Raw genomic sequence first — 72,089 nt, 5'->3', positions numbered from 1 at the left:
TATTCGTCTGGACTTTTAGAATACCATTAAACTTGGGACGCCCCCTTAACTCAGATTTCAGTTGGGAGTACCACTGTTACGGCTGTATGTATTTCCCTGTGCTGTGTCCATGTTTTCTGTCCTTCAGTTCTGCTCTGGGAGTGCTCCAGCAAATTACTGAATAAGGTCCACCTGGCCTTGGAAGGCGGGCTTTAAAAGCTGCTGTGCAAGTGTCAGGAGGGGACCCTTCTTGATTTAGGACTGCTAGCCTTGCTGCCTCCCAGCTGGGGCATTTTTGTGTTATGTTCTTGTGTTTTTGGTGTTCTTAATTTATTGTCTAGTTATGTTAATAAATTCCCTTGTTTTAAAGGTGTTTATTTGTGTTGAGTTTGGGTCAGTGTTGGGGTGTTGTTCGTCCCATGTTGCCACCAAAGGGTGGGACGTAACAACCACAAAAAATTCAATCAAAATCCAAGATGGCTGCTCCTGAAATTAATAATAATGAAATCTGTAGTAATTTACTGTTTATCGCACTTATGTGTCTCCTGAAATACAGTCCTATCAACTTATACATTTAGACATGTTGCTAAGGTGTTTGTATGTGCAAGAATAATGCATAATGCGTTGCTGTCGACTGGTGTTGCTAACAATGGCCATTGTTTCCAACTTAAATCTGTTTTTGTACTGTACATCTCGGGTGTGGCATCATTCCCACTTCCGGCCACTGACCGATGTACTGTAAATGGAACATACCTTTATCAACAACTGCTTGCAGCTTTAATTTTTATTTGCTTCCTAGTTGGTTTTACACAGCCTGTTTTTTCATGTGAAATACATTATTATACATAAATACATTATTCTAATTTTTTAAATGACCAGAAGTTCTAAAAAATTGAGTTGGAATGACAACTTATTCATTGACCAAGGTTTGTAATCAGAGGCGGCGCTAGAAGTTTTGGGCCCGATGACAAAAAAATCTAATTGGGCCCCATACCGCCTCTGCGCAGCTGTTGTTATCCAGCCTGTTCTCATTCCAGGCATTATATATAAACGTTTGTCAAGCCTATTTATTTCATGCAAAATGTCAATTTTGCGTGTATATGAGACGCCCCCAGGTGTGTGTGTATGAGACACATCCAGGCGCGTCTGTATATGACGCCCCTGGGGGTTGCTAGCTAGAGATGCTTGTGTTTGAGGCGTTCACAGTCCCCCAAGGCAACTTAAGTGCAATTTATACTTCTGCGTCAAATCTACGGCGAAGGTGACGGCGTAGGATACGGGGCTACGCAAAGGCTACGCAGTCGCCTGACCTTCACCTCCTCAAAAATGTAGCTACATGTCGAGTCCATGCGGACCATAAGCTCTGTGATTGGTCAGCCTCGCAATGCCTCCGAGCTGACTGGAAATATCCGCACTTTGAAGTAACATTTACTAGCGGCCAAAACGGCGGCTGTAACACAGTGAATCAGTATTTGACCGTCGCATCCCGAGCAAAATGACTCGTTTCGCTATCAGAATGTGATCCATTCGGTCGGTAACATTTAAAAAGGCTACACCAGCCGCATGTTTACAATTTTACCCCCATCACAGAAGAAAGTGCCTAAACCTAAGTTAGCAAACTGCAAACTGCAGTGTATCATACACACGCAAAATCGCCGTTTTGTGTACAATGGCCACAGTTTTTCCAAAGCTTCTTGTAGTTCAATACTAGTACTAGCCCAATATTTGCTGCTGGTGATTTGTACATGCAAGTCTGCATACAGCATGGAGTTCACTATTTGATGCAAGATTAAAAGCCACCATAAAAAATGTCCTTAAGGCAATCTTTTACAGTCTCAATGTATTTTTATTGTAAAATTAAGAGATAAAATTGTCAAAAGAGCTTAAATATTTACCAATAAATGACACTAACACTACAGAACATTGACCCAAGTTACCTACAGTTCTGTATCACCACCACTTGATTACTTACATTAGATACGATAGATTTTTTTGTGTGTCTGTGCAAGCTTCTCAAATTAATTGCCCTTCATAACGAGAATAATAGAATCTATAGATGGCATTTAACGGCCATAATTTAATCTAAATGAACATATATCATGTCTGTAACTTACATGCAGGCTGAGGTAAGCTACTCACTGTTTCCAACTGTCCAGCACCCAGTGCTGACAGAAGGTTGTTTTTATTTTATTTCATAATGATCATTATGTTAGAAAATAATTTGTTTGAATTTCTCATCATTAATAAATATTTTCTTTCTTGTTGTTATGTTAAAAAGAGCAAGAGAGAGAGAAATCTTCCTGGCATGATGCTAACTAGCATGTCATTAACACTGTGTTGCTCACCTTCTTCACTGGGACAGGGAGGCTACAGTTATGGGCAGACTGGGGTGCTGCTGACTCATCTGTTGTTAGTCTGCTAAAAGGGGCGGGGACAATGATTTAATTTGATTATCTTGCTAAACGTTTCCCTGCACTGATTAAATGTTGATGAAATGTAGGCTAACACTAGTCTGTAGCTAGCTAGCTTATTTCACTGTTGACATTAAGCCAACAGGTTAACACCACTCACAGACTAAAGGCTGCCCACCTTTCTTGGTGAAAAGCTGGGTTACAGATTGACATCTTTTCCTTTGTCTTTCTTCTTTCTCTTTTCATTCTTTCCTTTTTTGAAAACCAGAGTTTGGTTTACTAAGCAACATTGTTATCACTGTGTTTCTGCACCTACTGCCTGCAACTTAACACGTCACTGATCAGTGCTAAGACTATGTCTATTTGTCTAATATTACAATTTACCCTTAGTTTGTAAAATATGCCGCTCTGCTGCCAGTAGACTTGTCTGTGTTTGCCACTGGTCATCTGCTGCTAACATGGCCTCTTTTATGTGAACGCACTCATGGCTGGATTGGGAAACCCGAGGTTGATTTACCCAGTTCATATCCAGCTTCATGTGACCGCTTATCCTGATTGCCATTGTTGCTAATCTCACTCATTGGGGGTCTCTTGGGTATGGGGTCAATGGAAGGTAAATGTGTGTGATGCTTTATGATGTGTCCAGGGGGTAATGACTTTAAGTGGTTCACAACATGTACCTGGGCGTGATTGTCTTACAATAAATCCAGATCATGTTCCCTTGATGAAATAGTGCTTCGACCCTGAGATTAGGTTAAAAGCTGCATTTGCTGAGGCACTGCAGCTCACTCAGATGATACTCTGATGCCTGTGTGTCCCAGTGAGTTCCTTCTGAAGACTTGAATAAAATTCACAGAAAGACAAGTGTTTGCCTGAGCTGTTTATTTGAACACCCTCATTCCCACCACAGGTTAGTGAAGCCAGATAATGTAAAGATACCCTGTGTATGTTGAACTTGCCTCATAGTACAGGCCCCTGGTCTGTTTCTGTCTGTGCTTGTGGTTATTTTGGTCTGTGTCTGCAAGTTTTGTCCATTGTCTGCCTGCTTCTGTGTTATGTTTAGAATTGTCTGCGTATGGGTGTCAGCAAGTTTTTTGGTTAGTCTGCATATCTGCCTGTTACTGTTTTACTTTGTAGTTGTCTGTGTCTGCTTGTCATGTCTGGCTTTGCTTCTTGTCTGTGTCTTCCTGTCTTGTGTCTCACAAGTTATTCCCTCCCTGCTCTTTAGCCTTCTATATATCCTTCTGTTTGGTTTTGTCTTTGTCCTGAAACCCTGTCTGTTTCTAATGTCTTTGGGATGTCAAGCAATTGTAACTGAGTAATTAATTTATATACTTGAATTATACTGGATTATATTCTAAACTACAGAGAGATTTTTAGGATTGTAATAAGTTCAATAAGAAGCCAAGATTCATAACACAACTCAGTTGCACTATTGATAGACTTTGAACCATGATACCACAATATGGTATTTGATCATTTTTTAATTCTTTATTTCCAGGAGAAATAAACGTCCACACAACAGCTTGCGGCTCTGAAGACACTTGCTGCAAGCTGTTGTATGAATGTTTCCTTTCTTTTGACACTTGATGTGGATATGGTTAACATCGCGATGTGGAGGTTAGTAACTTTTCCCAATTCTTTTTGTGTAGAGTGTATAATTCTTTACATATTTCTACATTACAATTTGATTATTTTATAACAGTGCCTTCTTTAATTAATGAATTAATTCTTGTTTCCTAGGTAAACAACAGAGTAAATTACCCAATTAAGGCCTGCCTGACACATTTGATGAATCAAGAGGTCATCAATGTGGAGGATGGGACCGTCAGATTCTGTGTATCAACGCTGGAATGCCCACAGAGTGCCGGGTATTAAAATTCTCTCTTTCCTTCCAGGTCTCTCTGTCTCTCTGTCCAAACTAAATAACAGATGGCCTGATTTTCAGGACAGTTGGAGTAAATGATATACAGAATGTCTTGAAGACATTATAAATTTAATAAGCTTAAAGAAACAAAATGTTGCTGTGCTGCTCATCTTAGAGTTTTTATGTAATATGTATAATAAGCAACCTTCATACTGAATGTCATTGCTGGTGTTTACATACAGTATATATTTTTCACTTTGTGAGATCATTTTAATGGCAAGAATGTATATAGATATGAAAAACTTTGTCAAGTGATCACACATCATTCATTGCCAGGATTCGCTGTACAAAGTCATTAGAGAATGTCGTTAGGGCTACCTCAGTGTTACAAGGCAGAAATAGGAGGTAGGTGCCTCCTGTTTCTCTGATCACCATTCTTTGCCCTGTGACAGTAACATTGTTATATATTTGTACTTTAAAATATTGCAGGCAGAGGAATTCCCAATGTGTTGGCTTCGGTCGGCTGCCCAGTCAAGATTAGTGAGGATCTGCTTCCTTGTGCCTCTGAAGTGGCCGACTGGTATGACGCAGAGAGAGGCTCATCCTTGACCAGAGTATCAACTTTTTTACTTCTGAAGAGGAGAGAGAGTTTCACAGAGGCTTTCGGAGATCTGTCAGTGTTGTTTGACAGTGTTGTTTGATCAACAATCCTGAGCCATTGCAGGATGCTCTACAGCACCTTATCAGTGTTTCATCCCAAAGTGAGCACTGAGCAACATTCAAGACACCATTACTGCCCGAAGTGTAGGAAGTGTTAATGAACTTGAAGCATGCTATTTTGGAACAACTAATTTTGTAATAAATATATTTTAGCTGTAAATTATGTAAAAGGCACAATTTGAAGTGTATTAAGTGTACTTTTACGTGCTAAAGTGAGCAGATTGCACATTAGCACCACGTAGAGATAGTCGTATTGACAACACTATTTAAATTTAGGCTAGTCAAGCTAAATATAAATATATATGTTAAATATATAGGCATACGCAACGCTTCTAATCTTACAAGGATAATCTTAGACGGGTTTTTAATGGGATAGCGTAGTAGCGGTATTTTTATGACAACCTACCCGCAGAAATAAGGTCAAACTTTGAGATAAAACAACTCTTTGTCATGCTCTGCTGGTCGGCCATCCTTTGTGTTGCACTTTTGGGTTTGGTATCTGCCTTAGTATGTAGTTTTGGGTTCTGTCCTGTCTAGTGTCCAGTATCTGCTATATAGTCTGTTGTGGAGTTCCTCTGAGTTATTGTTTGGTCAGTTCATTATCTGTTATTTAGTTGGTCTTTGATTCCATGTAATGTTCTTGGTCTTGTACGTTAGTTCATGTCTTTAGTGTTTACTCCGGGTCTTGTGTTCTCTGTTAAGCTCTGTACTGTGTTCTAGTTCTGTGTTGTCGCTTATTCACTCTGCCCCAGGTCTGCTTGTCATGTCAAGTCTCTCTGTTTTCCTCTGCTCTCTCAGCCTGCCTCGTTAGTCTCATGTCTGTCACCTGTGTTGCTCCCGCCCTGCTCGTTAGTCCCTGTGTGTGTATATACCTGCTGTTTCTGTCTTGTCCTTGTCCGGTAATTGTACTAAATATATTTTAGCTGTAAATTGTACATACAGTACAATTAAATTGTAGAAAGGCACAATTTGAAGTGTATTAAGTGTACTTTTACGTGCTAAAGTGGAACAACTTCAAGTATACTTTGTACACTTCAAGTATATGGCTGTGTATGTACTAATATATATGTTTGATTAGTAAACATTAAGTGTACCATATTTATGTTAGAAGTACATTTAAACTTTCTAGGAACACATGAATCTTTCACTAAGGACAGAACATTGTTTTAATTCAACATCACAGCATTCCAATATTACTTAAGACAAACTGACATTCCTCATTCCTTAGAACAGTGAGGAACACAATGAAACATTCCTGTTCGTTGCACCACTGCACTTTACAGAAACATACATACTACATATTACGTTCCTTTTTTTGGCCGAACTACCATTCTATACACTTGCGTCTGATGGCCGCTCTCACATCAGAGGCACTTGTCTGTGGAAACTCCTGTAGAACATCATCTGCAGAACAGACGAGGTAAGTGTTGAATAATTCCTTGTTGTCTCTTAAATTGGCATTTGTTCACTTTGTTCGTTTGCTGTAGTTTATCTAAAACTTTACTATGATATCCTACAAGTGCTGTATTACTCAGAAGTGTTTGTAGTGTAGCCATTGGGAGAATGACTGTGGTCAAGAACTGCTGCCACTAGATGGCAGCAGAGGATAAGAAATTCACCAATGGAGGGACGTGGTCAGTGAACACTGTAGGTGGAGTTAAGGTGTAACGCCCACTGGGAAGGTGGAGTTTAAGGTGAATATAAGGTGGCTGACCACCAGCTCAGTTCCATCCTGAGACCTGCAGGGATGTTACTCGGGTTTACTTGTCCTTTATTGGAATAAACTCTTGACCGTCTCCAGTGAAGTTTTTGACTACGCAGTTTTTGACTAAAAGAAGAAAGCTAGAGTTCAATATGTTGGTTAGGGTAGGGACCAGGCCTTCCACTGGCCTGGCCTGACCTTATTTCCGACCAGACATACAGTCAACATTTTCTTCTATTTTGACTAAATTAGACCATCTGACATTGAACTATACTATTTTTCGAAGGATTAGCAGTGAAGAATTGTATCAGTATGGCATGCCAATATTCCTACAGTACATAGCAAAACATTTAACGATTACTGGTGGTTTGTACTGCTTCTACAAAAATAAATAAAGTCACAGAAGCTTTGTAAGTAGACTCAAGGTAATTTACCTGTTATGGCCTGCAACGTCCAGCTTTCCCAGACTTCCCAGTCAGGGTGGACTGAGCAAGGACCTCCTTTGTGAACACCAGCCGCAGGAAGACCCTCTTTGAAAGTGTCACTGCACTGCCAGCCAAGTGGTGCTGTATGAAAGAGAGGGAAGGGAAAGGGAGAGAGAATCAATTGACCAAATTAATATATAGTTGGGATTAAAGATACAGAAGATGTCATCTATGTATCTAGACCATTTAACAGTCCTGGACAAATGTGGGTTCATAACTGGATTCAAAATGAATTCCCTCTCAAACAACCCAACAGATAGGTTAGCATAATTAGGTGCACAAATGGTGCCCATACTTGTGCCTGAAACCTGCAAATAAAAATCATCTTCAAAACTAAAATAGTTGTATTTCATGACAAAGTTTGCTAGGTCAATGGTAAGTTGGTTAGGAGGATTGGATGTACTGTAAATAAAAACTCAGGGCCTCTAGATTGCCTTCATGTGGTATATTAGTATAAAGGCTAGTGTTGTCGAGAGTAAGTAGAAGTACGTCTGGTAAATCAATAAGACCTGAGACCTTGTCTATAAAATCAGTTGAATACTTAATGTAGGCTGACAAGGTCTGAACAAAAGGCTTAATGCAAAAATCCACAAATTTTGATAATGGAGACCATAGGGAATCTGTTAGAGCCACAATGGGACGACCTGGGGGATTAATGACTGATTTATGTACTTTAGGCAAAGTGTATATAACAGGGCGTGTAGGGTGTAGCATGTCTACCTATGTTTTTAATAAACTTGTGAGAATTAATACAAAATTATGAATTTTAATATTCAGCAAATATTAATTCATAAATCTCTCGTTTCGTGGGGCACCACTGGAAATTTAATTCACCCAGAGTCTCGGGACCTCTCGGTAGTGTTTTAATAATTATACAATTATTCACTAGTGATCAGTTAATAATCGCTCAATTATCTTAAATCAATCAGTCAGTCTCATATTGAAGGGTCAGAGTCAGACAATACACACACACACAATTCCTGTGATTACGGTGAAATTTATTAACTAACTATGGTGACATAAATGCGGTTAAACACACATCAAAGAAATAAGCAATGGCTAAAAAACAAGAGAAGAGAGAAAAAGAGTGTGTGTCACTGCTTTTGTTTGTTGTGGAGTGGTTCCCAGAGGGGCAGTCCTTTGTTCCCCTCAGGGCTTGTTTCCGGTTTCCTGAGAAACTGTCTTTTCTTTAACTTTTAATATGTCTATTCAAAAATCTATTTGCGCGTATTGTAATCAAATATCTTCCCACCATCAAACCGTAATTGTGAAACAGTTATACCGTTCTTAGTTTTAAGCATTTGATAAAAGGAAAACAATTGTCAGTAGTTCAACCTTAAGGTCAGCATTTCCTAGGAATCGCATCAGATGAGAGGAACTTAACTAGCTTCCTGGATAATATTGGCTGTTACACGTTCTTACTTAGAGAATATAAGCAAGATACACGAATGGTATCAGATTATGACAGAGTGACATTTATACATTAAAACGGCATTTCAGAACGATGGCATGCAATACTTATTTTGTCCACTTGGGGGAGCTCGGGTTCCATGAAGAGTAGATATTCAACTTTGAGCTTCTTTACTTGACCGAAGAATTTAGTGACTTAACATTAAATTCGAGCAGGAAAATTGCTTGAGTAGTATAAGATGACATTTCTTTATCATATCCTTTCTAAAGGAAGTGTCATAAAGTGTTGGGAACAAAGCATTGGTTACAACATAAAATGAGGCAATGTCAGGGATCCTTGCTGAAAATTAATACACTGCAAAATTAACTTATTTAGATTCTTTTCAACAACAAATATCAACAACAACATGGTAACATAACTACTAACCTAAGAGGAAAACGCCACTACTAACTTAGGTTAGTAGGTGAGAGGATGGTTGGTCCACTACAAGGGTGTCTGCTTAGCACCCTTAAGGTAACAGAGTATCTCCTGTTGAAAGGGGATAGTGGCGTCATGATTTAACTTTTTATAAAACCTAGCATTGGACAATTGAGAAAAGATTTCTTGTCTATATTTCTCAGCGTGAAATCACTTTCCATAGAGGAATCATTGTGGCTGTTCTCTCCAGTAATTGGATATCTTATGGTGCGCAGTCCTGGTACTTCGCAGTCGTGTGTCGTTGTGTAGTTGTGGATGTCTGGGAAGAGGGCATTTGTTCTTTACATTCCCAGTTGTAAACCTCATTTCTCTGGTAGTCATCCGTGTTGGTTTGTAAGTCGTGCTGTCAAAAAAATTGATGATTCGCCATGAAAGTTGTTCTAACTTCAGTATACATGCTCACATCTGCACCAAATTTGACATGTATAATAAGATTCACACTCTGAACACATCCATATGCCAATATTCACTCAAAGTCATAGTGCCACCTGCTGGCAACAGGAAGTGACACGTTTTACGCTGTGATGTACTACTCCTAGCAGGTTGGACGTATCAACTTCAGAACTGTCCCAGAAAACCCTCAACACATTGATGAAGCCATGTTGTAAAACTTGAGTTGGCAGTTAATGGCTTGGAGGCAGCGTGGTGGCAAATTTCCACACTTCGCCATGACACTGGAAGTTGTTATAAGTTGACTGTACATGCACAGATCTGTAAGAAATTTTACACATTTAATAAGAGTCCTGGCCTGAACACATGTACATGCTGACATTCACCCATAGTCATAGTGCCACCTGCTGGCAACAGGAAGTAATCTTTAACAAAGCAGTCCCCGTCGCAAGTTTCACCTACATGAATGAAATTTCTGTGGCACGTGTATCCTGTCCAGACGTACCAAAAAGCCTCTTGGAGTGATGCACTAAACCCAACAGGAAGTAATTTTTGGATTCTTTACAGGCTCCATACTTTAACAAACTACTCCTAGAGAATTAGTCTGACAGAGCACCAGAATCTGCAATGCGGCCGCTTCACACCTCGACGTGCTATAAGTGCGAGGGCTCGCCCCAAAGCTGCTTACAGCTTTAATTATTTTTTACTATTTAAAATGGGTAAAATCGTAGGGCACATATATACTCCTCCCCTCCCTTTCTCTCGCCACAGTTACGCTGTGGGAAACACTGTTTACATACAATAATTGGGATTCATGTTGATAAATATCTGTGGGCAGGAGGGTAAGTGTAAGCAAGCATTCTCAATCTGACAAACCTTTCCATTATATGGTGACTGGTACCTTATAGGGCAGGGGTTGGCAAATAAGCATCGGGCCAAATTTTTTTCAAGCCATTATATGGCAGGCCAAATTATTCAAAATTCTTGCATACCTATGTGCATGTTTACCTCAGTAGGTACTGTGCGGGACTCCCTTATTAGGAAGATTGGAAGATCAATTCCAATTCGCTACGTATATTTTTCCCCCTCATTACTTGATTAAATGGACACTTTTGCACATGCTCACAATAAGGCACGTGCTGCAGTGTGTGTGTGCCCGGTGTTTGATCCGCATTCATAAACCTATGAACGCTTATTTTCATTTGGCTGAGGAAATTCAGGGTGCGAAAAATGGGGGGCCTTAGCTCCCCCTAATACGACATCAGCTCCCCTAAAAGCATGATTTGTGATATTTTGGGGGGGGTCTATTGACAGCATGCTTTATTGACATTAATCTTATCATGGTCAGACTTCATGCCGCCAGAGGAAACAGTCACTGCCCGACCGCAGCGGGTCAGTCGCTCTGCGATCTCCTGTCCCTGGTCTGCCTCTTCTCCGGTGCCAACAGGCTGTGAACGGTTCGTGATTGTTGGCTGGATGAATATTACGCATGATCAATGCACTACTGCAACTGGGGGCTCTCCGCAGCGCTACGCAACTTTCTACATTCTTCCCAGAGGTATGTCAAGCAAGCCAGAGACTCTTTTGAATGCCCTTCAGAACACTTCAAAATAAAAGCCTTCAATAAACTCAACATAATGCATTGCTGCTTTTTGTAGTCCAGGAAAGGAGATTTTTTTGAGGTTTCGACCGCAGCCCAGGTTTGTTGCCAATTAGGTTAACACATAGAAGGAATTTGCTTTGATGTAGTAATGCGTATAGTAAGTAGAAACTATAAGGGGTCATTCCACGAGATCGGTGCCTTTTCAACTTTGAAAGCTATACAATTAAAATAAATAACTAATCACCACTTTTTAAATAGCCAGGTATTAAAGACATCTTAAAATGACAAGCATTTGTGTTGTGTCATCTCAGGCTGTTTAATTTCATATTTTATGACTGCATTTGCAAATGCCACAAGATCAGACATTGTTCTAAGCTTGTGTACTCCATGGGAGATAGAATTTGTCTGTCTTGCCGGAGGTGTTGACTATAAATTCGGTTGAATAATTTAGATCTGAATTTGAAGTGCTCAACTTGAATAATTGTATTAAAATACTTTGAATAGCACAATTTGAAATTGAATTTATTAGTTTGAAACTGAATTCCAAAAAACTTGGAAATGAATGTCGTCCTCCAGCACCTGGACTCCCGAGGAACCTACACCAGGATCCTGTTTGTGGATTTCAGCTCTGCTTTTAACACCATCATCCTGGCCCTGCTGCAGGACAAGCTCTCTCACCTGAACGTGCCTGACTCCACCTGCAGGTGGATCACAGACTTCCTGACGGACAGGAAGCAGCAGGTGAAGCTGGGAAAACATGTCTCTGTCTCCAGGACCATCAGCACCGGTTCCCCTCAACTGCGTTCTTTCCTCTCTCCTCTTCTCCCAGTACACCAACAGCTGCACCTCCAGTCACCAGTCTGTCAAGCTACTGAAGTTTGCAGATGACACCTCCGTCATTGGGCTCATCTCAGGTGGGGATGAGTCTGCCTACAGGTGGGAGATCGACCATCTGGTGACCTGGTGCAGCCAGAACAGTCTGGAGCTTAACGCTCTGAAGACAGTGGAGATGGTCGTGGAATTCAGAAAGAGCCCTGCCCCACCCTCCCCTATCATCCTGTGTGACTCCTCCGTCGCCAATGTGGACTCATCATCACCATCATCTCCCAGGACGTCAACATCACCTCCCTCACCAAGAAGGCCCAGCAGAGGATATTCTTCCTGCGGCAGCTGAAGAAGTTCAGCCTGCCAAAGACAATTATGGTGCACTTCTACACCGCCAATACGAGTCCATCCTCACCTCCTCCATCACCATCTGGTACGCTGCTGCCACCACCAGGGACAAGGGCAGGCTGCAGCGCATCATTTGCTCTGCAGAGAAGGTGATTGGCTGCAATCTTCCTTCTCTTCTGGACCTGTACACCTCCAGGAAAGATTGGAGCTGACTCCTCCCACCCCGGACACAAACTGTTTCAGACTCTCCCCTCTAGCAGGAGGCTGCGGTCCATCAGGACCAAAACCTCTCGCCACAAAAACAGTTTCTTCCCATCTGCAGCTAGACTCATCAGCAAGACCCGGGTCCCCCACTGACACTCCCCCTTTTAAAATAATACAACTGTCTCTGGACTTGTAAATATTATTTAATTTCATATCATGTGCAAACCTGGCACACTGCACATATTTATTGTTAATTGTTAATCTTTGTTGTTTGTTGTATATTTTTATATTGTCAATTTATATTTATGTACACATCTGTACACAATACTCTCTTCCGTTGCAACACGTCTTTCCTCTGCAAATAGTTGTATTATTCTTCTCTATCCTCTTATTATTCTTATATAACTTACATTGTCTAATCCATATTTCTATATTTCTAAATTTATTTATGTCAACTGTATGTTTGTCTACGCGTAGCACCTCATCACAAAAGCAAATTCCTTGTATGTGTAAAACACTACTTGGCAATGAAGCTCATTCTGATTTCCACAAGTCCACATTTAATTCTCCTATTCTTTTGCACTATTGCACTTTTTTATGAGTTTTTTTATGCACAGCTCCTCTTCTGTTTACCTTTGATTTAAATAATTTTGAGTCTGTCTGTAGTGAAACAAAATAAAGATAATTTGCGGAGTGTTTTCCTAAGTTGCAGTGTGTTTGCCCTTGGTGACCAGCCACCGTACTTCTCAGTTGTTAATGGTATTTTCAACTGGGAAACTGTGAATTACTATTGTGTCTATATTAAATAAATGCAGGATAACTGGGGCGTTTAAATGTCTGTGAGAGCTAGAAGCTGTAAGGTGCTGCTATTGTAACTCCCAGTTGTCAGTGTGCCAAGCTGCTTCTACCACTGTTGGTACTGAAAACAAATCTCCAGGTTCATTATGACATCTATGAAGAGAGACTTTGCATTTATAATTTAGAGCTGAGAAATGCAAGGCGATCCTCCTTCTCTGACATCATCACCAAAAACACTAATAATGCACATGCCCTGTTTGCTACTGTCGACAGGCTAACCAACCCTCCTGTGTCTGTAGCCTCTGACCTTCTATCCACCAGGGCCAGCAATGAATTTGCTTCCTGCTTCACAGACAAAATTCAAACAATTAGACAAGCAATCAGTACCTCCATGTCAGTAACAGGATATGTCTTGTCCCCGTGTCCACTTAAAAACAATTCATATAGCATGAGACAATTTCATTCTATTAACCATAAAAACCTGGAGGACATAATACAACATCTGAAATCCTCCTCATGCTGCCTTGATATTCTGCCAACAGGTTTTTTCAAAAATGTGTCTAAATGCATGGCCTCAGATTTACTACAAATTGTCAACATGTCTCTCCTCTCAGGTTTTTTCCCAGTGGCCCTGAAGCCAGTCTTAAAAAAGAGCAATCTAGACAGTTCACTAATGAGCAATTACAGGCCCATATCAAATCTCTCATTTTCAAGTAAAATCATTGAAAAGGCTGTTTTTCAACAGCTTCTTGGCACTAAATAACAGTTTTGATGTCTTCCAGTCATGTTTTTAACCACACCACAGCACTGAGACAGCTCTTGTTAAGGTCTTCAATGACATCCATTTAAACACTGACAGTGGCAGAATTTCAGTCTTAGTATTAGTGAATCTCAATGCTGCATTCGACACGGTCGACCACAACATATTACTAGACGGACTTGAAAACTGGGTTGGACTTTCTGGCAAACTGGTTTGAATCCTACTTAAAGGACAGGGACTACTTTGTGTCTATAGGTAATCACACATCTGAGCTTACAAAAATTACATGTGGAGTTCCCCAAGGCTCCATTCTGGGACCTCTTTTGTTTAACATTTACATGCTTCCACTGGCTCAGATTTTGAAAAACAACAAAATATGTTACCATAATTATGCAGATGACACACAGATTTACATAACCATTTCACCAGGGGACTATGACCCCATACAGGCGCTGAGTAACTGTATTGAGCAGGTCAACGATTGGATGTGCCAGAATTTTCTTCAATTAAACAAGGGTAAAACTGAAGTTATTGTTTTTGGAGCCAGGGAGGAACGATTAAAAGTCAGTGCTTGACTTCAGTCTGTAATGTTAAGAACCACAAATCAAGCCAGAAATCTTGGTGTAGTCATGAACTCACCTGAAGAATATATCAAGGATTGAAGGACTTATGTCTCAGCAGGACCTGGAAAAGCTTATCCATGCATTTATCTTCAGTCGACTTGACTACTGTAACAGTGTCCTTACAGGGCTCCCTAAGAAATCCATCAGACAGCTGCAGCTGATTCAGAACGCTGCTGCTCGAGTCCTCACTAAGACCAAAAAGGTGGATCACATCACTCCAGTTCTGAGGTCTTTACATTGGCTTCCTGTATGTCAAATAATTGATTTCAAAATCCTTCTGTTAGTTTATAAAGCACTAAATGGTTTAGGGCCAAAATACATTTATGATCTTCTGCTTCGTTACGAACCATCCAGATCTCTCAGGTCGTCTGGTGCAGGTCTGCTTTCTGTCCCCAGAGTCAAAACTAAACAAGGAGCAGCGTTCAGTTATTATGCTCCGTATATTTGGAACAAACTCCCAGATAACTGCAGGTCTGCTGAAACAGTCAGTTCTTTTAAATTAAGACCAAAGACTTTTCTTTTTACCATTGCTTTTAATGAAATATCTTTCTTTTTACTGATAACTTACACTGCACTGTAACTTTTACTGTCTTGTTTTCTTTTTCTTTGTTTTTAGCTTTTTATTATTTTCCATTTAACTCTTTTAACCATGATTGTAACACTGTAACTTTTATTATATTTTATGTTGCTTTTAAACTTTTACATATTTCCCTGTTGCTTTTATGTTTTATGTAAAGCACTTTGAATTACCTTGTTGTTAAATTGTGCTATACAAATAAACTTGCCTGGCCTTGCCTTGCCTTACTGCGAGGCGTGAATGTGAAAAGATGAAATACACTGGAAGCTGATCAATGGTGATGATATCAACTGAAATGCTTTGCTTTAAAAAGGGAGCTGATGTGCATTTGCGGAAAGGCAAACAATAGACTGCCAAAGCTGGAATTAAAAATAAATTAATATTCTTTTTGGATTAATATCAGATCTAAAACTCACTAGCCCTCTACTGTTTACTTTATTTTGAAACTACCACCTGATGTGGGAAAGGCTATGAGGCATGCTAGAAACAAACTCATCCATTATAAAATTGTACATATTATTTTACACCTAATAGGTTGTTTAGAATGGGCTTAACCCAGGATATAAATGCTGGATGTGTGATAAAGAAGTGGGTACATTTCATCATGTTCTATGGGACTGTCCCATGGTAATGCCTCTTTATAAGACTGTACTGATTAATTTTGTAAGGTTGCTCGGACAACCCTTTGCTGGGATCTCCACAATTGTGTCTGTTAGGAGATAAATCTCTCATTCCACCAGGTATTACTAAAGCCGATGTCAGGCTGATGATGACAGGTTTTATAGCTGCGGCCAGATTTATTTTGCATAACTGGAAGAGCCCACACAGACCAGAGATTAATGAATGGATTAGATTTATGGAAGGGATAGCGGTATTTGAACTTTCCATAAGCAGGGTGCAGAATGCTTGTCTGTTTTGTTTTTGTTTTGTTATCAAATGTGAGATCTTGTGTATCACATCTATATCATTTATATCTGTATGTAGAATTATTTTATTAACGAAAAAAAAACTTTCAATGACAAAAAAGAAAGAAACTACCACCTCATCCTGAGTTTCCAGTTAAGATAAAATTACTATATGCGGCTTTTATTTTAAAATTATTGCCTCGTCCTGAGTTCCTTTTATGATACTATTACTCCATGGGGTTTTTATTTTCTAACACTAGGTGCAGCCCTAATTTCCTGTTAATTTACAGTGACCATTGGAAACTTTTTATTTTAATAAATAATCCTCTTTCTAAGCTTCCTGCTAAGATACAGTTACATTATGGGGCTTTTAATTTGAATATACAGCCTCATCCTGAATTCCATTAAGATATAGTTGAAAAACTAGGCCCATTTCTAGTTTCCTGTGAACATACAGTGGCTGTTGGCAACTTTTATTTTGAAAAACAAGTCTCATCCTCGGCTAACTTTTAATTTAAAGTTACTTTATGGGGCTTTTATTTTGAATTTTTTTGAAATTATACCTGTGTGTATGTACAGTATTTTTGTAATTTAAAAATTATAAGTTTTCCCAAAAATTGAATGACAGGAGTGTTGTCTTTAAAGAGTTGAACATTTTGATATTTGAATAGGTTCAGCAGCTAAAACACAAGTAGTTTCAGCATGTGTGTGTGTTTATGTATGTCATTTGCTCCCATTTACTTAAATTGTAAAGAAGTGTTGAAAAAAGCTAACAGTATTGTCCTTAAACAGCTGAATGTTGTTATATTTGAAAGGTTTCTGTAGCTGAAAGTATGCAGAAGACGCAATCCAGCTTTCACACTAATAACAAGGGGTGCTAAGCCTATAACAGCAGCAGCTGTAATACAGTTTTTCTCCATTGCTTAAACACTATAACCAGGTATTTGAATAATAACCATAACTCCGTTTTTCAAAAAGCACACCCATTTCCCTAAACTCTACACACAAATCCAGTCATCATCCATTCATTGTTTACACCATGTGGTCACTGAGAAAGCACACACATTTGATATTGTTCACCCAATCAGCACAGATTGAGCTCAATCAGCACAGATTGAGCTCAATTAGCACAGATTAAGCTCAATTAGCACACAGCTACCCAGTTGGAAACAAATGTATGCATTTGTTATTTCTTTTGTGTCCATCATGTGAAAAGGTTTTTGAGGGGGAGAACCACAAGCAACATTACTTATAACCAGTTTGTGTAGTATTGTTTTGAATTTATGTGTGTCAGACTTTGTTGTAGCGTGTGTGTGTGTGTTTTTGAGGGCCTGTGTGTTATGTCTGAGGGCAAAGTTTGGTTTTTCAGCAAGATTGAATGGTTCTGTTTTTTAAAAAACAAAATTATTTATTTGCTGCCTGAGGCTCCGTGGAGATAGCTTGTGATAGCAGTGATGGCTGAACTCCCACACATCAGACAATGACAAGAAAACATCCACTGTGCTTTATTCTGTATTTGCATTCCCATTAGCTTCTACAAAGTGGTTGCAGGGTCCAGATAAAAGTGAAGTGATGTGATCTTTGTGGCTAATACTTTAGTCATGTGGATTGATGAATTATGATGATGGAAGTTAACCTAATGATGATAATAATGATGATAATGATCATCATCATTAGGTTAACTTCAGATGATGATGCTGATGATGGGTGACAGCAAGGCAGAACACAACTGCAGCCCCTCTCTCTCTCTCTCTGTCTCTCTCTCCGTCTCTCCCTCTCCATTACTGGTTGTAAATATCAAAATCAATACAAATATTTTTTACCAGTTCTCCAGCCTTCTTCCTTGTTTTTTCCTTCTCTATGTCTCCCTTATTCCTCCATCCAGAAAGATCACATACCATATAATCTAATCTAATCTAATCTGTGTGTGTGTGTGTGTGTGGACACCCGTACTGTTGGAGAGATATGCTCTTTGTCTGTTTTGTATTTGTACGTGGCAGTATTTTTTAATAAATAGCATGATATCTTAAGAATTTATGATACAGAAATAATTACTGGGACCAAACAATAAACAATGTCCTGATAGCATAAATCATTTCATTATGTGCTACCCAATTGACAGGAGAATCCATAACTAAAAGCAATTCAGACTGCATGAGAGCCTTACTGCATTATATTCCATTATATTTTTGAATTTTGAATTGTCAGGAAATAAAGTGTTTAAACTTAACCTCAGACTCCCAGATTAATATTATTTTTTTTTATTAATCTATCATTTGTAGTAGTAATAACAGAAATTATAATAATACATTTATTTAAATATCACATTTGCTTCATGACTTATAGGACGAAAAACATTGAATACACACATGAAATTAATGGTTTAAAATCAAGGTGATGACTTAGGCACATGGCATAACAAGTTAGCAGCAGCAGGGGTGAGGGTGCAATTATCAGGTGAAATTGTGATGTTTGAAGATCCTAACAACGCCCCTGTAAGGTACTAGGAGCTCTTTAAAATAAGATGGCGCCGCACCTGACTACCTCCTACCTATTTCTAGGAAAAACGCCTAAAATCAAATATCCAAAATAAATCAGTAATATCTCCTCAACCATTAGGCTTAGATGCATAATTCTGGTCTCCTTTGAAAGGTCAAAAGCTAAGGAATATAAATCCATTGTAGATTAACATATTTATTTTACCATTACAGACTACATGGATCTGAAATACAGAAAAAATATAATATTTTCATCCTCGCCTGGTAAAAAAAGCTTTATTTTGATGCAATAAACCATCAAAAAGGACTATAATGCACCTGAATATCTTCTAATACAACTAGAATACAACTGTAACTGTAAATTTGATGAAAAGAAACTGATATACAGTTATTACACAATCTTTCAATGTCCATGTTTTGGCCATATTTACTGTTTATATGTTCACTTTTATTGGGAGTTATCTTCAAAACATTATTTCTCTCCATACAACCATGTTCCAAACAACATAAAGCTTCCAAAACATTGAAATATTGATAAAAAACAGTCAATATAAATGACCAAAAGCACTCCCATGCTTTACAGGCCCACAGCTTGAGAACAGAACATCCTACAGTGCTGTGGGTGGGCTCATTTTGTTCGTCTTGACGAGCTCCTACGGGTCGCCAGCAGAGACCGATAAAGATCGCCTCCGCCAAATTACACTCTTCTTTGGCTCTCATACCTCGTGACACAAACGAAACTTAAGAACGCTGCCGACCTCACCAAGATGGCAGCCTGCCAGACAATCTCTGTGGACACAAAGCGCCGTAGTTTTTGGACGGAAAACAGCTAGAACAGCGAAAATCGATTACGTACCCGGTACCGGGTCAGTCCGTTCCCATTGCGATAAGGGCTCTGTAGGGAAGCAGAAGGATTTTAAATTCTATTCTGGATCTTACAGGGAGCCAATGCAGAGAAGCTAAGACAGGAGAAATATGATCCAGGTGGGTCCGGGGTGGTCTGGAAACCAGTCAGCATCTGGTGTGACCACCATTTGTCCCAAACAGTGCAACACATCTCCTTCGCATAGAGTTGATCAAGTTGCTGATTGTGGCCTATGGAATGTTGGTCCACTCCTCTCCAATGGCTGTGCGAAGTTGCAGTCAGGTCGAGACCCTGATGAGGACGACGAGCATGCAGATGAGCTTCCCTGAGACAGTTCCTGACAGTTTGCGCAGAAATTCTTTGATTATGCAAATTGATTGTTGCAGCAGCTGTCCTGGTGGCTGGTCTCAGACGATCTTGGAGGTGAAGATGCCAACACGTTCTCACTCCTGACTCGTCACATATTGACGCTTGGTCAAGGCCCTTTGCCGTCGCCTTTTAACAAACTGGGTAGCCCTTTTGCATCATTTATTGACCTTTAGGGCTGCGTGGTCAAGTTAGCAACGCTTAGCAACAACAAATATACATCTTCCGGTAAAGTTAGCAACAATAAATTTACACTTATAATAAATAAAATGCGTTAAATAACATTGCCATTTTGAAACAGCGCGATATTAAAGTCGTGAAGCGTTGCAGTTTGGTTAGATTTAGCCTCAACAAATTCTTGGTTGGATTTAGGCAACAAAACTACTTGGTTAAGGTTAGGAAAAGATCATGGTTTGGGTTAAAATAACTACGTACGTCAGTTAACATTGCTTACGTCAATTTACGTAACTTGCCTAAATAAAAAAAGAATATTTGGTTTCCCATTATGGCCTGTAACTGCCCTCGGTGTTTAAAGCATAATGCAGAGAGTCTTTGTTCTTTCTTTTCCTCTGTATCCAAATACCGTAGTGCACCGTGAAAACTATAAAGATATACAATTAGATATAAACATAAGTACTTTTATACACATATTATCCTAGCTAAAATCAAACATGCTACAACAATGAACCTAATTAAATACACAAATTAAACGACAGTCACTCTATACCAATATTATATATCTATATTCTACACAATAACCTTTAAATCACACACTTAATACATCAAAGCTAAATGGCTCTCACATAGCTAAACAACTTTCAACAATAAACATGAACACTTCACTCCCACAGCACCTGCACATAGACAACTATACACACCTCATTCCGCTTCTCAAGGGACTGACTTATTACCATCTTCAATAAGTTGGCGTCTCTACCATGTGATTCGAGTCTGATTGCTCTGCTTGTGTTTGTGGTTTTGTGACCAACCGTAAACTGGTAAGTACGGGGTTTATCTACAGTTATACAAGAGTTAGTTTAGCTTAATGGCAGAAATTATACTGTGATCTGCCCATGTTTACACCATAATCCTAATAAAAAACGTCTTTTACAATCTTTAAAATCAATACACCTTAAAAGGACTCCAAGCGGACAGTTCCATGGCCATTTTATTAAATGATCTGACCTCCAGTGCAGTGGATTGGTAAACTTGGAACAACATTTCCTCCTTCCAATTTCTTTCCATCCGTATCCCATCCCATCTTGTTTTCCATCCTCCTCTTATTGTCTCTTCTCTTATCCTATTCCCTTATTTTAGAAAGAAAGAACGAGACAGAGACACAATAATATTTTATCACTTCCTGGTTCTAATTCAATGGCAGTGCATTATCGACTCACCATAAGTGACTTCTTTTTAATGGAGGCATTCAGAGTCTTGATGGCATTAGACTGAAGGCAGCTTTGATGCTATATTGAATTAGTGTGAAATGTTATCTCCTGGATATGGTTTGTGGTGTGCATTCAGATGTAGAGACTGATACATGGGACTGATCATACAAAAAGCCTTTCATACAAAAAGCCTTTCATACAAAATGAGTTCTGAACATTAATCTCTCAGCTTTGACTGAAAATCTATTTTTACTTTTAGTCAACACTCTTATTACAATACAACTTTTTTCCAATTGACCGTGAACGTCCATGGTATTCTGAGCAGAAAGAGGGAGGTGGACTTTGAGAAGTCATCGAGGGGGAAACCAAAGAGTCAGAGATAAACGAGAAAAGAGAGAGAGAGGAAATAAGAAAGAGACCAGCAGAGACCAGCAGAGTGGGTGAAAAAGGAGAGAAAGAAAGATGTTTAATTGTTGACTAGTAAGTCAACATGATACATTAAGCTGGAAGTTAGAGCAAGAGAGCATCAGCTGAAAGTAGGTGCCACTGAACTACAGGAATTTCTTAACTGTGTGTTCAGAAGACGGCTCAACCTATTCCATGAAGAAGAAGTCGAGATACAGTCCTTGGATGTCTTGATACTGCTCTCAGTGTTGGATCTGAAATATCGATTTCTTTTTTTCTTCAACACAAAATAATAGTGAAGATGTCAGCCGCATTTGGGGACAGCAATCTGTTATTACTGTAGGTAACAGCTACTTCATTTGGAGTTTACATCCATAATCCACACATTTTTTTAGATTCATATCACAAGTCATATCACATACAGAAGTGTTTTTGTATTTCTTCACACATACAGAAGTGTTTTTGTATTTCTTCACACACATAGTGCTAGTATGTGGTCTTGTATAACAGACTTCTTCACCTACGAAACCACCATGTCGGTGGTAGTGAAGAGCTGGACCATCGGCATCATTAACCGTGTCGTCCAACTCCTCATCATCACTTATTTCATTGGGTGAGTATTTCCCTTCATTCTGGTGTGTTTTTAAGATTTTCCAGTATTTACTTTGGCCTGGTTGGATGAAACAGCTAAAACTAACAGAAATGTATATTCATATATATATATAATCAGGCATTTATATTTAATTTAATTCATTAGGTATTGATTATTCTGTCACACAGACGCTGCTTTATTAAAGCTAAAAATGCTGCCCTTTTATCATTTTTATAACCGTATAGTAGCATAGCTGTTATTCCACCATTGTAAAGTACCGTAAAACTTCAATTACTAGCAGAGTCCCAAATAGCCGCCTACCTCCTTTACTGGCCTGGTGAGGGAACACATTTTGACAAATAAACGCCTGCCTTAATTAAACGCCTGGTCTGGTTTTTATAGAAGTTCTTTGGATGTATAAAACCTCTTAAACCCCGCGGGGTCGCCCGCTTTAGCTGCTTCTAAGCTGATTAGATCGTTAATACAAATATTAATGTTTAAATGTATGATCAATATGCTGAACATCATTAGATAGGTTAGATTCTCCACAATACCACTGTCAAGTTCATTTAATGGAAACAACAAGACCCAAAGTCTAATTATTCTAGATTTACCGGTGTAACCTGCATGGCTACAAGAGAGGAAAAGGGGAAAAAAGTGCTGACTCGTTAACTTTGAAGCGCTCGTTAAGTCCGCTCTTAAGCCCGAATGTGTCCGTTCCTTGATTATTTAATATATTCCTTTAGTCTGTAAGGGTCCACTGATCAAAAGAATCAAGCCATGCATTTATACTTGTGTGTAGGTGTGTCCATCATTCTGCAATTACACCCCCAAACGCTAGTCGGCAGCGTCCACTGTGTTGACTTTTGCCGGCCGAGCAGGCTAACTTCTGGTTTAGTGCTCCGCTAATGTAAATGGGGAAAAAATTGTATATGTGCGGCTGGTGTAGCCCTTTCAAATGTTACTGAACGAATGGATCACATTCTGATAGCAAAATGAGTCATTTTGCTCGGGTTGCAACGGTCAAATATATTGATTCACTGTGTTACAGCCGCCGTTTTGGCTGCTAGTAAATGTTACTTTAAAGTGCAGGGTACTTCCGGTCAGCTCGGAGGCATTGCGAGGCTACCCAGCCGACCAATCACAGAGCTTAGGGTCTGTGTCGACTCGACATGTAGTTACATTTTTGAGGAGGTGCACGTCAGGCGACGGCATAGCCTCTGCGTAGCCCCGTAGCCTACGCCGTCACATACGGCGTCGATTTGGCGCAGAAGTATAAATTGAACTTTAGAAGTCCGGCCCAGATTGCCACAAAGATTTCTTTGTTCTTTTCAAGCCACACACGCGAAGCACTGCGACTTCGGTTTTTGTTTTATTTATTCTTTTCTTTTCTTTTGTTTGTTAAAAGTTATCAGACCGTTTCAGGCGCGCTACTTTGAATTCAAGAACGACCAAGTTCGTTTAAGCTATATTGTAGTCGAGTGAACTTATACTGCTCCCACCAAAGTTCGGACCTAGCCACGTGCGTCTGTCACACCAGCAGTAACCCAAAGGACATCAAAACCACAACTAAACCCAGCTCACAGCCTACCACTGCAAGTTTTCTTCAAACCAAGCCAACTGAGGGCGGACCTCCGGAGAAATTCCCTGGCAGAGAAAGTGACCGGCAGATGGTGTTAACCGTCTCGACCGAGAACGCACAAAGTTCAGCCAGCGTGAGGCCGGCCCGAACACCAACCGGCTGGAGAAACAACAAGCAGTAAGGAACCAGAGGCATTCTGTGGTTGAGTTGATGTCCAATACTCTTTTAATCCGTTAGTTTAATTCTAGCCAACTAACTAACTTGCGTTTATTGGTTCTCTTGCCTCCTTAGACTCAAATCTTTTCCACAATAGACCACTAAATCCACATTTAACTCCATCATTTTCATTGATAGCTCATGTTTGTTTAATCATTATTGTTGTATGTCTTTGATATATTTAAACTCACTTTATATCCACCTTTTGTTAGTTAATAAATTTCACCGTAATCACAGGAAGTGTGTGTGTGCATTGTTTGACTCCAGGTCACTGTAATGGAAGATTTACGCCTTCGATATGAGATTGACTGATTGATTTTATAGAAATGATTAAGCAGTTACTACTAACTGATCACTAGGAATAATTGTGTAATTATTAAACCCATAACGTTTCCTAGGGAGTCCGGAAACTGAATTTCCGGTGGTTTCCCCGAAAACGAGATATTTATGAATTATATTTAGAATATTAATATTCATAATTTGTATTAAAAGTAAAGTAGATATGCTATATAGTTTTTTATACAGTTAAAATTCAATTGTAGGCAGGGATTTTAGGTTTGATTGTTTTGCTATTTGTAGTTTATCATCAAAATTATAACTAGTGTGTATTACAGGATATATGATAATGATAATGTATTCAAATTAACATTCATTTAAGTAGAAGATCAAGTTGACATTTACACATGTAATTTTCTTCTGTTTTATAACTATGTAAGGATGCACAAAACCTTTACATTTTCCCACAAACTGTCATTTTAACAGTAATAGTATCTCAGACTTCAAGCCCTGCAACTGAAGATGTCCCAGCCAGGTGTCAGCTGCCACACAAACATTAACACCGGCACATTCACCAAAGCTCTCAAACTAACAAGTGAACTAGGTGTGGCTTATTTTCAGTGATTTCAGGTCACTGCTCATTCAGTCTATAGCAGTTGACAACAGCAAGGGGTGAGACAAAAATGAGCAACAGACAGCAGCATTAGCTTGTAGCCTAGCTAATTCAGTGATTGGCAGTGATACATGAACAGGACTCACTGCATCTTAAATTGAGATCTGAAAGAAGCAATACACAAGATTTTCTGTTTTTGGTTAAAGCAATGTCATAATGTTTCTGTCAGCTTGGCCCTACTGTACTGCACAGGTTTAACATTTCAGTTTAGGCTAAATGACACATTTTGTGTTATTTGTGTGTGTGTGCTTGAGGTGGGTGTTTGTCAATGAGAAGGCCTACCAGGTGAGAGACACAGCTATTGAATCCTCAGTGATGACCAAAGTCAAAGGTTTGGGAATCTACAACGACAAGGTCATGGATGTTGCAGACTACGTCACTCCTACACAGGTATGGATGACAGATGGATGGGTGGACAGATTAGATGACTGACAGTAAGATACAGTGATGGCGATTATACTATAATATTTATATTTGTTTTTTGCAGGGAGCTTCAGTCTTTTGCATCATCACCAAAATGATCACTACAGAGAACCAAGTCCAAGGATACTGCCCAGAGGTCAGCTACTGTCAGTACTATTACCCCAATACGCCCACCATTATTACGGCCTCAGAATCATCAATACTAGGGGTGGTGATGCCACAGTGGATAAAGCACATGTCACTGGTGTGGTAGTCCTTGGTTCAATTCCCCACTGTGACACACCAATGGTGTCCCTGGGCAAGATACTTAACCCCTAGGTGCTCCAGACCTCTGACGTATATAGCAATTGTAAGTCGCTTTGGATAAAAGCCATTACAACCATTGTACATTAAAACCTCTCAGTTCATTTTTGATTTCCAAGGGTTGTTATCAACGGACACAGACCAAAGTGCCTCTGGGCGCAATTGGATAAACGTACAACCAGTCAGAGCAATGAAACGTGTGATGAGTTGGGGCGGTGTTGGTGGCATGGTCACAAACTTATATACAGGTGCTGGTCATATAATTAGAATATCATCAAAAAGTTGATTTATTTTAGTAATTCCATTCAAAAAGTGAAACTTGTATAATGTATACATTCATTCCACACAGGACTGATATATTTCAAGTGTTCATTCCTTTTAATTTTGATGATTATAACTGACAACTAATGAAAACCCCCAAATCAGTATCTCAGAAAATTAGAATATTGTGAAAAGGTTCAATATTGAAGACACCTGGTGCCACACTCTAATCAGCTAATTAACTGAAAACACCTGCAAAGGCCTTTAAATGGTCTCTCAGTCTAGTTCTGTAGGCTACACAATCATGGGAAAGACTGCTGACTTGACAGCTGTCCAAAAGACGACAATTGACACCTTGCACAAGGAGGGCAAGACACAAAAGGTCATTGCTAAAGAGGCTGGCTGTTCACAGAGCTCTGTGTCCAAGCACATTAATAGAGAGGTGAAGGGAAGGAAAAGATGTGGTAGAAAAAAGTGTACAAGCAATAGGGATAACTGCACCCTGGAGAGGATTGTGAAACAAAACCCATTCAAAAATGTGGGGGAGATTCACAAAGAGTGGACTGCAGCTGGAGTCAGTGCTTCAAGAACCACCACGCACAGACGTATGCAAGACATGGGTTTCAGCTGTTGCATTCCTTGTGTCAAGCCACTCTTGAACAAGACACAGCGTCAGAAGCGTCTCGCCTGGGCTAAAGACAAAAAGGACTGGACTGCTGCTGAGTGGTCCAAAGTTATGTTCTCTGATGAAAGGAAATTTTGCATTTCCTTTGGAAATCAAGGTCCCAGAGTCTGGAGGAAGAGAGGAGAGGCACAGAATCCACGTTGCCTGAAGTCCAGTGTAAAGTTTCCACAGTCAGTGATGGTTTGGGGTGCCATGTCATCTGCTGGTGTTGGTCCACTGTGTTTTCTGAGGTCCAAGGTCAACGCAGCCGTCTACCAGGAAGTTTTAGAGCACTTCATGCTTCCTGCTGCTGACCCTGCTGCTGGGCTCTCATAACACCTGAGCAGTGCCACAGACTGATCGACTCCATGCCACGCCGCATTGCTGCAGTAATTCAGGCAAAAGGAGCCCCAACTAAGTATTGAGTGCTGTACACGCTCATACTTTTCATGTTCACACTTTTCAGTTGGCCAACGTTTCTAAAAATCCTTTTGTTGTATTGGTCTTAAGTAATATTCTAATTTTCGGAGATACTGAATTTGGGATTTTCATTAGTTGTCAGTTTTAATCATCACAATTAAATGAAATAAACATTTGAAATATATCAGTCTGTGTGTAATGAATGAATATAATATCCAAGTTTCACTTTTTGAATGGAATTACTGAAATAAACCAACTTTTTGATATTCTAATTATATGTGTATATACTTCTATATATACTGTCCATATCAATGATATGGACAATATGAGATATATACTGTATATATATAGTTCAGCTGTAATATGATTCAGACTTCATTCAATATATTCTGACTTCATTGTGCGTGTGTGTGTGTGTGTGTATATATATCTCATATTACAGTTAAACAGTACAGTAAAATGTACAGTACCTTCACTCATATTTATTCAGCACTGCCTAGTTTGATCCGAATTTCGTGAGTCTGCTGCATTGCACTGAATGCAGGTCCAGACCTACAACCAATCAGAGAAGTCAAACTTTTAAAATCTAGACCAATGGCTCTCCACTAGTGATGTGCGGATCGATACTAAAGTATCGATATTTCTGATACCAACGTTTCCTGCTCTAGGATCGATACTCATATAAAAGGATCGATAACTAAACTCAGTAATTTGGAGTGAGTGTGTGTTTTATCATAAATATCTTACTGTCAATAGGATGCACTAACTATACTCGGTAGATAGGAACTACTTTTCCTTCCGCCTGTCAAAGTCATGCTTGTGCTACAGCTCTGTGATGGAGCTTCTTTGAAGTGAGCCGCTGCAGCCCTTTACATTTCCCGCGATTGAATACTGACTCTGGCTGACTGTAGAAACAGTCACGTCTGGCTGTGTTTTAGCTGTGAAGGTAATAATGACATTGATAATGTCATTTTCTGATCTCCACCAACTCCTGAAAAAAACATATTTTAATCTCTTTAGCAGCTGCTAAATGCTCCACTATGTTCACCAGCTTCTCACTAACTTTGTCTGTCTGCCTGCCGAGAAACCATGAACTTAAAGACAGTAAAAAAGGTTAGGGTTGATGCAGCTTTAATCTGTGTGTGTGTGTGTGTGTGTGTGTGTGTGTGTGTATGATTTTGTGTTACCCAGAGTGAGAAAAGGTATAATTGTGCCAAAGACATTGACTGCACAAAGCACCTCAACAAGCCAGGAAATTGTGGTGAGATCTTCTCTCTGTCTTTTTCTTTTCCTTTCTACTTTAAAGTATTTGATGACAGTTTTATAATTAGAGGTCCAAGCAGTGAAGCTGCTGGAGTGTACTGGATCTGTTAAGCTTATTAGGGGTCCAAGCAACGAAGCGTTTTGGCCTATAACTTTTAAACCATAAGTCTCAGAAACAAAATTTTTTTTCCTGGAATCTGTGGGTCCATATGAACCTAAGCCACACCCAGTTGCACCTGGACATATTTTGACAATTATGACAATTTTGACAATTTTTTTTATTTGAGCAATCGCCATCACACGTTTAGAAACAAAAAAGTACTTTTCCCCCCTGGACCAATAAAAAGTACTTAACATTTTTAAATATTTAAGGTCAAAATTACATAAATGCCCATAAATCAAAATTGGCTTCAGTTATTGTAACCAAACTTGTTACAAGTGTTCTGATGCTAGTTCTGAGCGTTTATTAGTCCTTAGATAGTCTGACATTAGGAGGCTCGTAATCGGCTGCGTGGATTCGTACAAAAGTTACAAATACCTAAGTCTGGCAAGTGATGTCATTGCCTCATGTTGTGTGAAGTTGTGTAAAAGGTTACACTGTATGTATAGTGTCCAGTGGTTGTGCAAATTCTGTGTTTCTTTTAGATCCAAAGGTTGTGAGTTTGAACCCTGCTAAGGCAGTACTCAATAAAGTTGTATGTTAAAAAAAATGCAGATGCACACTCTCTCTTCCTCTGTTTTTAGTCAACTCAAATCTTTAGCTTTCATTCACAGTTCAAAACTGCCTTTATCTCACAAACACAAATACTTACAAAAACAACATTGATTTGAGTGAAACCGTTTCAACATTTTCTTCAGCATGTTCAATTAATTGTATAAAATTTGGTTAGGATTGGCGAAAAAGGAGTTGTTTATAAGCACAAACTCTCATCTCCATCTATATTGCAGTAAAAATTTTACCATAGTTCCTAGAGAGCTTTTTCAACACATCTGTTTGCCTCTATGCCTATGGTCAAGAAGTGAGTCAAAAGTGACATTTAGTGGCCCACTATTATTATAATTTAATCATTTGTAAAAAACCAAAACAATACACCTGAAACCAACATTTGATTTAACTAATGCATGTTGTGTGTTTTCATTCTTCTTCTTCTTCTTTCTCATTGGGGTCATATTAATTTGAAGGTTGCCTATTGTGACCCTGTGGACATTTTTTATTTTTCTCTGCCAAAAAAAATAAGACCTAGAAACACAAATATTGGCAGGTGGGTTCCAAATTCCACCTACAACTCAAGCACACACAATGACACTCACTGACCTCAAGGTTATGCTAATAATAATAATAATAATAATAATCATCATCAAGTTTACATATTCACAGTTATCTCAAAGTGCATCTGGGCCCGTATTTATCAAGCTTCTCAGAATTACTCATAAGAACACTGCTCTCCTTCTTCTTGGCTCAAAGCTGTGCTTAAAAGTTAGTTATCATGCATCATAGTCCTAATTTGAGTGAAGTGTAGTACTAAATCTTAAGTGTCAGTCTTAGTGCTGATTTACGACACTTTGCTGTGCTGCAAAAAGGATTTTGGATGATGACCAAAGGACCAATCACTGAAGAGATTTCCTTATTTAAGAATATTCTAGATTCTTAATTTTCAAGATAATAAATTATGATATAGGCCTACACATTAATAAATGAAATATAAAAAAGTGTATCCTTATATGAGCTCCATCAAATGCGCCTAGTACTCCTGTATTGCCGGCAATATGAACTGAGTTTGCTTCTGTCGGATTATGGGGGGTGTTGTTGGGAAGTCGATGAAACGCCTAAGTGCCATAATTCTTTCCATGACTATTCAGCTTATTGATGGTTGTGTCGGCCAAAATCATCAGCATTGCTGCGTTTGTCCTGTGGCAAATAAATGAAGCGTCATCACCACCTTCGCTTTAACTGAAAAAGCATTACTGCAACCTAGTCCAACCTAGTCTAATTAAGTGTCTTTCGTCAAATAATTCAGAAACAATATTCCTCTCCTGAAAGATGCATGTCTCTATCTCCACAGGGCCATCACAAGCCCTACTGGCAGCTCCTAACCACTTGAGAGACCTCTCGAGCTGTCTTAAATAACTGGGAGTAAGAGTGATTCTTAGCTTTAAGAAATTTGATAACTTGCTTTTATTCTTAAGTTTAAATGTACGAGTAAATTTCATGAATTCTAAGCACTTAAAATCCTGTTTTTGATATTTCACCAGAAACTGCTAGACCAATCATCCCAAAATTTTAAGGTCATAAACTCTATAAGCTACATCAAATACCTCAACATAGCATCAGCGAACAACAATGACCACAATAACTTATTGGAAAGAACACAGAGTTTGTCTATTAATAGTTTATTTGTGTTTACCATTTTTACTATTGCTTTTATATTAATGTATATTGTCTGCTATGTATCAGAAGGAAGTTACAAAATCAATTTCTACCTATCTATCTTGTACCTTGTACTTGTACCTTGTTATTACGCTAATGCATACAGTGTATGTGTTGAATTAATACTTCAGAACTGGTATTCACTTATTTTTGCTTTTCCAGTTTGCATATAAGCTTTTCTTTTCCTGCTCAGGAATTCTTACAGGGAAATGTGTTCCTTTCAACACCACAGTCAACAGATGTGAGATAAAAGGATGGTGTCCTGCCGAAATCGACACCATCAAGACGTAAGACAATCCTGGAAAGTGATGGAGAGCTTTTTACAAGGCTTTACAATCACTGTTCTGTACTGTTATACTAATGTCAGACACATCTCTGTTGGGGCAGCTCACTTAGTCACTAACCTAGTAACATTTATCATGCAGATAGTTTAAGTTTTCATTGTCCCGCTTTTGAGATAATCGAGAAGGCAGGCCTTCGCCACACTACAGTGGATTTAAACTGAATTGTATCCATTGGTAGAAATCTGAGCCTTGACACATTGTAAAAAGCAAAGACAACTTTGTGTGCTGACTTTGTGCGGCTGAAGAAAAATAACACATTTAAACACAATACTGTTTGTGTGTTGGTCTTTTCTGTTGTTCTGTGCCCCCCCTTCCCCTCTCTGTCAGTACGCCAATGATGGAAGTTGAGAATTTTACCATTTTCATTAAGAATAGCATCCGCTTCCCAACCTTCAACTACACCAAGTATGACAACTATAATTCTAAATATGATGATGATGATGATAATGAAATCTGACATGTTGAAATGATGATATGTGTCTATGTGTGCAGAGGAAACTTCCTTCCTACCATCACTGATGATTACATCAAAAAATGTAACTTTGACATGGTCAACAACACCTACTGCCCCATCTTCAGAGTGGGAGATGTCGTCCGCTACGCACAGCAGAACTTCACTAAACTGGTAGACAAGGTAGAGTCAAGAGATACTTTTAAGGTTTTGGGGGCAAGTTCAAGTCATGTCTTTGTAAGAAAATTCAAAAGTCAAGGCAGATGATTTCCTGGGCCCGTATCAAGCTTCTCAGACTTATTCATAAGCACACTGCTAAGAACTGACTTAAAAGTAAAAGAATTCTTGGCTCAAAGCTGCACTTAAAAGTTAATTATCAAGCATCTCAGACCTAATTTCAGTGAAGTGTAGGATTAAATCTTAATTGTCTGATTCACGACACTTGCTGTGCTGCAAACAGGATTTTGGATGACGTATGATGTAGGCAAGGACCAATCACTGAATAGATTTCCTTATTTAAGAAAATTCTCAAATAAATTCACATTGAATGGTGAAATTCAACACATTTACATTCAACACAAATTTGACAATAAATCATTTTCAAGAGAATACATTATAACATTGGAAATGAAAGATAAAAAAGTCGATCTTTAAATGAGCGCCATCAATTGCGCCTACAACTCCTGTGAAGCTGGCTCAGTGGTCAGAAGACAATAAAGGCACTATACAAGTACAGTTCATTTACCATTAGAAACCATTACAAATGTTTGTTAAATGTTTGTTAAATAATTGACATCATTCCTGTGCATAGGTCTAACAACTAAACACTTAAAGATCTGTTTCCTGAACCGAACCAATGCGACAATAATACATTGTTTAAAATTTCCAACTGGTCCTGTTTGCGTTCACAAACCTCAAATAGTCCTGAAACTGTAAACAAAAGCCATGTGGTGGAAATGTCAGTAAATTAATGGTCAGCACCATCAGGTTCATGTTGGTCTGGAGCCCATATCAGTAGACTTTAGTGGGCCATCGATATGAACATCATTATTAAATTATTTAACAATTCAAGCAATTGGAGGAAGAAACTCTGCATCAAACGGTCTTATCACAGAAGTAGACTTTGTTTACAGAATCCAAATGTATGTCCTTGAATGAATTAATTAATAAAAATAAAAATAATAATCTTTATTTATAGAGCAAAGACAATGAAAACAAACAAATAAGATCCACGGTAAAAGCAGGAAGAAACTTAAGAAATTGGCTCAGGAGAAGAACGGGTTGCCCACTAATCGGAAAAACCACTGGTCAGGGATTAGTGGGCAACCACTAATTGGAATCCCTCAGTGGCTCAGTGTATGAATGTGTGTGAATGATTGAATGCGAGCGTAAAGCGCTTGTGTTGTCAGAACACTAGAAAGGCACTATACAAATACAGAGCATTTACAAAGACCACATTTACATAGCCAAATGGTCCTATTGTTTAGCCTCACAATGCCATTGGATACTAAATGTGTTTGTAGGCCAAAAGGCCATGAACCCCCCCAGCTGTTTATTGCTGCTGTTCGGCTGGTTGTCTTTTACTATTATTATTATTTTTATTGTTTTTTTGTTTGTGTTTGTTTGTTGTTGTTTTTCTCCTCCCCAAGCCCCCCTCTCTGTTCCACAGCTTTTCCCTGTTGTCCCCACCCTCCATCCCCCTTTCCCCCTTCTCTTACAGGTGTTGTCCTTTCTCTGTGCTGTCTGTTTGTGCCCCCCCCCATCCCCTGTCTGCCCCCCTGTCCGGCCCGGTGACAAATCAATACATAATTAAATAAATAATAAAACAGACATTTTAATACTCTCTTGTTAAAGTAAAATCTGTCTGGCACAATATGGTATCCAGGTCATTATACTATATACCAGGCTGCTGGGCAGGACAGGTTTAAAAAATAAATAAATAAATAAATAAATAAGAACGGATGGTCCTTTCGCTCCCTGAGCAGGGTACCAGTTACTCACCAATGGTGAACAGTTCAAACGTCCCCTCACTGTTTCAGGCAGGCGACCGTCTACTCTCAGTCCCACTGATATTGATGTAGAAGAAGAAGAAGAGACCACTCCTTAGGTAGTCCCAGCGGTGATGATGAAGAAAAGGAGAAAACTCCCACCTCAGTGCCAGTGATAGCCAGAGGTGCACCCGTGTTTTTCTGGTCACACGGGGCGCTATCTGGTGTTCTGTCCGGGCCTCAAAGTCCACACACACACACACGGCAAGCAAGCCGTGAGATACTATGCTAATTAGCCTACCGGCCGAAGTTAGCTCAGAGATACACGGTAATGTCCACAGCAGACTCTCAAACACACTTCTCTTAAATGAGTCAGGCTCTACACTCTAATATTTGTCTTGGTTCGCAGCTATTCACCACTCAAAATACAGTCGCACACTCACACTGCGGTGTCTACTTCTCTCACGTCTCCCTTGTTTTTTTCTCCTCCAGTTCCTCTGACTACTAGTCCCGCCCCTAACAAATCATACCTTTTAGAAGCTGGATGTCTCTGTCAATGGACTAATCAAAGGCACATAAATAAAAGCAGCAGGTTAATATGTCTCACCTCGTGTTGAGTGATGTACGTTCTAAACAAACTGTGAAAACACTGTCCCCTTAAAGGAACAGCGCCTCCTATAGTAACAATGTAGGGTTTACACTGCTGTGTTTAAATTAGCTCTGGGGTTTAACCCAGGGGCTACATTAAATTGCTGTCAAACCAGACACCAAGATTTTTAGCAACAGGCCTGACATGATCCACTAGGGACCAGCAGATGGCAGCATTTGCTTTGCTTTGCTTTGCTGGGAGTTCATGACCAGGATCTCTGTTTTGTCTGAGTTCAGTAAGAGGAAATTATGTGAAATCCAATTTGTGACATCACAGAGGCAGTCAGTAAGTGAACTCAGCATTCCAGGGTCTGTGGATCTGACAGCAGGTACATCTGTGTGTCATCAGCATAAACATGAAAAGAAACACCATGTGGATACACCATTCTGGATAATATGTCCAAGGGGAAGCATATACAAGTAAAATAAAATGGACCCCTGAGGAACTCCATATTCAACCAAACAGAATGTAAAGACATAGTTATTCACAGGCACAGAACCTCCTATTGGACAGGTATGATGAAAACCATTCTAAAGCTGTACCAGAGATCCCCACCCTGTGCCTCAGTCTGTCTAACATGATGCTGCCCAAAGTCTCCAGTCCTGTCTTTTGTGACTTAATTCTGACTTAAGTCTAAAGTCAAGTTGCAAGACCTTGTGACTACTATCATGAGCAGGATTTTTTTTTATAGACTCTAATAAAAAACAAAAACATCCCTCTAAATCATCACCTATGACCCACTAGAATTGTGTGGCGGTATCTGTATCTGCAGAGACCCTGCCATCTGAATGTACAGAGATCACACCTGTCGGGGTCAAATTGACCACTATAAGCAGATGATTATTAGGTTTTATTTCTAACATCTGTATATTTATTCAATGAAAATTAAGTAATGAAATAGACAGTCGCTCTATTTACTTAATTTTATTGACTGTTTCAAAACAGTACACCTTTTCAAATGTACAAATAAAATCACTGTACTGTGTGTAATTCAAATACACTATACAGTAATATTCAATTCAGTTTTATTTATATAGTGCTATTCAATATCCACACAAAAATACAAAAACAGTAAAAGTGGTACAGGCAGAAAAGTAATAATTGTACTGGTAATTAATGATGATAATAATAATAATAATAATAGTAATTATAGGAGTGGGTGTCAAGCAGGAAGAGCAAGAGACCACTGAACTCGTATAATTACCTCTATTTTTCAGCTGGGCTAAAATCGCTGATCTGTTTTCAACTATTTCTCTTATTTTCTTACTGGGTGCACCCTATTATCAATAACTCAAAATCTCAATCCTCAATATTCACATCCGGTGAATGACCATATTAAACAATACCTGTTTCAATATTATCACTTCACATGTCACATCAACTTTATAATCATTTGCTTTTCACCATATGAGCAATTGCCAAAATCACAATAACCAGGACATCATAGTACACCAAATAAACCGTATGAATTCTGCAGACACCAGGGATGCGTTTCTAAAAACGGATGAGGGAGGTAATTGTCCATTCAAAGTCCAAAAAAAAAAGTAGAGTTAGAAAGTGTGGGGTTGTGCAAGTGGTGCTAGACAGTGAGTGTAAAAGTGTTGCTGGTTATCCTACTAATGTGGCAGGAGAGGGGTAAGATCAGTAGTCCTTAGCTCAGAGTTCCTCACTTCAGCGATCTTCAATCCAGGGATCTTGAGTTCTCATCTGGGTTGGCTCGCCATCAACTTTAACTCAGCTCTCCGAAAAAAACCTGGCCAGCAGTCACTGACACGGCCAGAATAGTTCATTAGTCAATAGCCTTTTCAAACGGGTTTCTCAAGTGTTCCTTTAACCAATATATATATATATAAATGCAAATGGCACAATCACTATTTTTTAAATACGTTTTACATCAAATGAATTACTGAGCAACTTAACAACTTAACAAAGCTTATACATTTTTAAATATAAAGAACAATGTTGCAGAAATTAAAACTATGCAGTGCAAATGCAACAGATTCACCATGAACAATGAAAGAAAATGTCAAACAGATAGTTTAGTTGAAGTCTACAACAGGCTAATTGCACTGTTCATCACTCACTGCTAATTTTGTTAGCTCTAGGCCCATGCACTTGAACTGGCTAGCTTAGCCTAGCATCTTGTGACGCAGCAGTAAATTATTTATTTTTTACATGACTCACGAATTTGGGATTTCTTTGTCATTCGGCAGGTTTCAATGAACAGGGCCTCACACACACACACACACACGCACACACACACACACACACACACACACACACACATCTATAGTCTTAAAACAAAGTCCAGACTGTTATCACTCTCATCTGACAACTTATACGGTTTTATCTGAACTACATTTTTACCGCTCAGAAACATGTCCTCTCCCCACAGTGTCACCCAGTGTCAGCAACGTTTGCTGTAAACCTGCGCTCTGATTTGCTAAGGCACTTCTGTGTTGTTAACCCTTTGTGACATGGGTAAAATAAGGTACTATCAGGGGGGTAAGCCAGAGATCGGAGGCCCAATCCCAACATCCACCCTCACAGACTCACAGACTTTGAGGTGTTCCCAGGAAGTCCGTGAGGCCTTAGGGCTGTCCCACTGTCAAATCGTCAAGTGCGCGAGGGCTCTCTCGCGGACATTTTGAGGCCTTTATAGACCCTTTCTGTAAGTCTGCATTTCTGCAGACAATGGCTGTGTCCGAAATCCCCACTCATTCACTACTCCCTACCCCCTATGTAGGGAGTTGTATGTAGAGCACTATATAGTCAGCTCACGCCATTAATTACGTCATTGCCATTAGACAATCAGTTGTTTCCATCAGCGCAATGCATGATGGTATATAGGGCTTGGTTAGTGACCATCGATTGTTCACTACTATTCAAAATGCATTCTGGGATACATTGATTGGACTATATAGGGTCTAGTAATTCTCAAGCCCAACAGTTCCCACCAAGAGCAAGCACTTGGCGAAACCTCGAGCAGAACCATGGCTCAGGGTGGGCGGCCATCTGCCTCGACCGGTTGGGGATGAATTATAAGAGAAGAACAAAAAATAAACAAACAAGCATCGACACCACGCTGATGTTAAAAGTTTTGAAAGTTTTCTTAACTTAAGATACTGCACAGAACACATGAAGTCAGAGGAATGCAATCACCTTCTTACATATTTAGTTTATTCAACTATTTATTTTAGTTTTTGCTTGATGATGCTGTTTGACCAACAATAGTTTTATTGATTAATTACAAATATATATTAACATTTAGGCTACCTCTCCTCCACTCTGCAGGGCGAGAGCCTGCAGGACTTAAAAATCAGGCAACATCAAATAAAAAGTGCCTCAGCATCGTCAAGGTAACGTGATAAAGTGGCAAAGTGCTGTCCTGTTCCTGTTTACAGCATTTTGAGCCCTTGCAGCCTCTCGCACTCAAATCACTTTCCAAGTGACGTCAGTAAAGTCTGTGAGGGTTCAGGGCTTAGGGGGGGACATTGGGATTGGACCGGACAGTGAAGCCGACCAAAGCCTGCATAGAGGGATCCATGTAGGCCCAAAAATGACGTCAAAACCCTATCCCCTGATCTCCATTCAAATCAGGGGGTGACTTCGTCCAGTAATATACTGTCTATGGGTACTATGACGTCTTTAGGATGGTGCCTGACCATTAAGAGCTTTTTGGTGAGCAAAAGGATTTTAAATTCTTTTGTGGATTTTACAGGGAGCCAGTGCAAAGAAGCTAAGACAGGAGAAATATGATCTGCTGCAGCATTCAGGATCAGCTGAAGAGTTTTAAGGGACTTAAAACAGCTTGATAAAGAATTACAGTAATCCAGCCTAGAAGTGACAAATGCATGGACTAGTTTTTCTGCATCATTTTTAGACAGGATATTTCTGATTTTTGCAATATTACGTAGGTGAAAAAGGTGGTCGGTAGGAGTTAAAGGACATGTCCTGATCAAAGATAACTCTGAGATCAAGGTTTTTACATCCTACAAGGCACACTTGACGTTTAGCTAACTGATTGGTTTCATCTGGCTTGACTGATTATATTAACAGTAACAATAATAATAACAAACCACAAGCTAAAAAATTTAATATTTATTTACAGTCATTATTTGTATTTATTTTCTTTAAATATCCTTTATATTGGGTTTCTGATCAGACAGTTAAGGGGGAAATTATTTGAACTGAAGCAGTACAGTAGAAATAGCTCAATGAGAAGGAGCTGATTAAGATGTTTTCAAACAGTAAGAGTGTCTGAACTTACAAGGCATTGACAATGTGTGCACAGATTAGTTGTCCCCCATTGTCTTAATGCACTGCAGGGACCACCGGCTTCACATCCTCTTGGTGAAACAAATGTTATGAATCACAATGCGCACTGCTATTAAGGCACAGACTCATCCGCAGCTCCCAGTGAACCCTATAAAATGCAGCAATCAGGGTATGGTCAGGCACACGTTTCTTTGTATGTTTATTTTTTTAAGAACGGATGTCACACTACCTCCGGCATAGGAACAAAATGTTTTGTTTTTTGTAACATTTCTTCCAAACATACTAGCCAGTACAAATTGGTTGCTTTTAAATGTAATTCCTAGAAGCCAGTTCATGTGTCTCATTTTGAAAATTCTGTCAGGGAGGAGTGATTGGAATAAAGATCGGCTGGATATGTGATCTGGACAAGTCAGATGACCAGTGTAACCCTTCATACTCATTCACCCGACTGGATGCCATGTCACAGAAGAATGATGTCTCACCTGGCTACAATTTCAGGTATTTACATGGTTGGACTGATATGTTCCATCCACAAACTAGAAACTTAACCATTGGCCAGATTGCATTGAAATCATTGGATATTCATGGTCCCCAGGGAATGATTTCTAATTACCTTTTCTAATTACACCATTACCTTTCTCTAGTAACAGCTGACCAACACCTTTACTAGAAATATAGGAATTTCTAAAGACAAATTGACATGGACAGCTTTCATAAGTCTAGTATCTGAGCCACCTATATGTAAATGAAAAGAGTTACAGGTTGTTAAACTGGATTGTCTTTAAGGACTCTACATAAAAATAAGTATTTTAGCATATGACATATTAATCAAGTAATCAATCAGACTGCATTATATTGTTGTAATTAGTTATTTTGACCACTTGCAAAATGTATGGTTAGATTGATTGATGATGTTTTCCTTGTGATTTGTCTGTTTGTGCAGGTTTGCCAAATATTATAAGATGGATAATGGGACGGACTACCGCACTCTGGTCAAAGCCTATGCTATTAGGTTTGATGTTCTGGTCAATGGAAATGTGAGTATATAGCTTAGTGTGTGTCAGATTTGTGTATCAGGTGCTCATTCTTAATCAATATAACAAGGTTTAAATTGGGGCTGGGCACGTTAATTATTTTATCACATGATAACACCGTATTTTTAATTATTATTTTGAAAGCCCGTTTTCACTGGCTCTGAATACACATACGATCAAACCATGGGTCACAGGAGGGGGTGGATGTTGATCAGCCTGCGAATCACGATTAAAATTTTTTTTTTTTTTTTTTTTTTTTTTTTTTAAACCTGTCCTGCCCAGCAGCCTGGTATAGAGTATAATGACCTGGATACCATATTGTGCCAGACAGATTTTACTTTAACAAGAGAGTATTAAAATACTCCTTTGTCTGTTTTATTATTTATTTAATTATGTATTGATTTGTCACCGGGCCGGACAGGGGGGCAGACACGGGGATGGGGGGGCACAAACAGACAGCACAGAGAAAGGACAACACCTGCAAGAGAAGGGGGAAAGGGGGATGGAGGGTGGGGACAACAGGGAAAAGCTGTGGGAAACACCAATTGCAGAAAGCAACGAAACCTGCAAGAGAACAGAGAGGGGGGCTTGGGGAGGAGAAAAACAACAACAAACAAACACAAACAAAAAAAAACAATAAAAATAATAATAATAGTAAAAGAAAACCAGCCGAACAGCAGCAATAAACAGCTGACATATTAATGACATATTAAGACAACTAAGAGAACAATGAAAACAAGAAACAGTCACACACACTAAATAAGCAACACAACACAGCCACGAGAGCTGGAATAATAATTAATTTAAATAAGTAACTGAAAGAAAGGCATCAGGAATAATTCTACCAGGGACAACCTAAGTTTGTTTGTGTCTGTGTGGGTGAATGTGTCTGTATGTGTGTGTATGTACATGTGTGTGCGCATAAGCCTGTTAAAGAATGTAGTTGTTAGAGAGAGTGGGACGCCACGACTGTAACAGGCAGGCAAGAACCCCAGTAGCCAATAGGGGTGGAAGAAAGAAAAAGAATAAATCAAATCAAAAACCCAAATGCCAGTTGACAACGTAATGCCGACGGAACGCAAAAGAGGAAGAGCAGCGCCCGGACCGACCGCGGCGCAGACACAACATAGACCAGTGGCCTCCCCCATCCAGCACCCCACCGCCGCGCAGCAAACAACCACAATGCCCAAATGCCACGCAATCATCAACACCAATGCACAAGTGACGAGCCCAACGCGCACACTGCGCGAGCACGGCGACACCCATGCCCAGCAGCCCCCCGCGAATCCCGCGTGCGAGGTCGGGCAAATGAGAGAGAGCAAACGGAACAACACGACAGCGAAAGCCAGCGGAGAGAGACACCAGCAGCAAGTCCCAGCCCGGCAGCAAACGCGCCGCACAGGTCACCGTGCACCCGCCAATAAAAGTCCACCGTCCCCCCAACCGCCGGAAAAAACTAAGGCCGCCGGCGCCAGCCGACATCCCCCATGCCCAGCGCGCCCCCCGGCCGCCATGCAACACCAGCCAAACCAGCAACGAGGCAAAATCAACTAGCTCAGCTGCATGCCACCAACAACCCACCCATCCATCAAGGGCCGAGAACTCCAGGCACAAACCCAGAACAAACCGGAGCACAGCCCTGCCCCGCACCCACACTGCACATCCCGAAAACTAACAACTGGCCGACAGAGAAATGGGCAAGCACGGATCCGAGGCCAACGAAGCAAAACAGGAACGCAAACAGGTCCCTCCAAGCCAACGAGGAGATGCCTCCCCCGGACTCCAACGCACAAACTAAACGCCCAGCAGCCATCCAGAGACCCTGCCCAGGGAAAAAGTATAATACATCAAGATGCATCGATAATCGCCCCACAATCCCACCGCAGACCCCCACCCCCAGAAGCCAGGACACCCTGCGACCCCCCAAAGCGCAAAGGACCCCAGACCGCATGTCCAGGGGGAAGCTGTACCCCGCCCCAAGGAAGAACAGCAGAAAGCCGTGCCGGGAAGCTCGCTACCGCCAGGGAGCGATAACGCGGGAGAACCAGGCCAACGGTCCCCCAGCCCAGCCAGAGGCATCCCTCCCTACAGTGCAGCCAGTGACAGCAGCCCCCGAGGCCGATCTCATCCCCGGACAGGGGCCCAGCCCCCCCAGTCAAGCACCCCCAAGGAGGAGCACCAAAACCTACCCCGACAGCACCGGTCATGCGCCCCAGAGACTCCCGAATGCCCCCACCGTGAGAGAGCTGGCAGGGGGAAGCAGCGGGAGCCTCACCTCTGCCGAAGAGGGCCCAGGCGAGGAGAGGAGACAACGGGCCCCCAGGCCCAGGGACACACCACCCGCCCAGAAATGAGCAAAGGCCACAAGCCCGAGTCCGCAGAACCCTAGGCCAAGGGCGGGCCCCCACACCAGGGGAGCCCCGACCCCCCCCAGCCCACCCCAGATCAGGCAAGGCCGCCACCAACCCCACAGCACCCCCAACGCCCGGGGCTCCAGGGGTAGGACACGAGGCCAATGAGAATCTCTCCCACTCCTTCAACCCCTCTGCCTGCCTCTGTAAATGTATTGTTTTGTGTTGGATGCATGTCATGGATTGTGAAGTGTTGTATGGTGGAGTGAAGATAAGGTGTGTGGTAACTAAGGTGCAACTAAAATTGGAGGGTAGTTGTGACACAGGCACCCCACAACTGTCAGGTAGTGGAGCCTCCCATCGTGCCCCTCCCACCCCCCAAGCCCTCTGTGTCTAATGTGTAATTAAAATTGAGGGGCAGGCAGTGAGGGAGGAAGAAGTGCGAGGCCGCAATAAAGCAGCCCCACCCCCCAAACGCCCTGCAGGCTGCCCGTCCCCCAGGATCCTAAGGGTGTATGTTGTGAGACATGACCAAAGGGGGAAAGGTGAAGGAGGTCATAGGGAGGCTAGAAGACCAGATTCCTGACTGGCCCCATCATTTATTCAGTCCCGTCCCCCACCCCCCTAAGCAGGAGGACGCCAGGTCCCTCCAGCCCAGGGCTTATAGCAAGAGCCCCTCTAGCACCGGTAGCACCCCAGAGTCAGTGACAACCCCGCCCATCCCCAGGACGGGCCCAGGGGGGCCCAGCCCCCCCAGCGCGCAGACCCGCCCCAGACCCAGAGGCTCCAAAGCCCCGTGCCCCAGACCCCCACACACTCCAGAGGCAGGTCAGTGCAGCCCCAACCCAAAGTCCAACAATCCCCCGTCCTCGCCGGGGCCCCTCCGGCAGCCCCACTGCTAACCCCTCACCTCACCGCTCCCCCACAATCAGCAGTACTCCGAGCACCACCAGCCCCCAAGGGAGCAGGTCCGGGGCAGCAAGGACCCCACCCAAGGACAGAACGGCCCAACAGCCCAGATCCGAAGGTCGGCCCACACCCAGGAGGCAATGCCACTCAGGCCAGGTCAGGCCAGAAGACCCCCACCCCCGCTCCCTTCCCTCCCTAGCAGCGAAGCATCCCACACACAAACCCCCACCGTCCCCAAAGAAAAGAGACAGCAATCACCCCGCGACAGCAGCAACAGCCCCTCAGCCCTAGGGAGTCAGCAGATGCAAATAGCCCCTAGGACTCAACACGACCACACTCCAGAGGGCCGCGACGCGACTGCAAGCAACCATCGACACACCCCAAAGCACAATCCCTCCATACACAGGATCCCGGCACAACCACCAAGCATCCAGTCCGGGCACTAAAATCCAGAGGAGACACCCCCCAACCAGCTCAAAAAGGACCAGCCCGCACCCCCAACCCACCCCGTCAACCCCTTCTTCCCGGTCCCCCACCCCTCCAACAACCAGTCGCCAGACCCCTCAGAGAACCGAAATGCAATTATCAGGATGCACAGCATGCACACAGGACAGAGCCGCACACCAGTCCCGGCCCGCACCCGATGCCCCCAACCCCCGACAAGCACGCAAGCCAATAATGACCTACAGATGAGCCAATCAACACTACCCCGCTACCAATCTAACTAGCGGCACACAACAGCCAAGTAATGCGCTGCGCAGGAGAGATGCCAGCCGGCGCAAACCGCCCCCATCCCCCCCGCAGCCAGAGAGACCACAGACCCCACCCACGGCTACACCGTGACCCACGCCGCACGTTCACCACCAGACCGAAACCCACCACAAGCATCCCCCCCCACCAACCTCCACCGCCATGCCCGCCGCCCGCCCCCTCCCCCCAACCCGGACCCACACACAGGACACACAGGGAGGCAGCCAAGCACCGAGCGCCACCACATCCGCACAGCGCGCGAGTCAAAATCACCACCCGCGCACCGATACCAACAACCCCGCGACACCTAAGCAGAGTGGCTACCCACCCCGCAGCAGCGGCACGCCGAATACAGGGCAAACACCGGTCCCCCCGTCAAGCCCGCGCCCTAGGCAACCCGAGCGCCGCACCACCGCCCCCCCCCCCCCGCCAACACCATGCCATCAACCAACATTTAAAATTAGAAAAAGTCCCCCACGCCCGCACCGCAATGCATCTAAGAATCAACCCACCCCCAGACACACCTACCAGCCGTACGGGACCCTGACCAGCAAGGCAGTACACACCCACCCCCATTAAGTGATAAAGTTGATCAAGGGGGACCAGAGAGATTGGAATTGTGTCAATTTGTTTTTTTTTACAGCAGACATTTTCTCCATGCTAATGTGATCTATAAGGTGATTCCGATATTGGGTGATACTTATATTCTTTTTGGCCTTCCAGTTCATGAGGATAGTTTTCTTGGCGATGCATAAGGCAGTGAGAAGCATGTATGATGTGTCAACCTCTATACTAATGTCACTTAGGTCCCCCAGCACGCAGAGTGATGGGGAAACTGGGACGGGGTAACTTAGCCATATCGATAGGTCTTCACATATCTTCTGCCAGAACTTTTGAACAGGTGTACATTGCCACATAGCATGCATGTAACTATCAGATATGTTACCTGAGCAGTTCCGGCAGATGTTTGACTGCATAAGACCCATTCTGAACATCCTTTGTCCAGTATAGTGTGTTCTATGGAGAGTTTTATACTGTATAAGTTGTAGATTGGGATTTGTAGTCATTCTAAAGGTATTTAAACATATCTGCATCCAAAAGTTTTGGTCTGGACTAATGGATAGATCTGTTTCCCATTTTAAGAATGGGAGAGAGATTGAACTATCTGTTTTTAACAGTAACATGTATACTTTTGATAACAGTTTTGGAGGCGAGAGTTTAAGAAAGTCTGTTATCATTGGAGGTAAATCTAAGTCCATTATTTTATCCTTAAATCTAGCCTGAATTATGGATTTAAACTGTTGAAATTCCAGAAATCTATTATGGCTAATTCCATATTGTGCCACTAGATCCTGGAATGGAATAAAGTTACTGCCTTGCATTACATGCTCTAGATGTCTTATCCCTTTGTCATACCACAGTGGGGAATTTAGTGTTTTCTTATTTTGCAGGATGTCAGGATTATTCCAGATTGGGGTAAATCTGCATGGGATAGGTGAAGACCCAGATATTTTGAGAAGTTCCCACCAAGCTGCCAAGGAAGTGCTTATGTTAATGCTTTTAAAGCAGGTATGACGTTTGATGCTGGAACTGATGAATGGCATATCGGAAATTTTAATTTCATTACAGAAGGTTTGTTCTATGTCCATCCATGAGTGGTCCAGGGGGCTCTGATTGATCCATTTTGAGATATATTGTAGTCTATTAGACAGGAAGTAATGATAAAAATTTGGCAGTTCTAAACCACCACAGTCTTTTGCTTTTTGCATAGTTTTTAGACTGATTCGTGGGGGTTTATTTTTCCACAAAAATTTTGAGATGTTTGAGTCCAGTGATTTAAACCAGACAGCAGAGGGTTTGGTGGGTAACATTGAAAACAGATAATTGATTTTAGGTAGGACCATCATTTTTATGGTGGAGACTCTTCCCATGAGTGATATAGGTAATGATGTCCACCGTACAAGGTCATCCTCTATAGATTTAAGTAAAGGCGTGTAGTTTAGCCATGTCAGTTCTGACAGCCTGGAGGAAATATTGACACCCAGATATTTAATATTCCCAGACTTTAGCGGTGTGGTAGATATACTCTGGAAATCACACTTTACAGGTAAAACTATGGATTTACTCCAGTTAATGGAGTAGTCTGAGATGGATGAGAATTTATCTATAAGTGTGATTGTCTCAGAAAGAGAAGTTTGTGAGTTTAGGAGGAAAAGTAATACATCATCTGCATAAAGGCTTATCTTATGGTGTATATTTTCTGTTTGAATTCCTTTAATATTATTATTTTGTCTGATCGCAGCTGCTAGTGGTTCTATAAAAATAGCAAATAGCGAGGGAGAGAGTGGGCAACCCTGCCTGGTACCCCTCTGGAGACTAAAGCATGGAGAAGTATGATCATTTGTTTTGACAGAAGCTCTTGGGGAACTGTATAAGATTTTAATCCAATCTATGAAAGAGTTTCCAAATCCAAATTTATATAAAGTAGCGAATAGAAATTTCCAATTTACTCTGTCAAATGCTTTCTCTGCATCTAAAGAAACAACTATAGTTTCCAGGTTATGAATAGTGGCATAGTCTATTACGTTAAGTAGCCTGCGTGTATTGTTGGTGGAGTGCCTACCCTTAATAAATCCTGTTTGGTCAGAGTGTATTATACCAGGAGTGACCTTCTCTAGCCTTCTTGCTAGGGTTTTGCAGATGATTTTAAGATCTGCGTTAATAAGTGATATTGGGCGATAACTGGACGGGAGTGTGGGGTCTTTGTCTGGTTTAAGGAGCAGGCTGATATTAGCAGAATTCATTGTTGGAGGCAACATGCAAGTACCCCTAATTTGCATAACCATCCTATAGAATGTGGGCGCAAGTATTTCCCAGAATTCCTTATAGAGTTCAGCGGGAAAACCATCTGGCCCAGGGGCTTTATTATTCGGCATATGTAAGAGAGCTTCCTGGAGTTCAGCCATTGAAACAGGTGAATCCAGAGCCCTGATCTGTTCATCATCTAACCTTGGCAAATCTATATTGTTCAGAAATGCATCGATGTTAGAGCTAGATGGGTCAATTTGTGATGTATATAAGTTTTTATAATAATCTCTGAATGCATTGTTGATTTCTTCTGGGTTATAAGTCAGATTCCCAGCTGAGTCCTTTAAGGAAGAAATAGTTATTTTTTCTTTATTCAATTTCAATCTGCCGGATCTATTGCCATGTTCAAAGTTCTCCAAGCGTAGTCTTTGCAACTGAAATTGGGTCTTTTTATTAATAATTTCATTTAATTCAAGTTTTGATTTTCTCAGATCATTCAGCATGTGTTCCTGTGGGGAGGCAGCAAGGGTAGTTTCTAATGTTTTTATTTTTTGTTCTAGCTGTAATTCACAAGATCTCTCTTTCTTTTTTTTGTATGATGAATAGGAGATTATTTTACCTCTCATGACTGCTTTTGCTGCCTCCCAAAGAAGACATGGCGAGGTTCCTGGCAGGTCATTAGTTTCCATATATATTGCCCACTCCTTTTTGAAGTAATTTATAAAATCTAGGTCTTTAAGCAATGATGCGTTAAATCTCCAACTTCTAGTTGGCTGTGTGACCCTTTTTTTAGTAAGAGTGATAGAAACCGGTGCATGATCACTGATAGTGATAGGGTGAATCTGAGTGTTGGAAATGTCTGTCATAATTGAGCTGCTAACCAAAAAATAGTCAAGGCGAGAAAATGAGTGGTGGACTGGTGAAAAGAAGGTATATTCTCTAAGAGTGGGGTGGTGAGAACGCCAAACATCACAAAGACCAAAATCGCTCATGTATTGTTTAAGGATGTCTGTTGATTTCCAAATACGGTGACCACCTGCCGTACTGAGCCTGTCAACTGCTGGATTACATACCATGTTGAAGTCCCCTCCTAATATAAGAGCTGTGTCTGAGTGAGCAGAGAGTGAGTTGAAGAAAGCATGAAAAAAGGAGGGGTCGTCAACATTTGGGCCATAGATGTTAGCAATGCATAAAGGAGTATTTTGAATCGAAATGTTAACAATAATGAATCGACCCTCTGGATCAATAGTAGTGTTATTATGATTGAAGTGTGTTTTTCTATTTATCATAATGGTGACACCCCTTTGTTTTGAGTTATAACAGGCTGAGTACGAGTGAGGAAACTGTGGTGAGGTTAGTTTATCTGCTGTCTTGGGTAAATGAGTCTCCTGTAGTAGGACAATGTCTGCTTGCAGATTATTTAGATGGTTAAAAATTTTTAATCTCTTTTCCCTTGAACCAACTCCGCGTACATTCCAAGAGGTGATTATAAGTGAGGTCATCATTCAACTAAGGGATGTGGTGATGGCTAGTGTGTGCAGTGTGCGTGTTGTATCATTGTGTGTGTTGTATGCGCCTGTATGTGTGTGTCTATGTGTTCATGTTGTATGCGCCTGCGTGTGTGTGCTAGCGGTGTGCCCGACTGTTTGTGAATTAAACAGTATGAAAATTGCGCAGCTGATCGATGTGTAAACGGCGGAGGAAGAGCAACATTAACAAAAGAAAGAAACAGTGAAACAAAAACAGGGAAAATACACAAAACATTATCGGACAGACTAGTCAGATAACCACAGTATAGGCTGTTGAGACGTGCACTGTATTTTATAACTATTAACTTGCCATATGTCACGGAGTAATTAACTGATAGGGGAAAAAATGATCGCATAGTGATACAGTTCACCTGTTGCTGGACTTGGTTCTTAGTAGAGCCAAGGAGTGGTGTCTCGGTCGCGGTACAGCTGGCCATCGACGTAAAGTTTATCCACCGCGATGACAGCCCGTGATCCTTCTCCAATAAGCTTCTTTCTTATCGGGAACAGGACTCGGCGTCGGTCCAGGATCTCCCGGGGAAACTGGTCGTTAACGCTGAAGTTGGTCCCTCTCAGCTCCCTGCCGCGGCCTTTAACCAGTTCCTTCTGCTTGAAGTGTTCAAACTTCGCGACGATGGGCCTGGGCCTCTGGTTCTCCTGTCGCCGTCCTCCCAGGCGGTGCACCCGGTGGAAGCTGATGTTCTTCACGGTCTCGGCCGGGAGCTTCAGTTGATTTTGGATGAAGCTTTTAACGGTCTCCTCTGGGGTTTCATCCGCCTGCTCCGGGATACCCGAAATGACCAGATTATCCCGCATACTACGAGCCTGGAGATCGATGATTGCTTCTCTAATGTTTTTATTGTCTGCCGAGAGCCGCGTCATTCCCTCCGTGAGGGATTTAACCGAACCTTTGAGGACCTTGTTTTCTGCCGCGAGCTCAACCACCTGTTTCTGGCTGAACTCCAGGGATTCCCGCAGAGCCTGAAACTCTTTGTGAAGTACTTCCACAAGAGATAATCGGGCATCAAAGCTGGACAATTTCTTGTCTATTGAATCCAGAATCTCTGTAAAATCTGCACCTTGCGAGGAGACTGCTCCAGGTGATGCTCCAGGTGAGTCTTCAGTGCGGTTTCTTTTTGATTTCCCCATGACCACTCGATGAAAACACTGGTCAATATAAACTTCAAGGTCCTCCAAACACTCGTCCTCGAGGTCCTCCAGTGCGATTTGACTGCTCTTATTTGTTAATTCGCTTAAAATTGGCGGATTGTTTGTTTAATGAATTGTTTGTTTAGCTGCGCGCTGCCATGTTTGAATTGCACCAAGTCTCACGAGATTACACAAACGCTCACCGTGTCATCTCCTGACTTAAAATTTTAATCGCAATTAATCGCATTGTTATGCACAAAATTGAATAATGAATTCTAAAGTAGTGTATTGCGCACTTTTAATTTAAATGTACTGCATCATTAACAAGCAAGCGGCTCAAACCTTTATTTAACCAAGATAAAAAACTCGAGATTAAACATCTCTTTTACAAGAGCGTCCTGGCTCACCTGCTGCTGTGATAACGGATTGCGGGTGGAAAAATATGTATATTATATATATATACCGGGTGCTCTATAGCGCAACATAGGTGACACAGAAGTTACGTTTAAGTCCTCCGTGTTCAAAGCCTGTGACAATTCAGAGCCGCAACGGCAGAGCTGCGTAATATATAATATCGCGTCACACCCCGATACGCTACACGTGCGAGGGCCCGCCCAATGCTTCTTGCAGGCCCCTACTGAAATTGAAGGGATTCTTTTTTTCTGCAAAATAAAACTTAATTTTGGGGACCTAAACATGCTCCATAACTCACCGAACTTTGCACATAATTCAGGCGGGGCGAAAAATTTCGTATTTTATGGGTCACGCACATGGGAAAACGGCTCAGTAGCGCCCCTACAGAGCAGCTCCCAGCCGAAGTTTACGACGTGTACGAAATTTCTGTCGTGCATGCATCATATCCAGATGCACAGAAAAGCCTCATGTAGCGATGCCCCACACCCAACAGGAAGTCGGCCATTTTGGTTTTAATGGTCATTTTTGGCGATTTACAAACTTTGAACTTTAACGAACTCCTCTTAGGGATTTAGTCCGATCGACTTCAAATTTCGGCTTTGCAGTCTATACCCGTTGACGATTAAAAGTTGTACAAACGGTCATTTTTCGTCCACGAGCATGCCCATGGCGTGGCCTCGAAAATCGAGGATTCGCCAAGAAACAGGAAGTTGTTACAACTACAACGTACATGCTCACATCTGTACCAAATTTGACATGTATAATAAGAGTCCTGCCCTGAACACATCTATCTGCCATCATACACTCAAAGCCATACCGCCACCTGCTGGCAACACGAAATGTTACACGCTTCTCTGTGACACAGGAAGTTGTAATAATTTCAGTGCACATGCTCACATCGGCACTAAATTTGATATGTATAATAAGAGTCCCGCCCCGAACATCCACATCACTCAAAGTCATAGCGCCACCTGCTGGCAACAGGAACTGACCTTTAACGAAGCAGTTTACCTACATATACAAAATTTCTGTGGCAAGTGTATCATGTCCAGACGTACAAAAAGCCTCTTGGAGCAATGCCACTGACGATTAAATGTTGTACAAATGGTGGGTTTTTGTGGAATGGTGTGTCCGTGGCATGGCATCCAAATTCGATGATTCGCCATGAAACAGGAAGTTGTTGTACCTTGACTGTACATATTCAGATCTGTACCAAACTTGACATGTTTCATAAGAGTCCCTGCCTGAACAGGTCTACAAGCCAATATTCAGTCATAGTCATAGCGTCACCTGCTGGCAACAAAAAGTGACAACAGGAAGTCGGCCATTTTGAATTTTATGGTCATTTTTGGATGATTTACATACTCCATACTTTAACAAACTCCTGCTAGAGAGTTAGCCCGACCAACTTCAGACTTTCACTGTCTAGTCTAATCCCGCTGACAATTAAAAGTTGTTCAAAGAATGAGTTTTCATGAAACGGCGTGCCCATGGCGTGGCGTCCAAAATCGATTATTCGTCCTAAAAGAGGAAGTTGTTGTAACTTCAGTGTACATGCACACATCTTCACCCAACTTTACGTGCTTGATAACAGTCCTGCCCCAAATACATCTCCATGTTCAATTATGTAGCGCCACAAACACAAGACACAGGAAGTGATGATTAACACATTTGTGCAGCGTCCAAAGAGCGTGACAAATTCACAGCCACACCGGCACAGCTCCAGAATCTGTAACGCGGCTGCCTCACACCTCGACACGCTACATGTGTACATGTGCCACAAATTATTTAATTTTACAGTACCAGTTGCATATGTTTTTATGCACTTCTGCATCTTTGTAAGCATCTTACATTACAAATTGCAAATGTCTTTAGTATTATTAGATGTCTAGGCAAAATAATTTATGCAATTGCATGCAATCTTGCTAACATGTGGGAAGTTCAACATGATCCCTACGCTCATTAACATGGTGGCAGCCTTCACGTCAGTGGGAGTGGTAAGTTTTACTGGTATACTTGACACAACCAATCTAGTCTAAGTTCGTTATACCAGTCATGTTTCATTCAGTGCTTTTGTGTTTTTTTGTCAGGACTGATAAACTGAGCTGTATATTACCTTTTTATCTCTGACTTTAAGTGTTATCTCAAGTACAATACCTACTTTATTGTGAACTGTGTTGAGTTTTAAAACATGAATAGTGAAATCATGGAGTTTCTACTCTTGCTTTGTTGAGTGCTTTAAAAATAAAGGTTATTGTTATTATTATTATTATACAGGGCACAGTGCTGTGTGACATCATACTGCTGAACTTCCTGAAAGGAGCAGAGCAATACAAGGCCAAGAAATTTGAAGAGGTAAAAATATCCTGTTCTTAATGTGATGTGCACCTTATTAATCACAGTTTTGGTAATATGTGGTTTGTCCACATTTAACGCTTTTTTTGCCACTTGGAGGCAGTAGAACAAGCTGTAAACACAACAGTGACAACACAGCAACCACATTCCTCTTTGACAGAGAGGCAAGAGATTATGTTAAATAAAAAAGAAAAGCTGCCTACTTAAAAACAACTCCATGTGGCCACCACCGGCCAGCTAAGGCGCATAATACCCACAAGCACATCCACAATATCAAACAAACAAATAAACAATCAATGCTCAGCAGCGACCTGCCCCCCAAATGATAACAGCCTTTAAAACAGCGGCACGGCAGCCACACCAAATGAAAAAGCACTGTTACTCACCTCTTTGAATGGCATCCGACATTGAGCAAAATCTTTGACAATGTCCTTAGTAAAAAATTTGTTAAACAAACAAACTTACTTGGGAGCTTTGCAACCCTCTCCTCCTGTTCTTTTCTCTCCTGTCTCTTCTTGAAACAACTTTCATGTTTAAATAGCATGACTGCTAGCTTGCAAGTGTGCTCTGTTACTGGCTACTTGTGAGATTTTGCGTTGTCTTGTTGTCTTGTCACATGATCAAATAGAAACTTAAGATTGGACAGCCATACACATATTACCCAGCAATGTAATATGTAGCTATGTGACATGAATATACCCTACTAAAGAAAATAAGACAATATTCATTCTGTGGAATCTATTTTTTATACTTTGCCTTTTGTAAGCCTTTTGTGGATAAAACTACTGACTGACACCCTGGCAAAGGGGGATATGCACATTTGAGGATATATATACCATGTGATCTCACTGGTGATGTAGTGGGAGGAGGCAAGCTGTGCATCTACTGTTGCATGATGAACACCGTTCATGCGTGCGGCTGCACTGGCCCTTGCCCCACACCATTACATGTCCCCCAGCAGCCTGAACCGTTGATACAACGCAGGGTGGATCCATGCTTTCATGTTGTTTATGCCAAATCTGACCCTACCATCTGAATGACGCAGCTGAAATGGAGACTCATCAGACCAGGAAACGTTTCTCCAATCTTCTATTGTCCATTTTGGCTGTTCTTAGCTGACAGGAGTGGCACTCAGGGTGTGGTTTTCTACTGCTGTAGGCATCTGCTTCAAGGTTAGACGTGTTGCTTGTTCAGAGATGGTATTCTGCATACCTTGGTTGTAACAAGTCATTACTGTTGCCTTTATGTCATCTGGAACCAGTCTGCCCATTCTCCTCTGACCTCTGACATCAACAAGGCATTTTCGTCCCCACAACTTCCGCTCACTGGATATTTTCTGTTTTTCGGACCATTCTCTGTAAACCCTAGAGATGGTTGTGCGCGAAAATCCCAGTAGATCAGCAGTTTCTGAAATATTCAGACCAGCCCATCTGGCACCAACAACCATGCTACGTTCAAAGTCACTTAAATCCCCTTTCTTCCCTATTTTGATGCTCGATTTGAACTTCAGCAAGTTGCCTTGACTTCATCTACATGCCTAAATGCATTGAGTTGCTGCCATGTGATTGGCTGATTAGCTATTTGTTTAGTTAGCAAATGAACAGGTACCTAATAAAATAATAGCTGTTGAGTGTATAATGTGCAGAATTATTAGACAACTAAAATACCAAGATAAATCAAATTACTTGTTTGTTCTCAGTTTGTGTAACAACACAAAATGACACAAAGGTTTTTGGCCTTTCAAATATATTTAGTAACCAATATAGCCACTCTTCTTTTCAGTAACTGCATTGAGCTTTCCATCCACGGAGTCTGTCAGTTTCTTGATCTGTTCACTTCACCTTTTACTGAAACAGCCTCCCAAATGCTGTTAAAAGAGGTGTATTGTCTTCCCTGACTGTAAATCTGGGCCTGTATTTATCAAGCTTCTCAGAATTACTCATAAGAACACTGCTAAGAACTGACTTAAGAGTAAAAGAATTCTTGGCTCAAAGCTGTGCTTAAACGTTAGTTATCAAGTATCATAGTCCTAATTTGAGTGAAGTGTAGGACTAAATCTTAAGTGTCAGTCTTACTTGCTGATTCACGACACTTTGCTGTGCTGCAAAAAGGATTTTGGATGATGACCAAAGGACCAATCACTGAAGAGATTTCCTTATTTAAGAATATTCTAGATTCTTAATTTTCAAGATAATAAATTATGATATAGGCCTACACATTAATAAATGAAATATAAAAAACAGGATTTTGGATGACGATGTAGGCAAGGACCAATCACTAAATAGATTTCCTTATTTAAGAATATTCTCAGATAAATTCACGTTGGGTGTTGGGAAGTCGATGAAATGCGTGACAATGTGTGGAACTGTGTAGTGAACTTACCTTTGTTAAGGATATTATGAATAATAATGTTTGAAATATTATATCATAAGAACTCGTTTTGGGCACCACCTAAAATTTGCTGTCCACCCAAGGCTTTTCGGACTCCTTGGGTATAGCTAATAATTGCCAACAATTGTAACTAGTGATCAGTTAGTTTTTAAATGCTCAGTTATTTTACAGTTTTTTCCAACTGCTTATTCACAAACTCTTTACATGTCACACAGTTTTTGAAACCTCTCACTCAAAGAGCAAAACCTCATCTCAAATCTCCAAAACCATTAGCTATTTCTCAGCCTTTCACTCAGTTTTCAGTTGCATAAAACACTTTTTTCAAAACACTGCACACAATCCTCTACCAAAGACACAAAAATCTAACAGGAAGTGACCTGCTTTCCTGTCCCAAACACAACCAAAAATCCAAACTCTGCACTTATTCACCAGGTCACACAGCCACTCCTCGCATGTGCAAACACTAACTGCTTAACTGATCACTAACCAATCACTGTTTTAGTAAACAGTAGATCTATACATAGGTCAAAGGTTAAATTACCTGTTTTGAACAATGGATGCCAACAATGGACAGAGAGCGGCGTACCAGTATCGGGTTCTTCCGTTCGCCCTAGCACTCTCTCCTCGCACCTTCACCAAATGCATGGATGCAGCTCTAGCCCCGATGAGGCTCCCAGGCGTCTGCATACTGAAATACATTGACGGCTGGCTCATCTTGGCTCAGTCTCGGGAGTTAGTGGTTCGGCATCGAGATGTCGTCCTCGCCCACCTTCAGCGTTTGGGGCTGCAGCTCAACGCGAAGAAGAGCGTGCTGACGCCCACCCAACGGACTACGTTCCTAGGGGTGGTCGACTATGCCGGCCCACCTGTCGCCTGCATGCGTCGGGTCCATTTTGTCCACAGTGACCAGAGTTCAGTTAGGCTGCACCATCACTGTAAAACACTTTCAGAGGGTGTTGGGTCTCCTGGCAGCAGCATCCAGTATAATACCTTCTGGCCTGCTGCACATGAGAGCCCTGCAGTGGGGGTTAAAATCCAAGGGATTCTCCCCGAGGGGAAATCCGCTCCATCTGATACGGGTTACGAGCAGGTGCCTTCATTCCCTGTCAGTATGGAGGAAATCTTGGTTCCTGTCCCAAGGTCCCGTGTTGGGAGCGTCATGTCGCCGAACAATTATTCGACAGATGCCTCACTCACGGGATGGGGCGCAGTCATGGACGGCCGCTTTGCGAGAGGCTACTGGGAGGAGCATCATTTCTCTTGGAACATAAATTGCCTGGAAATGTTGGCGGTTTTCAGAGCTCTAAGGAGTTTTCTGTCCGCCCTCCGCGGCCGCCACATCCTTGTCAGGACCGCCAATACGGCAGTGGTGGCCTATTTGAATCACCAGGAGGGTCTGTGCTCGTGCCCATTATGCAAGCTGGTGCATCAGATCCTCCTGTGGTCCCAGCAGAGACTGCTGTCCCTCAGAGCGATGTATATCCCTGGGACCCAGATTCAGGGAGCAGACCTGCTGTCGCGACAGGGGCTGAGGCCCGGGGAATGGAGACTCCACCCCGAGGTGGTGGAGTGGTTGTGCGAAGGTTCGGCCCAGTAGCCGTGGACCTGTTTGCGTCTTGAGAGACTACGCACTGTCCACTCTGGTTCTCTCTCTCACCCCCAGCCCACTAGGGCTGGATGCCATGGTGCAGATGCCGAGGCTGCGTCTGTATGCTCTTCCCCCAGTTGCTCTGCCCCCGGGAGTTCTGGAGGGGGTCCGTCAGGACGGTGTCAGCCTACTGTTAGTAGCCCTGTTTTTGTCCGGTTTTTGTCTCGGACATAATATTGCTCCTAGAGGGCCCGCCCTGGCAGGTCCCCCTCTGAGGAGAGACCTGCTGTCCCAGGTGGAGGACCGGGCCTTTCACCCGCGCCCTGTCCTGTGGCAGCTATGGGTCTGGCCTCTGAGGGGTCGCAGTTCTTAGTGGCGGGCCTGACGACTGGAGCAGTCTCATGTTAAACTCAGATAAAACTGAAGTTATTGTTCTGGGGCCTAAGCACCTCCGTGACGCATTATCTAAAGATATAGTTTCCCTAGATGGCATCGCCCTGGCCTCCAGCACCACTGTGAGGAATCTTGGAGTTATCTTTGATCAGGACATGTCGTTTAAGTCTCACATTAAGCAAATTTCAAGGACCGCCTTTTTTCACCTACGTAATATTGCGAAAATCAGGAACATCCTGTCTAAAATGATGCAGAAAAACTAGTCCATGCATTTGTTACTTCTAGGCTGGATTACTGCAATTCCTTATTATCAGGCTGCTCGAAAGACTCTTCAGCTGATCCAGAATGCAGCAGCACGTGTTCTGACAGGAACCAGGAAAAGAGATCACATTTCTCCTGTTTTAGCTTCTTTGCATTGGCTTCCAGTAAAATCCAGAATAGAATTTAAAATCATTCCTCTTACCTACAAAGCTCTTAATGGTCAGGCACCATCTTATCTTAAAGAGCTCATAGTACCTTACTACCCCACCAGAGCACTGCGCTCCCAGAATGCAGGGTTACTTGTGGTTCCTAGAGTCTCCAAAAGTAGACTAGGAGCCAGAGCGTTCAGCTATCAAGCTCCTCTCCTGTGGAACCAGGTTCCAGTTTGGGTTCAGGAGGCAGACACCATCTCCACATTTAAGAGTAGGCTTAAGACTTTCCTCTTTGATAAAGCTTATAGTTAGGGCTGGCTCAGGTAGTCCTGAACCATCCCTTAGTTATGCTGCTATAGGCCTAGACTGCCGGGGGATTTCCCATGATGCACTGAGCTCCTCTCTCCTCTACTTTCTCTCCCTCTGTATGCAACCTTATCCCATTATTGCATGTTACTAACACAACTTCTCCCCTTTCTGGTAGTCTTGTGCTTTCTCGTCCCTCTCCTCTCTCCTCCTATCACTTCCTGCAGGTTTTCTGGCTCTGGAGCTGTGGAGTCTGGAGCTGTGGCTGCGGGTCACCTGCTGCCCCCATGTTCCTGCTCGACACCCTCTGCTGCAACGACTATTGTTGCTAGTCTTATTGTTATTATTGTTATTATAATCATTAACATTACGATGGTTACCATTAACACTATTATAAATATCTGTACCATTTTTCATTTAGTCTATAGCAACATTACCTTCACTGTGTGTACCTCTGTGTGTATATTGTGTAGGCTGCCTCCCTCCCCTCTCTCTCTCCTTACATCTCTCTCTCCTTACATCTCTCTCTCTCTCTCTCTCTCACCCCAACCGGTCGAGGCAGATGGCCGCCCACACAGAGCCATGGTTCTGCTCGAGGTTTCTGCCTCTTAAAAGGAAGTTTTTCCTTGCCTCTGTCGCCTAGTGCTTGCTCTTGGTGGGAACTGTTGGGCTTCTGTAAATAACATCACAGAGTACGGTCTAGACCTGCTCTTTTATGAAAAGCGCTGTGAGATAACTGTTGTTGTGATTTGGCGCTATATAAATAAAATTGAATTGAATTGAATTGAGACACTGCTCAGCTCCAGAGCACCGTCCACGAGAAGGATGTACGGCCTGAAGTGGAATGTGTTTAAATGCCACCTGGTGTAGAGAACGGGCGGTGGACCCAGTTACCTGCCTGGTAACTATGGTACTGGAGTTCCTCCAGGACCGTTTCTCTGCTGGCCTTTTTCCCCATCCACACTCAAGGTGTATGTGGCTGCCATGGCAGCGTTCCATGCCCCTTTGAGGGGTGGGCCTCTGGGGAGGCTTCCATGAGGGGGGGGTTGATGCAGTCAGAGTCTTTAGTTTATGGCCTCTTTGACCATTCCGTGGTGTAGAGAACCAGGACCGAAAGGTTTTTTTTCACTTTGATGTTTTGAGGTAACCGTAGGGTGAGGTGGTTACCATGGTTACTTTGCCCTTTTAGTCTTCCTATGGAGTGTCCGTAGTGAAACCTTTACAGCCAGAGTGGTCGGATGGTCCCAGAATAAATTTCCCTCTCTCACACACATGCCAACGCACAAACACACACACAGCTGTCCACTACTTGCCCCAGATGTCTGTGATATTGCAACAGGAGGCCTACTCACACTAGGCAAGTGGATTAAGTTTTAATCGCCTGAAAAATGCCATCAAAGACTATTGCTCAAGGAGAGACCGCAATTCCGCCCTTTACGGTAATATTAAAGTGTTATTATTTTATACACTGGCATATTATCATTTGTAGCGCTGTAGTAATTGGAGGATGCATCAAAAAGCCAGTAATACTAAACAAATAAGCTGCAGTCAATATAGAGTAATACGTACGCTACAATACAACTGAGTTCTTTTTCGCGGGTCGCGGCCTCAACCTGTTTGGTCAAAACTCTCTGCATGATAAGTCTTTTTATCTTGTAAATAAACAGAGACAGTATATACTCATTACAATGAAAAATACATTTGTGACTCAAAATATCGGTTATTGACGAATGAATTAGTGACCCCCACAGATGCATGATTTTACTCCTTCCATGTGAGCTCACACTCTCCTTATGGGAGCTGAGCTCCCACTGGCTCCCACGTAACTGGAACCCTGGTTTTAAGTCTAGCATGTCTGTTTGAGTCAGTGCAGGGGTATTTCTACACACCAAGGCCAAATCTTGGGATGACGCCCCCCTGGGTAAAATAATCAATCACCTTCTCTTGAAAGTAAATTTCATGAATTCTCAGCACTTAAGACTAAAATGGCACTTTGAGAAGCTTGATAAATACTGGCCCTGATGTTTGAGAAGGGCCCACAAGTTCTCAATAGGATTCAAGTCAGGTGAGGAAAGGGGCCAGGTCATTATTTTGGCAACTTTGAAGGACTTGCTGGATAGACAATCAGTGGAGTACTTGGAGCATTGTCCTGCATAAAGATCATGGCCATCTTGAAAGCTGATGACATCCTCCTGTAACACTGCTTGAAGAAAGTATCTTCCAGAAACTGGCAGTAGGTTTGGGAGTTGAGTTTGAGTGCATCTTCACCCTGAAAAGGTCCAGCTATCTCATCCTTAATGACAGCTGCCCATACCAGTACCCCTCCTCCACCTTGCTGGCGCCTGAGTCAAAGTGGTGCCATGTCCATCAGTGATCCAGCCACAGGCCATCCATCTGATCCATCACTCTCATTTCATCTGTCCATAAAACCTTTAAGAAAAAATGTCTTCAGGTATTTCTTTGCCCAATTTTGACGCTTCAACTTGTGAATCTTATTCAGTGGTGGCTGTGTTTCAGCCTTCCTGGCATTGGCCATGTCTCTGAACACTTACAGAGTAAGTACAGTGTAATGACACTCCAGGTAGGTTGCAGTTCTGGAAAATAGTGGTACTGAAGGATAATGGGTACCTGGTAGCTTCGCGTTTAATTCCACTCAAGTCTTTTGCAGGTAATTTGTGCCTTTTCTTCTCCATGCACTTTTTTTCGCACCAGTTCTCTATTCACGACAAAATGTTTGATTGTCCGGTGGTCACGCCTCAAAAGTTTAGTTATTTCAAGAGTGTTGCATCTGTCTGTTACAATTTTTCAGTTAAATCCCTTGGGTTTAATCTTCTGAAAAAGCTTTTAATGTATGTAGTATGCAGTTAAGACATTCAAAGCACAAAACCTGGGATTAAGAGCTTCTGTTAAAATATATGTGGTAATATATTAAAGAGCAAAACATCTCTCTTTCTACCCTTTTCTATTTTTGGTAATTGTTTTTTGGTATTTATAATTGGGGTTTTAGGGAATATTGGTGAGGAAGGTGGTTAGTTTTGGGTGAGTTTGACTCCCAGTCGGTGCACTGGGAGTCAATGGAGAATGGCAGCTCCGGGTGCGGAAAGTTTGGAGTTTCTAACGAGGCGTCACGGTGTGAAAATCGATGTTACTGCAAGTATAGAGGAGTGTAGTTTAGCGGTGAGTGCAGTAGTTGGTCATGAGAATGTTTTATCGGCGTTGCGAATGAACAACGCGATTGTTTTGTTAGTTAAGACGATTGAATTGGCGAACTTGTTGGTGGAGAGTGGTGTAGAGATTGGTGGTATTTTTACCTCAGTGCTACCTCTCTCTACGCCGTCTAAGAGAGTAACGTTATCTAATGTGCTGCCGTTCATCAAGAACGAAGTTCTAGTTGGAATGCTCTCGAGGTATGGGAAACTGGTCTCTCCCATTAAGATGATTTTGATTAGAAGTAAGTCATCGTTGTTGAAACATGTGGTGTCTTTCAGGCGTTATGTTTATATGGTACTGAAAGATAACGTTGAGGAACTTGATCTGACTCTAAATTTTCGACATGAAGAATTTAATTACGTGATATATGCTACAACTAATACAATGAGGTGTTTTGGTTGCGGTGAAAATGGACACCTTATTCGTGGTTGTCCAAAAAGAGAGGAAAACGTAAATAAAACTGCATTAACTGTTGCTTCAGAAAGTGCAAATGAAGTGCAGAATGAAATCGCTACAGTTGTTGAGGAGATGCCGGGTCCAAGCAGGGCGTCGGTTGCTCCTAAAGTAGTAGAGAAGGTTTCTGAGATTGTGGAAAATTCAGAAATTGTTGGAAAAGTCGGTGTAGCTGCAGCTGGGGAGAAAGAGGGTATATGTTCCCAGAGGATAGAACAAGCAGTTGTTGATTCAGATGATGGCAGTAACAGTGAAGACGAGGCTATGGTAAATCCAGAAGATGGTGATTCTGTGTTGGGAGATGAAGAATGTCTTTTTAAAATCCCCCAAAAAAGGAAGTTGTTGGAATGCCCTGCTGAAAAAAAAGCAAAAAGAATAGATCGCATTCATATGAGCCAGACTGACACTGAGAGCGAAAGTGACATTTCAGAATGTAGTGTCACTGCTAGTCTGCCCCAAAGTGGTTTCTCTAGCCAACGTACACTGTTGTGGATATTAAGTCATTTTTGAAAATAACAAAAAATGTGAAAAAAGTCAAACTAGAGGAGTATTTTCCAGACATAATACAGTTTATCGAGAAGGTAAAGATTTTTAGAAGTGAAAGTTGTTTCACTAATCAAGAGGTTTACCGTCTTAAGAAAATTATTACGAAATTAAGTAGTCAGTCAGGCGGGCCCAGTGAAAACAGCCAGAATGGGTAAATTGAGGCATCTTTTATGGCTTTGTTTCTTTTGCTCTCTTTCTTTATCCTTTATGGGGGAAATACATTTTGCTTCCTTGAATGTTAATGGAGCAAGAGATTTTAAGAAGAGAGCTCAAGTTTTTGAATTAATGAAATATAAGAAAATTGATGTGTTGTTTTTACAAGAGACACATACTGATGTATCAAATGCTGTAGACTGGGTAAAAGAATTTGATGGATTAGTGATTTTAAGCCATCATACCTCATTGAGTGAGTGGAGTTGCAGTGTTATTTTCAAAAGATTTTACTCCATACTCTTATAGTATAGAGGAAAAAATGAAAGGAAGGTTGCTGAAGATTAAAGCTGTATTTGAAAATAGTTATTTTGTTTTTGTCTGTGTATACGCTCCAACTATGGCATTGGATGATGTTTTAAATGAGTGTTATAATGATGATTTTTTTAATGTTAGGAGGTTGTACTGAAAATCTCATAGATCGAAATCATGTTGAACCACACATGCAATCCAGAAAGAGGCTAATTCAAATGAAAAAGTCTCATAGCATAATTGATATATGGAGGAATTTCCATGGTATACAGAGACAGTATACTTGGGCTCATGCTCATGAAAATCAGTTATCGCTGGCAAGGCTTGATAGATTCTATGGATTTAAGCATCAATTAAGCATGTTTAGAGAATGTTCAATAAGTCCGGTTTGTTTTTCCAATCACAGCTTGATAAAATGTGTTGTAGCAAAAAGTTTTGTCAAATCAAAAAGTGCTTATTGGCATTTTAACAATAATTTATTATCTGACTTTTTTTTTAGAGAAGTTTTTAAAGAGTTCTGGACAAATGCTAAAGCTATGAAATCATCTTTCTTAACATTGCAGCAGTGGTGGGATTTTGTTAAAATACAAATCAAACAATTGTGTCAACAATATACTCACAACGCCACAAGAGACAAAAATACCTCAATGAGTATGTTAGAAGAAGAGTTGATGAAGCTACAAGAGCTTGCAGAGTCCACAAAAGATGCCACCCATATAGAGCACATAAAAAGGAAAAAAAAAATATTATCTGACATGCTAGGTTGTGGGTTAGGGGAAGGGTTAGGGTTAGGGTTAGGGTTATCCCGTTTTCAAAGTGCAGAATTAATGGATGCTCCTTCTAAATTCTTTTTCAGTCTAGAAAAAAAGAATGGACAGAAAAAGTTAATTCATGCCTTGCAGTCTGAAGAAGGGGATTTGTTGACAAATCCCTCAGATATTAGGAAGAGAGCTGTACTTTTTTATAAAGAGTTGTACAAAAGTGAAATTTCTGAAGAGCAAGATGATAATTTGAATTTTTTTGAAAATTTACCTCAGATAACTAAAAATGCAAATGAGGAAATTAGTAAAACTCTGAGTTTAGTTGAGCTCGAAAATGCCCTTAAAAGAATGGAAAATGGAAAAGCACCAATTCAATTCAATTCAATTCAATTCAATTCAATTTTATTTATATAGCGCCAAATCACAACAACAGTTATCTCACAGCGCTTTTCATAAAAGAGCAGGTCTAGACCGTACTCTGTGATGATATTTACAGAAGCCCAACAGTTCCCACCAAGAGCAAGCACTAGGCGACAGAGGCAAGGAAAAACTTCCTTTTAAGAGGCAGAAACCTCGAGCAGAACCATGGCTCAGGGTGGGCGGCCATCTGCCTCGACCGGTTGGGGTGAGAGAGAGAGAGAGAGAGAGAAAGAGAGAGAGAAAGAGAGTGAAAGAGAGAGAGAGAGAGAAAGAGAGAGAGAGAGAGAGAGAGAGGGATGTAAGGAGAGAGAGAGGGGAGGGAGGCAGCCTACACAATATACACACAGAGGTACAGACAGCGAAGGTAATGTTGCTATAAACTAAATGAAAAATGGTACAGATATTTATAATAGTGTTAATGGTAACCATCATAATGTTAATGATTATAATAACAATAATAAAAATTAGACTAGCAACAATAGTCGTTGCAGTAGAGGGTGTCGAGCAGGAACACGGGGGCAGCAGGCGACCCGCAGCCACAGATCCAGACTCCACAGCTCCAGAGCCAGAAAACCTGCAGGAAGTGATAGGAGGAGAGAGGAGAGGGACGAGAAAGCACAAGACTACCAGAAAGGGGAGAAGTTGTGTTAGTAACATGCAATAATGGGATAAGGTTGCATACAGAGGGAGAGAAAGTAGAGGAGAGAGGAGCTCAGTGCATCATGGGAAATCCCCCGGCAGTCTAGGCCTATAGCAGCATAACTAAGGGATGGTTCAGCACTACCTGAGCCAGCCCTAACTATAAGCTTTATCAAAGAGGAAAGTCTTAAGCCTACTCTTAAATGTGGAGATGGTGTCTGCCTCCTGAACCCAAACTGGAACCTGGTTCCACAGGAGAGGAGCTTGATAGCTGAACGCTGTGGCTCCTAGTCTACTTTTGGAGACTCTAGGAACCGCAAGTAACCCTGCATTCTGGGAGCTCTGGTGGGGTAGTAAGGTACTATGAGCTCTTTAAGATAAGATGGTGCCACCAGGTATTGATGGCATTACAACTGAATTTTATAAATCTTTTTGGGTAGAAATAGGTCCAGAATTATTAACAGTTTTTAATGAGAGTCGGGCAGATGGACAACTGCCTAGAAGCTGCCGTAGAGCAATCATTACTTTATTGCCTAAAAAAGGAGATTTAAACGACATCAAAAATTGGAGACCAGTAAGTTTATTGTGTAATGACTATAAAATATTGTCTAAAGCTTTGGCAATCAGATTGGGGGAAGTCATTGAATCGATTATTCATCCAGATCAGTCATATTGCGTACCAGGAAGGAGAATCTTTGATAATGTTTCTTTTATCAGAGATATTTTTTACTGTGGAAAAATTTTTAACGTAGACTTTGGTATGATATCAATCGATCAAGAGAAGGCTTTCGACAGAGTCGAGCATATTTATTTATGGAGTGTTTTAAAAGCCTTTGGTTTTAGTTCGGAGTTTATTGAAGTGATTAAGATGATGTATTGTGGCGTTGAGAGTATATTAAAGATTAATGGTGACTTATGCTCTTCATTTAGTGTCTACAGGGGTGTCAGACAAGGCTGTGCGCTGTCAGGCATGTTGTACACCTGTGTATGCCAAATTGTGCTACTGTTTTTAAGTTATCAGCATACGCTGATGATGTCATTGTCATAATCAGTGAACCCAACGATGTCAATGTGATGTTGAAGATTTTAGATGATTTTAAAACTCTTTCTTCAGCAAAGGTTAACTGGGAAAAAAGTGAAGCCATACTAGTTGGAAAATGGTAAAAGGTGAACCAAGGGTTCCTGATGGACTAAACTGGACAAGAGATGGTTTTAAATATCTAGGAGTCTTTGTAGGAGATGAAAATGTTGTAAAAAAGAATTTTGAAGGCACTGTTGAAAAGATCAAAGGGCGACTGGATAAGTGGAGGTTTTTACTCCCTAAAATTTCCTATAAAGGCAGAATTTTGATCATAAACAATCTGGTTGCCTCTGCACTTTTACACCGCCTAGCTTGTATAGATCCCCCAGTAGATGTACTGACGAAAATCCAGTCAATTATAATCGATTTCTTCTGGGACAGAATGCACTGGGTATCAAAAAGTGTGTTGTATTTATCAAAAGACGAAGGAGGACTTGGGTTGATACACTTGCAGAGCAGAACGGCTGCATTTCGTCTGCAATACGTACAGAGACTTTTGAAGTGCTCCTCAGAGTCCAGTTGGATGGCGGCTGCCTGTGCGATCCTCCGGAATATCGAAGGGCTAGGACTGGACAAAACTTTATTCTGGTTGGACTCTCAAAGACTGAAAATATCTAATTGTCCAGTTTTTTATCGTAACTTATTAAAAGTTTGGTCTCTGTTTAAGAAAAGTAGGGAAAGCAATGTTGCTTCTCTGTTTTGGCTACTTCGAGAACCATTGGTCGGTGGCTCACGTTTGGATTTATCACGTGAGTTTTCTTTTGCCATACCAGAAAGGACTTTGTGTAACGCCAAGTTGACAGAAATTGGTCATCTACATCAAATAGCAGGACCTGCTTTTAGGAATGTGACCGCGATTGCTGAGCATTTAGGACTCAAATCATGCCGTATAGTAGAAAAAGCACTTGAAAAGTGGAGATCGGCCCTCACTGAGGAAGAGACAGATCTGCTGGATCATTACTCACAGGGGTTAATAAACCCTGATTGTAAAGACCCTTTTCCGAAGTTGGGTATTTCTCCCATTTTGGGAGAACACAACAGCATGTTTTTACATTGTAAAGAAATAATGATTGTGGGTTCAAATGTTGTACTTGGGAAAGAATTGTATAAGGTTTGTGTAAAAGTTTTTAATAAGAAATGTTTAGATAACAAGTGTGATACACCATGGCGAAATATACTTAATCTTGCTGTCGATGAAAAGCCAGAATGTAGAGCCTTGTATAAGTCACCATTGATCAAAAAAACTGGGGATTTACAGTGGAGAGTGTTACATGGTGCTATTGCAGTAAATGCATTCGTCTCCTTGATCAATTCTGAAGTGACTGAAGGCTGCCCTTTTGTTTGGAAAAAGAGACTATTTTTCATGCTTTTATGCACTGTGGGAGGTTAAAACCTTTATTTGATATTTTGAGAAAATTTTTTGATTCTTTTAATGAGGTTTTTTCAATGAAAGTGTTTATTTGTGGATTTAAATATGTGAAGTGTCAATTGTTGAATTTCTTGATAGGTCAGGCAAAAATGGTGATTTATACCACAAGGAAAGAAAAAATTGAGCAAAATGTTTGCAACAGTTTGGTAGCAATTTTTATAAAATTAGTCAAATCTAGGATTTTGATTGATTATCATTATTATAGATTAATGCATGATTTTTTATCCTTTGAGGTAAGATGGTGTCTAAAGAAGGTCCTTTGTGAAATTGTTGAAGAAGAGTTGCTGTTTTCTATCTTTTAAGATTTTTTATTGGTTTTTAAATTAATGATGTTGTTTGGCAGTTTGTAATAGTTATTGTGTATATTGTAATTAAAAAGGGTTTTGAAAATCAAAATCAAATCTCTCTCTCTCTCTCTCTCTCTCTCTCTCTCTCTCTCTCTCTCTCTCTCTCTCTCTCTCTCTCTCTCTCAAACTACAGGTGTCAGACAGCCCGCTGGGTACCCAAAGCCATGGGCTGCACCGCTCCCAGTTGTCACTCAGACATAACGAGACCATCATGAGGTCCACTGACTCAGGGGGATTTTCAACTAATCATTACAGCTGAATGGACAGAAGCTACAGCCAATGGTCAGGGAGCAGTAGACTGAGGACGACGACAAGGATGTGTCCGATCTGTCAGATATCTAGAATTGTTACCATGTTACCCATAAATATTTCAAAAACATTACAATTATATATATATATATATATATATATATATATATATATATACATACATACATACATACACACACACACACACACACACACACACACACACACACTGTATATAAAATAAATTAAACTTCGAAAGCATGATGTCTTTGCATGGTGACACCTCTGGCTCAGGATTTTCAGAGCAGGAAGAAAACTAACTGAAAAATATGTTCAAGCTCTTTGAATGTTTTGTACCTTGCATTAAAACTATTGTACTGCACCACAACTACATTATGAAAGCCTTTGTGAAAGCAAGAATAAACAATGTTTATTTGCTGAGGTCCATCAGTACCATCGGAAGTTAGTTTGACATCAGGATCAGTTTGTTTTCAGAACAGTCTGAGGATTCTCAGGTCCTGGTTATCCAAGGTGGGTTACAATCAAGGACTTGGTTGAAGATACTTGAAGATGTTTCACCTCTCATCCATAGGCTTCTTCAGTAACAACAGTTACTTGGAGTCGGAGTCCCCCGAGGCCAAGTCGGAACGACTGTCATTGGCATTGTCACATTAGGACTAATGTAATGTTATGTTCAATCTACTGGGAAGAGATGAAAGGACAGCATTGTAAGTGGGCAATAAATGGTGTCACAGACTTAGGCGTCACTAGACCCTTTTTAAGGGGGCACGTGCCCCAGTAAAAAGGTCAAGACACCTTGGCGTAGTTTTTGGACATGTAACATCAAACATCTGCAACATCCGCTCAAGTTAGCAATAATAAAAACACGTCTGGTTATGCTTTTAAAATAAAACTACTGGTTAACGTGAAACGGCCCGTTGCTACCATTGTGAAACGTCGCCAAAAAGAAAAACGAGTCAAAGGTGAAAGAGTGTCTGTTACGCTGATGAGAGTATGACGAGGGACTATCCTTCTGGGCACAAGAATTTTCGGGAACAGCAGTCAGGTAAACTTGTGTTCTCTCCTCTCAAAGTCTGATGTCAGCGGATAACAGTAAGTTAATGTGCTAGCTGCATTGAATCTGGCTGGGAAGTTCATCTGTCTGTGTTTTGGTTGCTTGCCAGACTTTGTGTCTGAACAATGTTAGAGTGAAATACAACCTTTTATTATATTTAATAACTGCCGACGGGCCACGGTGTTTATAAACTGCACCTCAGAAAATATAACCGCGTCGCTCGTAAACTTGCGTTCACATGCCCATGCATTAAATGAAACTTGCGCATTCCAGCAGCAACATAAGTGGGACCAGTCCTGACAAGATACATGTGTGATAGCACTCCTCATAGCAACTCATCATTTTAAAACAAGACAGTAATTATCTGTCTCTCAGTCAGCTGGGCAGACAGGGCAATATAGATGCACATGTCTCAGTAAATAATAAACATCAAGTAAGTCAGGTCATATAGTATTTTACATTTGAAAATGTATTAAAGGAGTGGCCCTGACGGAGCTGATAACATTAATATCTGGTTATCAGGATATAAGTATTATTATCTATAAATTACAGTTACTATGCTGAAGTTTGTCAGTAGATGCTGGATCATCAGCCAGTACAAGCAGGTCCCACAGACCCAGGTGAAATACAGGTAGCCTCAGCCAGTAACCTACTAGCACAACCACAGATGTACAGCCAGCGTCAGGTAGAAGCAGCTCAGACTTCTGTTTTTTTCTAGAATACGTTTCCATTCAGACTTATTACAGAGACAGACTGTTTTAAAGGAGGCTTGCAGGGAGAGTCCTGCTGTGTCAGGTATGACTGTGCAGCAATGGCAAATTGTTTACATGGCTCATGAGTCAGGTAGGGAGCTAAACTGAGGCTTTTTGAAGACACAGTCCTGTCCTCTCTCTCTCTCTCTCTCTCTCTTTCTCGCTTGTCATTCACTGGTCTTGTGCAGAGGTTTGCTTGCATGCCGTGCTGCCGACAACTGCACGCATGTTGCGGTTCCTCGTGGGTCTATTTCAAATAGCCGGCTATTTAGAAACAATAAAATATTCTTTGTGTGGTTCATCAACAGTAATAAATTATCCGAGAGTCCTGCAGGTGTGGACAACTCGACACACTCGAATCAAGCTCTGCCCATTGAAGTATCAAATCTTTGACTATTCGGGGTCAGCCCTAGGTACCAGGGAGGTCAGGACTGGCTCTGGGGGTGATGTGTGCTTGTAATCCAGTCAAAGCCCTTTCTGACATGGCAGTGCCAATAAGAATGGGCTAAGCAAGGGAAGAGAAGCTGGTAAAGCAAATACTAACACATTTCATACACAAAAATTTATGGGGGCCTGTGCACCAGTAGAACTTTATGTCTAGCAACGCCCCTGGTTACAGACCTCCTCCTCTGTTGAGAGATATGCTGTACTGGTATTTTCTGTGTTTCCCTGGTTTCCCCTCCTCCGTTGTCTGTCTTGGTGAATGTATGTGTGTCTGTGGTGGGCACAGCTTCATTCCGAGCACCTGGCAGAGCTACTCACCTGAATCCAATCACACAATCATTCCTCTGGTTAAATACTCCTGGTTTCCTGCTACTCACCGCCAGATTCTCCTAACTTTTTGTGGTAGTATACGTCTGGCCAACTTATCACCAGTTAAGCTCTAGAGTTTTGTGATTGTTGCTAGTGCCTTTTTTCCTTATGTTTTCCTGAGTTTTTTCCTGTGCTTGAGGATTCTTGTGCTTACACCAGTTCCTCATCACTCATCTATGCTTAAAGGTTAAGTGTGTAAGTTTTAGTGACATCTAGTGGTTGATGTGTAAATTCTTAGAGCATTATAGTCTAAATTGTCATTATTAATAGAGCAATAATAATCTACATTTATTCATTTAAAGTGTTTTTTTTTTATCATAATCAGTTATGTTATAGTTTAATTGTTAGTGCCTTAAATTATAGCTGTGTGTGTGAGCAAACATGTGTGCTGTGGTAGAGGAGGACACACAGCAGAGTGCGGCAGCACAGTGAGAATGCCCTGTTTCTAGCACACAACACAAAATACACCAGTTTATTCCACAAACTTGTAATAAATCCACCAAATGCTGAAAAGCCAGAAAATGATGAGAGGAAGAGACAACCTAATATCTGGGACTTTCCCCAGATCCAGGTGCAGTAGGAAAGAGAGCCATATAATGCTTAGAAACAGAGCCATAAAAGAAGGTCCAGGAAAAAGTTGAAGGTCAGTTGTTACATGGTTTCATGTCAAGTCAGGTCTCTGTTCTGGTAACAGAATGGGACTTTATTTTGCATCGACCTCTGATCCTCAGCGGTGAAACTTTTGTATTGTAACTGGTGTCTAATTCTGCAACAAATTGCTCACTCACATTAATATAACAAGTGGTGGGTGGTTAGGGGAGCATGGGGGTTGGTGGGCATTTCCCTTTCAAAATGGGTCCTCTTGTTCTGCAGGCTCACTGAGAATGAAACTAGACTCTATTGAATTAAAAAAATATTAATAAAACAAAGAAGGTTAGCTCCATGCAGGGTATTTTTTGTTGTCTCCCACTTTTCAAATGTATGCGGTAAATGAAGGTGTTGAGTATGAAGGTGTTGAAATCTTGTTGAGTATTATTATCTGATGGCGCCCTTACTCAATCTAATAGCTGCGTTTGAATTCATGCAACGCTTTGCAGCAGTGACTTAAAGTGATGCATGCTGGACTTAAAATAAGGCAAACTGGTTAGAAATTTGGTCCGATTTTGACTTGCACTGCAAAACATCATCATGTCACAACATTTAAACCTCACGGGAGCAAGGCAGCTGCAGTTTTCTGCGTCTAGTGACCGCAGTTGCTTTTCTCCGGCTGCGCAAAGTTGGATCCACCTTTTGCCTGATTGATTAGTTATTTTGTTCTAAGCTCATGCACTCTATGAGATCAAGCCTTTATTCTTTTCAAAAGCCAGTAAGGGACAACTCCACTGCAAAAAGAAGCCTGGTTCCATTAGAAAAAATGGCAAAATAAGCTTCCCACACTTTCCTAATGTGTTTTTCTAATGAGTTTATGAACTCAATTGTCAGTTTTGAGTCCTTTTCTATACAGTATGATGTTCATTTAGGGAAAATTTTGGTCCCATTTAGGGAAAGTTGCAGATAAAGCAGGGTAAGCTTTAGGGTCTGACTACATTATGGGTATTTTAAGCCGAATGCCATCAGTTTTAAGCATGGTGTATATAAATTTATTCTTATATATGTCCATAAAATCTGAGAATGGTGCCTTTTGTTAGCCTTCACCACTGATGGTGTTCGGCTTGAATACCAATAAGGCAGTCCAACCCTAAAGCATACTCTGCTTTATAGTGGGAATTGTAAAACTGAAGTAATATACAGTATATCACAAAAGTGCTTGCAAAGTATACGGATAACAAACTGCAGATACCGGAGACAGAACAGGTACAGTTCAAAGACTTAATAATATAGTAAATGGTCTGTAGCTGTATAGCCTGTCTTTGTCTTTCCAACCACTCAAAGCACTTTACACCACATCACATTCACACACATTCATACACTGACAAGCAGGGGCTAAGGCACCAACTGCTCATCAGAAATGGAAATGAACTCATTCACACACCAATAGAACATGTTCACCTTGGGAGCAATTTGGGGTTCAGTGTCTAGTCCAAGGACACATCAACATGCAGACAGTGAGAGCTGGGAATCAAACCATTGACCATCTAATAAGTGGACAACCCCTCTACCCCCTGAGCCAGAGCCGTCCCAGCAGCAAATAAGGAAAAAAAGGCCAATATATGGAGGTCCTCCTGGTGGTTAACTGGATGGGACAGGGGTGGCTGTGGCTCAGGCAGTAGAGCTATAGTGTAGAGTAATAGTGCGCTGCGTAAAATAAAGAACAAAATATAACTACAAGAGATCCCTCCTAACCGAGGGATTACTAAACTACCATGAAAAGAACAAACAAAAACCTCTATAGTCGTTGTTGAAAACAGAAACACAGGGAGCGCAGCACCCCTAAACCTAGTGGGTCCAGTACAAGGAATGACTAACAGGTGTAAGCAGTATCAGCATCAGTAATAGGCTGTTCCCTGGCCCAATTCTGCAGACCAAACACTTAGGTCAAAACAGGATGTGTTACTGACTCTCAGTAACACAAATGACACAACTAACAAGAAAATAGTTGCCACTAAGGACACACACACACACACACACACACACACACACACACACACACAGGGTTCAATACAATGACCAGCACAGAGGCAAACTACATGGGGAATGGTAGCTGCGTCGACACAACAGCAGACCAGCCTATATGAACTGGAGGAAGCTTGAAGGCGGTCTTGAAGGGAGCTCAGGGAATGGAGGAGGGTTGTTGCACCGCTCCAATCGGGGAACTCTGATGGGGGAGGCTGGATCAGCCAGAACTTCCTTGAAACCCAGCCAATCCCCAGCTGGAAATCTCACAGCCTCATTACCATGTAGAGAAAAAACAGCAGCAACAGTGATATCACAGACTGCCCTTAGTAGCCGTAACAGTTTTCAAAAATTTAATAGAACACAATTACTTAATCATGAAGACGGCGATTAGAATGTAGGTTAATTGTACAGCACATCTGACCCGTTTT

General features: G+C 41.3%; 1 protein-coding gene across 1 annotated transcript; it reads left to right on the top strand.

Moving 5' to 3' along the window:
• Positions 1-22,095: 22,095 nt before the first annotated feature.
• LOC119914465 (P2X purinoceptor 3-like) lies at positions 22,096-66,480 on the top strand. Its single transcript, XM_038733781.1, is given in 12 exon segments — positions 22,096-22,220; positions 25,201-25,336; positions 25,434-25,505; positions 28,209-28,278; positions 30,902-30,995; positions 31,380-31,457; positions 31,545-31,686; positions 38,780-38,916; positions 39,362-39,455; positions 51,255-51,359; positions 51,640-51,717; positions 66,290-66,480. Coding segments are annotated over 12 exon segments (1,254 nt in total). The 5' UTR covers positions 22,096-22,098; the 3' UTR covers positions 66,416-66,480.
• The last annotated feature ends 5,609 nt before the right edge of the window (positions 66,481-72,089 follow it).

This window comes from Micropterus salmoides, unplaced genomic scaffold (genome assembly GCF_014851395.1).
Source record: "Micropterus salmoides isolate LMB-PRFRI ecotype aquatic unplaced genomic scaffold, ASM1485139v1 Ms_hic_scaffold_1, whole genome shotgun sequence".
Taxonomy (NCBI): domain Eukaryota; kingdom Metazoa; phylum Chordata; class Actinopteri; order Centrarchiformes; family Centrarchidae; genus Micropterus; species Micropterus salmoides.
Note: the sequence above shows the minus strand (reverse complement) of the source record. Positions and strands in the feature narration are given on the sequence as shown.